This window comes from Glycine soja, chromosome 10 (assembly GCF_004193775.1).
Source record: "Glycine soja cultivar W05 chromosome 10, ASM419377v2, whole genome shotgun sequence".
NCBI lineage: Eukaryota > Viridiplantae > Streptophyta > Magnoliopsida > Fabales > Fabaceae > Glycine > Glycine soja.
The window spans coordinates 43,332,080-43,383,209 of record NC_041011.1 but is presented as its reverse complement, the minus strand read 5'-3'; the positions used below and the strand labels follow the sequence as shown (position 1 = coordinate 43,383,209).

The window sequence follows — 51,130 nt, the reverse complement described above, 5'->3', positions numbered from 1 at the left end:
ATAATAGCATTTTCTAAGACGGTTATTAAATAACCGTCTTAGAATGTTCTCGTTTTAAAGGCGATAATGTTTCTTGGGCCGGCTTAATATGTATTACTTTTTACGACGGTTCATTTTTTAACCGTCTTAGAAAGTAATAGATACTAAGACGGTCTTCACTACACCCGTCTTAATATATTTTCAGAAACATGCAAAATCTAAGACGGTTATTGAATAACCGTCTTAGAAAATTCCACATTCTAAATCGGTTAAATGCGAACCGTCGTAGTATGTTTGGGAAACTAATTACCTCTTCAGCCTGAGAGACTCCATCATCTTCCTCAGAAGTTTCTGGCTGCTTCCTTGGCGGTGGCTTGTAATCTTTATCATCCTCATAATCAACCAGTGATCTTAGACTGAAAATCAAGATGAACAAATTATTTTATAGCATATAAACTACAAACAGTTAAACATAATACTAAGAAACGAAAGTGTACCTTCACTGTGAATAGCTTGCAGCAACTCCATTGGATAGATTAGGTTGTTGGTGTCCTTTCAGATTACATGGAACAGAAGCAGTATCCTCCTCGTCACTGATCAAATAAACAAAACTTAAGAGACTCCGTGCTAACAGTATAAGCATCTGAAAATCTACTAGCATGATCAAAAAATAAGGTATGTACCTATCCTCATTAAAGTACCGTTCTTCTTCTATCTCTAGAGCACGCTCATCATTTCTTCAAAGGTCCACTACAAGCATGTAAACTCAAGGTTGTGTTTGGCCCACAATTCATGCTCAAAAAGAAAAATACTTACCTGCTCATATTTAACTTGAGTGAATTGAAGCCAAATTCTCAAATTTCACAAGCTGGTCCCAAAAAGAATGGACTATGTATCTCAGCAATAATTTCAGATTCTCCAACACAATACAATATCATCAGCACAACATTGCTTTAGGCATTTAAGATCCAGAACAATTACTAAAGATTCACACCTTCCGAATAAACTCAAAAAGTTCCAGAACAGCAGAATGGAACATATTGTAGCGATTGCCATTGGAAACAAAGGCATCAATAATTGGCTTCAGAACATTATTCCTAACAAAATATTTTATCAGATGTTCATCTTGTATGTTAACACTCCAAATTGTTAATGAAATACAAAATGACCAGTTTTTATAAAGAAAAAACATTTCTTTGGTAATAAGGAGGATGAGCTCCAAACTAACAGATTCAACTTAGTCGAAAAAAATTAGACATCTAAAGAAGGAAGGGGTTGCAAGTTGCAACAGACAAAACTCTAGTTCAAAACATGATTCAAAAATATATATATATATATATATATATATATATATATATATAAAATGAAAATTATTAATAATTTTGAGGATAAAATCCCAATTAATAAAATGATTCAATGATCTAAGCTTGCAATTTTAGGTCAACGTGGATAAAATTTCCTAACCAATAAAATCATGTAGGCAGATACACATTTTCTCAATAACAGGGGAATTAAGTAGTTTTTACCTTTGTAGTCGAAAAATGCCCAGTAAAACTTGTAGCTAGATAACACCATATAGTGCAGCTCCTAATCTTTGATGACTATTGTTGAAGAGGTTGTTGAAATTTTTTATGGACATGATTGCTCCAGCTGTGGCAATGCAATCTGAAACTGAAGTATGACAATTATATTCTTGTGGTATATTTTAATGTTAAATTAATTTTTAAATTTTACAATTTATAGGTCAAATTAATCTCTAAACATTACAATTTAGGTCCCATAAAATTTAATGGGAGAATATAATTGTCACATTTTTTTATATATACAAAAATTAAATTAGAATTTTTTGTTTTTTTATGAACTAAATTATCTTACACTTTTAAAGTGTTCAGTATACGTACAATTATTCTTTAATTTAGTTCTTAAAAAATAATTTATTCTTTATACGTACAATTATTTTCTATGTACAGTATCCCATCGGTTACTACTGTTATAAGTAAACTGGAATTGATACGAAACTATATATTATGAAGTATGAAATTCATATCGAAAATAAATCTTACGTATAAGGATAAAAAAAAAAGTATAATATTCTAGTATCTGTGTACACTTCATTGTGCGTTATAACTAGTTGCAAATGACAAGAGAAGAACAATATATATAATGGAATAATATTTTTCTAGTTTATTAAAATTTATTGTGCTTTTAATCACCATTTATTTAAAAATGTAGTAATAATAACAATATAAATTGTTTTAGAGAAGCAACTCACTGCTGCCACTGCATATGACAAGCCTATCAATATGATGCAGGCACCTGGAACTTCTACATCTGTCAAGTTTTACAAGTGCTATTAGTGAGTCATGTTCCATATAGAAGAGTGATATCAAAATTCTATATGCAAAGAAAAAGCATAATTAGATAAACAGTAAGCAAACATAAATCAAGTCAATTCACATTTCACAAGCTTAATTTTTTTGGTTTAAGATTTCAGGTATCTTCTAATGGATGCAATCCTGCTCAAGTTGGGTAGTAGGATCACTAAGGGTACCGTACAACCCTTTGGGGCAAGCCTTCCCAGTTATAGTCCCATTTGCTCCAGAGCCACCCTGGCCATTACCCCTTTCCTCCCCTATCATAATCAGATAAAATTATGAAGTTACAAACAAAAAGTAATGGCAGAAACTGAAATGAAATAGAGAGCTAAAACAGAAAAGTTCAACAGAAAAAAAAAATTTGATAAATTCATACAAAAAAGAAGGGATATTTTAAAGTTTTCAAAAGTTAGGGACCGCAATCACCCCCTGAAGCTGTACATAGTTCCCCTCCAACCCCAAGAGAAACATGTTGCAACTAAGACATTAACCAATGCATGCCAGACACATGATTAGAAATGCTACAAGGAATTTGATTGCTGCATGTATTCACATATATAGCCAGGCCATAAATAAGCTGATGTATCAAGCAATTTTTTTGCAATACAAGCCTCAACAATTAGATGTCGCAAGTTTCCAACTGCAAGTAAAAAAAAATGAACACAAAAATAAAAATAAGTGTCACCTGCACACCAAAGACATAAAAGATAGGGATTCAGAACAAACATATGAACAGACTTTTATGAGATAGCCTTATATGAAAAGTAAATAACAGAGAGGTAAAAAGAGCATTACATTATGACCAAATTATGAAAATATGATTGAATACCACAGGCGTATAAAAAAATGATTAAATACCACAATAGTTTAACTTTGGTCCAACAGATTTATTAGCCCAACAAATTTTCTATCTTTCCATAGATTCCTTGGATTATTTTAACTTTGGTCCACTCCAGCAATTTAACCCTAGCTCTGCCTCAGTTAGAACCTAAAAATAAAATTATAAAAAGGATACATATCAATTAGAAGTACAAATGCTACAGAAAAAAAAGAACTTTACAGATTCTGATTACCGCAACATAAGAATTTACTCACAACATTTCATCTGCATGTCATTCGTGCTCATATATTTGAAGCATCCACTACCAACAGGGTTTCCTGATAAGAACATAATAGCTTTGGCAGCAGCTTGATTGGCTTCCACAAGAACAAGTTGAGGTGGTGTTAGTAAGGACTCATAATCACCCAATAGCTGTAAGCTGGTAATCAATTCCGCACGACACTTCCGCAGAGCTAGTTTATTTTTCCCTTGATTTGTAGGGCTATGTTCAGCTTCTTCAATAAGTTGACATTCCTCTTATTTACCCCTTATCATTTGAGTAAAAATTGAAGTAGTAAAACATGAGATTACTACTTTCTTGGAATTGAACAATAGTAAGGAATAATTTTTCAAAGCTTATAACAAATATGAAAATAGTGTACATTCCTAAGTTCACATTCCAAAAAATAAATATTTAAACCATGAAACAAGTCATAGAAGTAAAAATGTATAGCCAAAAAGATCAAACCTGCAATAAACAGGATGGATGGTCCAAAAAGGAGAATTTTGAAAGGTGAGGTTTGATATAAGAACATTATCCGAGTTGATTAGTTCAAGGAGGTGCCCTCTCGTGTGCTCCAATGTTCTGTTCCACCAAAGTTCCCACCACATCCTTCCTTGACCATTCACTATCCCACTTTGTCCTACAAAACCACATAATAGTTTAAATTAATGAAATAGCAGTTAAATATGTAAATTTATTTTAATTTTTCATTAACAAAAAACCCAAATCGGAACCACATGTGAATCTGAAGCTGCACCCACGCGTGTATTCCTCCGTCAACCTAGCCGATTATTATCATTTATTTTATTCAAACAAAATAAATTAATTTAAACACGCATAAATTCGTAAATTCAAAAACAAAACAAAAGAAATATAAAATAAATAAAAGAAAGTTGGAACCTGAAAGGCGAGAATAACAGCACCGTGGTGAAGAAAAAATGTGAAATTGCTTGTGAGATTGAAACTGCCGGTGGGGATATTAAGCTGGGCCCCACCGCGGTTCTGGAAGCGCTACATGTACCGAATCGCCCTCCGAAACGATTTGGTGTTGGATGTTTTCCCGTCTCCGACGCCGCCGAAATCCTCGATCGACAAGACGACCTTCCTTGGTGGAACATCGCGAAAGAAGCCAGCGCAGGTTGGTGTAGTTGTTGGAAGGGGTGAAAGTTGAAACCCGGAGGCGGAGGCGGCGGCGAGACTTCCAAGGTCTCGGTGGAGATTCGAACCACGTGGCAACATGACAATTGAGAAGAAGAAGATGGAAGAGAGAGAAATTTGAAGAAATAGAAAAAGTGGGAATGGGAATGAAAAAAAGAAGGTTTGGAGCGGAAGGAGAAGATGAAGGCTTGGTTATTATGTGGCAGGGAGGGTTTGGAGGAAAGGATTGGGGTGCAGCGTCATACATGGGTTTGGAGGGGAGGAGTGGGGTGCGGCGCGGGAGCCTTATGCCTGAGATTGAAACCACTGAAGCTAGGGTTAGTAGTAAATGAACGAATATGAAGGCGGTTCTTTAAAAAACCCGTCGTAGTTTAAGTTTTCACTAATTAGGAAAATGTCACCGTGTCACATTCTAAGACGGTTTTTCATGATCGTCTTAGAATGTGTGTCGTAAAAATAAAATATAATAATTTTAATTACAAAAATGCCATCGTGTCACATTCTAAGACGGTTTTAGTATAACCGTCTTAGAATGTGTGTCGTAAAAAACAAGTTTTTTAGTAGTGACATGATCCTCCGAAAAAATTGTGACCAGAGTTACTCATTAGAAAAAGTGCTGTTGCTTGCTGCTTTTCCATGTGGGTGTGTCAATTCAGGGACTTGTTTGCAATTTCAGCAAATTCACATGCTTACCCGTTCTACAAGTTGCACGTAACGAATCCCTACCCTACATTCAACACTCGCTATATCCAACGGCAATGGATTACGGATGGTGCCCTGCCACTACGAATGTTAATTTAGTTACTATAACAACGTGACAATAAGCATTTCCTCGTCAGGTCAAACATCATACTGTGAATATTCTTGTCGCTGATAACGTTTGCTCATTCTGAGTTGTTGACACACCAGTTTATTGATTAATGTTATTACAACTTTACCAAGTTTATTATAAACTTTTTAAAAAGAAAAATAAAGATTTTTATTTATGTAAAAAAAGTTACCAAAATATATTAATTGATATATGGAATGAAAGCAATGCAATCCAATTCTTGCCATCTCTTTCCAGTAGGGAGAAGATTGAAGCATGGTTCAGTTTCCTTTAATTGTAATAGGAATAATATTTCATTAAATGTCTTGCACTTTTATGACGCAATATCAAGTGAGAATGTTTTGGACATTAATATCATGGGATCTTGCAAATATTTACCAGAGTGGACTGTGATTTTTCTGAAACGGAGTATGCATGTCTATCAGAGGTTTATGGGAGGGGGAAAAAGATGAGGCGAGTGTGTTCTTGAGATAGTTTGGGAAAAGGATATTAAAAACAGGTTTAAATAATTTTTTTCACTTTCGTCTTTTTTCTTTTTGTCTTTATAATATGTGATTGTTTGGTTTTTCATTCTTAAAACACTTTAAAAATATATTTATATCATAATTAATTTGATTAGTTTAAAAAGGTAACTTACATCTCTAATAAATTAAAAAATCATAAAAAATAGACAATGGAAACATATTTAAAATGATAAATTATATCCATTTTTGACCCAAAAAAAAAAAAGAAGACAAGTGTCACACTTTCATACAATTTTGAAAGACTATAAGTTGCATGTCTAGCATTTCTTGATGGCATTTCCTATATATAGACACGCCTTGTTCGTTTTCTCTTCGCTTTACTCTCACTTCACTTCTTTCCTTTCTCATTTTCTCTTCGCTCTAGTCTCACTTCACTTCTTTCCTTTCACCCTTTCAGACTCTTATACTTCTAGGGTCAGGAATATCCAACAGAAAAAGATCTAGGTTAGACTATGTCTCGGTCCTGCAGGAGCCATTTGGGATCCTAAAAAATGTCCCTAGGCTCAAGTTTTTATTGAGAAGGAAAGTCAATGTTACTTGGGAAAAACTTTGTTATGATGAGACAACAATAGTAGAAAACCTTAACGTCCGAGGAGGAAAGACTTATGATTGTGACATTTTGGGACACCTTTTCTTGCAGTGACAGATTATAAAGACAATATAACATATCTACACATCCACATACATATATATTTTATTTTTACATAATTATTTAAATATAATCAATTGTACTTTTGACTTTCACACTATTGCTTAAAATTTAATATGTATATATTAATTTTAGTTTAATATATGTTTATTTATTGTGCTAAATTAGCAAAAACACAGCTACCGTTTCTAATTTGTTATGACATGCATTTTATTGCATTAAAATTTATATATTATAACAATTTCTCTAAATAAAATTTTCCATTAATGGATCCATCCCTGCCTTCTCTAGATATGCAGCCATTTTGAAGCCTCCAAGTACACAAAGTATAGTTCCCCATAAAATGTTCCATTTCCTCATCTTCTCATTACACATATTGCTTTTCCTGAAAACATTTTACATTTTAATATGCATATGAACCACCTCATCCGGGAACACTGTCCAAATATCCAACCACTCTATCCATTGCTTCCAAACTCCTTCCACTAGCGAGCATGTTAAGAAGAGATGCACAACTGTTTCAGTAACAGCCCCGCACAGTGGGAATAGACCATTATTGGTCACATCAATACAGTTTCTTATTCGAAGATTATCAAGTGTAGGTAATCCATTGAGGCAAAGTCTCCATATCAGGAGTTTAGCCTTCGACAATACTGGGAAAGTCCACACATTAGCTAGCAAATCTGACTCCAAGTCTCCTCTCTGTATATTATGAAGCACCCTATAAGCTAATGCCACGGAGAAAGCTGTTGGTTTATAATGAACAAAGACAATGGTACAAAACAGAGAGGATAATATGTAAATATTTTGCAGAGAAACAAATCGTAAGAGATATTTTTTAATTCAGCTACTAATACAATACATTTATAATGCTTGCAGCAAAAATAGAAAAATTAATTAAGATAAAACAAAAATATTTTCTCCTAAAGTTTAGGAACTACTTTCCTAGAGGTTAGTAACCACTATTTTGACTAGAAAATCTTATTCAATAACTGAAATAATAAAAGATAAGGATGTCACATGCAGTCCATAAAATAATTTTCTTAACAAAAGCAATCGAGATGTCTTTGTCCCACAACCATGAATCCACCACACCTATTGATAGTACTATTTCATCCATTTTCTCAAGGAATGGATTTAATGTAGGAATTTCCCAATCAAACCACAATCTTCACCATTTAAAGTCCCACTTGTAACACTCTCTATCCCGATATACATATTTCTATAATAAAATAAATAAAATGTGGAATTACATAAAACGATTTTATTCAATAAAAATAAAGAAGTTCACATGGATAAAAGGATCAAATTCGCGTTAATCACCAAATTAAAACTTATCAATTAAAGGTATGAAAATATCTCCGGCTCAAAACAAAGTCATCCAAAACTCCAGATAATGAATTAAAGATTCAACATGTGAAACAAAAATGATAAAAACTACATATCCAGGACTTCATGTAATTAATACAAAAACTCATGTCTCAATGTCACATCTTATTAGAGCATGATATCCCAACATCCTCTAGCATGAAGTTCTCCATAATCATCCACCTAACCATCTGCTTCCACGAACACAAGGTTCGAGAACATTATAGGATCCAAACACAAACAACACACATGTAGTGAGTTATTACATTCCTAACTAATAGAGAGAAACAACACAATATGTAGATATACGTATCATATAAATGAAATACAACTTACTTAAACATAATTCACGTCATTCCACCACTTATCGTATAACATTATGTCTCAACACAACACGTCTCACACATTTTCACATCATTCATGTACTCAAGGATCAAAATACAATGCCATTCCTCTAGTCAATAATACACAAGCATTATGTAATAGATATACTAAGACTCAAGCTTAAAGGAGTACTTGATCACATCATTATTCTTACCACACACAGGTAAGTCAGATCACTTTCACTAGGTAAAATCATAAGAAAATCAGTCAGGGTTACGCTGTTTTGCAAGAAAGCTCCAACTATGTGGGATCAACATAAGCTTAAAGGAGTACTTTATCCATAGATATGACTCACTTCTGGTCACTTGTTGTCTCCTTGGCAAGCTTACCAAGTTACACAAGTAGTATAAAGCGGTAAGACCGAGTATCTCATTTCATAAGAATTATGTTTATACTCAGAGTTATATATATATATATATATATATATATATATAGATTAAGCAATTAGTGACTTGTATTGAATTTTATTCATTGATTAATTACAAGTATAAACTAAAAGGAATTGACTACAAAGCAAGGAAGATGGAGGTTAAGAAAACAAAATCTCGAAGTTGTGATATGGTGTTGTGATGAGTTAAGGAACGTGTTGAGGACTCCGCTTGCCAAAACTACTCTTGATGTAATCTTAATAGATTTTTCTCTTTTAACATTAATATAATAAATAACAAGAGTTTTATTTAAAATTAATAAAGTTTTTAGAAATTAAATAAATGAGATAAAAGAGTTTTTGTTAATTAAAATAAGGGTTCCATAGTATTAGAAAATAAATAGAGTAAAATGATATTTTAGAAAATAAAAGGATGTTTTGATTGGTTATTTATTCAATGAAAAAGTAAAATAGAGTTCCTTTTTATAAAATAACAAAATAAAGAAAAATAGAGTAAATAATAGCTTAAGAGTATTCTAGCCATAAATAGAGACATATTAGGTTAGCCTTTACACTCTCTCTTACTCTCAAATTCGTTTTCCCTTCTTTCTCTTCCAAAACTCTCTTTTTCCCGCATACACCCAAATATGTTCCATTAAAACTATGATTTTGGATTCGTTAATCGTTTGATCATCATGAAATTTGGATACCTCCTTTGGAGCTCGTTCTTTGAAATTCTCACCGTTGGGATTTGGAAAATATTTTCGGCAGAGAGAGAAATATCTCTCACACAAAGACAGTGAAATTGAAGCTTCAATCCATTCTCCTTCTCGCTAACGCTTAGAAACTCCAGTAGAGCAACCAGAAGAAATAAGAAATCTTAGGGAATCACTAGAGATGTCTCTATCACTGTCGGACTATACAAGTGAGCCCTCTTAGAGGTAAAGGATGAATTTATAACAATTGGGGTTAGAATGAACATGTGTAAGGATCCTTAGAGGATTAAATTGGGGTTTATTTTGGGATGTTTATGATTGTAATTATGCCTTTATGATTATAATCATGAGATTGTTATATTTGACGGGCCAATTGATGTCCTAATACAAATTGGTCGATAAAATTGAATGCTCTTGGTGTTTTTTGTAATTTTGAATCTATGCTTTTGATTCCTTTAATTTTGATATGATCATGTGAAATTATTTGAGAGGGTTTTACTCCCCATGTTGTGAGAAATATTTTTGCATAATTCATTTGTGTTATGGACAAGATTTACTAGATTAATGTGATATTGTTATATTGGGATCATAAAATTGTGATTGGGATTGTGTGTAAGTGATAAATTAAATATGTGATGAATGATGAGATAAATCTGTATTGAGATGTTGTATGTATTGAGTTGTGAACTATGAATGTACAATTACACAACTATAAGATCCTTTAAGGGCGAGTGTTGTGATGGGATCCACTGTAGGAACTTGACAAGTTGAATCACTTTTAAGCACTATGGATTTAAATGATTTTAAAAATAATTAAATGGTTGTGTGTATTGCATAGTTTATAAGTAAAGTTTCTGTTTGTGTCATGTATATATTAATATTGTGTGATGTGTATATGATTCCTGAGGTGTGATAACATGTTGCTTTGAGATTATAACATTGTGATTGATATTAGGTGTATGTGATAAATTGAATATGTGTTGAATTGTAAAATACATGTGTATTGAGATGTTGTGAGTTATGAACCGTACAATCACATAACTGTAAGACCCTTTAAGGACAACTAGTTACTGCACGACGAGTATTGTGATGGAATCCACTGTGAAAACCCGACGAGTTTAATCACTTTGAGGTGCAATGAGTTAAATTATTTTGAGAACAATTGAGAAGTCGTATGTTTTTTACAGTTCATAAATAGAGTCTGCGTGTTAAAATATTTTATAGGTTGAACCTGAATCAAGAGGAAAAGACTCGGACGGACTGATTGAGTCTACTATCTATTTTAAATTTTTCTTTATTTTATTATTTTATTAAAAGAGAACTCTATTTTACTCTCTATTAAATAAATAAACAAAACATTCTTTTTATTTTCTAAAAACACATTTATTTTATTTACCTTAAAACTATTATTTTAATTAATAATATTATTTTTTTTATTTAATTATAAAAATCTCATTATTTTTTCAAAACTCCTTTTAATTTATTTTCGGAATGTTACACCCTCCTATCTATCTACAACTCAACTCCCCATATTACATATCATTTCATCTTTTTGAAACACCCTAATTAATGAGGTCACCAAACAATCCTCACCACACCACTTGTCAAACCAAAAGGATGTTGGACCCCCCTCACCTAACTTCCATCCTACCATGTTATCAAACCAATTACTACTCCTCCGCCCACAAACTTTTCTAAGGTACCTCCACCAAATAAACTCTCCACACCTCTCTACTTTCCCAGCAAGGTTTCTCCACCCCCATATTTTGAGTCTAGGATCGATCTCCATAGACAAGAGTTTGAATGGAAGAGATTGCATCTCCACTTTGCCAAAAGAGCACCATTAAATAAAAAGATATCTTTTACTCTTTATTGATGTTATTTATCAAATATAATGATCTTATTCTTACCATTGATTAGGAGAAACTCAGAGGTAAATGTAATATAAGGTATAGCGGCCACATTAATGAATATGGAAGGAGAACAATGAAAAATAAAAGAAAAGAATTATAGAAGTTTACATGAATGCAAGAAAAGAATTGTAGAGGAAGTGACAAATAAGCAATTTTGCTAATGTGTTTTTATAAATTGAGGGAGGAGGGGTCGGACCTACCCTTGTCGCTCCCTATATCCATTCTTGATAATAGTGTTATTAATTAATGGAGCATTTTGAATGTGTTTGTGTTGTGTATGCTTGTGTGGCAAAAGTTGTGTGACAGCGATTGCCAACAAAATCTCTCTTTCGCTCTTTTTAAGTAACCTTTTCAAAGTTCTTTCAGATGTTCTGTTGAATGCTTTATGTTACTATGTTGAGAAGTAATGCTAATATAATGGGCTTTATCGAGCATAGGGATCAACTTTATCTTTGCTTTTGGGATGACATACTCAATATGTCTCTATTCTCTTTTGACTCCTGTATCTGGTGGAACTTCAATCCCAAGTACACTATATTTGTGTGCCAATATTGTATCTAAAATCCCAAAAATGATGTTATTTCCCTCATCATTGCACGGAGGGTATGGCAAAGATCCATGAAAAGGCTAAGCTGAAATTTAATTTTTCTTCTACGTATATACTATTTGATTTCTAGCAACAAGTTATTCATGATTCCTGTCGTTCTTTACTACATCATTATTGAATACCAGAATATATTAAGAAGGCATATCATACGACTATTTCAACGTTTTGGGTATATTGAAAGGTGTTTCTAACCTAGATTATTAAAACTCGAAAATTTAATATTTCAAAATTTTTCTATGGCAATTATCATACTAATAGTTTTCTTTGTTTTTTATATAATCATCAAGGCACAACTTTACTGCTGCACCAGGGCTCGTCTTCTTCTTTATTTTTTATATCTTCAAATAAAAAATAAAAAAAACTTCAATTGACCACTATCATGTGCCCTGGTTTCACTGGGTTCCATATAAGATGATATCATTGATAATGCCTAACCCAAAGTCAATGAAATATTTATAATGTAAAACTCACCAGGGTTAGACGTAGCATCTCTTTATTGAACATACTAATTATAGTAAAAAAAATCCGAGTTACATCTCTATCTCTGATTATTTATATAAAAATAAAAAAAGTTGCATACTGCGGTTTCTCTCTGCCACCAAGCTTCTGAAGCCCAACAAGTTGAAAACAGAGATATTGTTACGCATTGTATCATTTTAGATCATTTTTATTACACTATTTCAACACTTCTTTTTTAAATAATAAAACTAGAAAAAATATTATTATACATTCTCATTATTTCTTTATTTTTTTCAAACCCGAAAAATATGAATACATAACAATAATTTTTTTAATAGAGATCACAATTTACAAGTTTTTTTTTTTGAAAAAAATCCTATTTGAATCACATAAAATCATGATGCACAACAAAATTGTGTCTTGCAGAATATTTAAATCAGTTGTATACCATGAATAGTTTTTAATGTATAAATAAGGTTACCCTACTATATTCTGATTTCACTATTTCATCAACTAATTTAATGCAATCATCTTTAACGGATTTGTGCAGTATCAGTGTATCAGCAAAGGTGGAATTAATAAATTCACGTGGGGTGAGGATTGTATAGTAGCTGCATAGGACGTTAGGGCTGAGAATAAGATCCAAGTTGAATGGACCCATATGGTATTATGGGGTTTTGATGCATTAGTAGTCTGACCCATATGGTATTATGAGGTTTTCATGCATAATCTCTGACCCACACGGCATTAAAAGTGAGGAATGGGCTAAGAGTAAGGCAATGGTTATGATGGCAGTCTTAAGCTTGAAAAAAGACTAAAATTCAAAGCTTCACTTTGATGAGTTTGGTACTCTCTAAAAGAAGTTCTACCCTACTCCTTGCAACAAATAAAGCGAAAGGTCTAAATCTTATATTCTTTGCAACTCTCCACAAGCAAAGTCAATCGACAAAAATTCAACTTTAAAAAGATAACCCTCAACTTTTTTACACATCTATTCGATTTTCCCTTTACAGTCTTAATTTCACACCAACAACTCTGTTTTTCAACTATTTTGGTGAAAAGAAGACAAGGGTCGGCAATCAAGGACACTGTTTCACAAACCAATTCCAAAGAAAACTTAATGATCACTGTTTTGTTTTATTTAACCACATTCTCATTTCCACAATTATATATATAATTTATATACCCTTTTTTTATACATTCATTTTTTGTCTCAACAAGAAGCAGATTGTATATTGTTAAGCATATAAAGAATTGAACGTAAACAGAAGGATTATGATGGCTATTTGAAACATGGAACTTTCATGTTTGATCAAAGCAATTATGTAACATGCTGGACAAACATATTTCAAAGAGACAATAAAAATAAAGTCAATCAAGTCATCTTTGAGTTTTCCAGCAGATAATGTGATTATCCATGTCTTTTTGCCAAGAAACACATGAACTTTGATGGAAAAAAAAAAAAGAGAAAAGGGCATTGAACTTACACGTTACTTGGCAACTGAATTCTGTTGGAGATGGAAAAAAATGAATTAAATGGTTAGTTGCAAGATCATAGCAAAAAGAATGAATTAGATTGTTAGTAGGAAGATCATGATTCATGGCAGATACTTTGAGCTAGGGGGAATGAAGCCTGGTCCGAGATCATTCTCAAGGGTGATGATGATCTTTGCTTCAGAAGAATGGTCTCGAACCAGACACCATTCCCCTCAACTCCTTCATATGTTTGAGTGGAGAAAAATGTGGAAGAGAAAGACTTGATTTGAGACAGAAGCAGAGAAAACTGTTTGATTTTGATTTGGTCATGCATTGTTTTTCATGGGCCCTTATATACGTGAAGATGGGGAATGTGTGGGTCAGAAAACGGTGTGTCCCCCATGCCATGGCTCCCCCATCTTGTCAAGCTTTTCGTACAGATTTTAAGAATGATTTATACAACATTTTACCTTAGTTTTTAGTTCAAATTATCTATGTAAATACCATAACCTCCCTAGTAGGAGAGATTTTTACTCCTTTCCTTCTTTTTTTGTTTTGTTTTTTCTAATACTTTTTTTCCCTCACGAAGAGGGGAGGGGGAAGTGAGTGGAGTTTTCTAACAACCTAAATGATTGTTCACTTTCATTGTTATTATTCACTCCATGTGTATAAATTAGTGCCAAAGTTGTATATCTGACGTAGATCTCAACTGTTAGTTTTTGAAAATTCAAACATACTAATTATGTTCTTGGAAAATGTAAAAGGAGTTAAATAAGGTCTATTTTCCTATTTGTGATGGTAAATGATTTCAAATCAATAAAAGTTATGGTGGATTAGTGATGCAAAAGTAAACAGATCTTTTAGCATCTGTTAAAGGCTTAATAGCAAAGTTCCCTTTAAGTCCTACCTGCCTTGCCAAACAATACCTCCAAAAATCCTATTGGTTGGAAGACTTAATACCATCTACACAAGTCTTGCTGTTACATTTGACATTAATAGGTACGTCTAATTTCAGATTACCTCAAAACTTTTCCTAGTCAAACTTGGTAGAATTACATGTACATTTTTGTAAAATTATGACAACAGGGACTATGCTCCACAAATTGTTCTGATGGAGCCAGTTGTGTAGTGTAATCAATGGTGACTTTGGTTTTGTACATAGCATTACTTTCTTTTTATGCATTATTATTTATTTATAATAGGATGGAGTTTCTTGCTTACAGAGTTGATGTTGTCAGAGTGACTTAAGCAGTGAGTAAAAGTGATAGAACACAAATTATTGTGTATCATGGTATTGAGATGGGGTGTTTAAAGGGGTTCTCTTTTGCTTTCCACTTAGAAAAAGGGGCAAATGAAGAGATGAATAGGAGCTTTCATTGATGAATCACACTCCCAAATGGTGTCAATCCAAGCTTTAAACAGAAAGAAATACTGTTAGTCCTATTTATAGCTCAAGCAGTGGTGGTGGAAAGTGGAGTGGACAGTAAAATAGAACATGTTTTGACAAAATTTAAAGATTACTGAAAAGTAAGTGCTAAAAACTAAAAAGTTTAGGTAGTTATGGGCAGGGTTGTTCTACCTTGAGTATTGTATTTCATATGCACAAATATATAGTTTCCAATATCATATGGGGATTATAATTTCTTGATATGTTTTCAGCTTATCTAATTCCATCAAGGGCTAAACATGTAGAAAGTAATCTTGTGGTCCTAATGGGGCAAAAAAGGAAACAAAATGCACCTAGGCAAAGTAAGCCTCATATTCACACACACAAACCCAAAACTGATTCAGATCAGTGAAGAGCCAGCATATATGTAACCCCGAGAGTTTGACCTAATAGTTAAGTTGAACTAGGAGTTCTCCCTACGTTGACTATTAACATTCAAACCAGCACCTAGAGAATTATATAATGTAATGTCACACTTGCACTACCCAAAAACTGATCCAAAGAGTTAAAGGAACGAAACAATTGGGAAGGAAACTGAGGAAAGTTATGAACTAAGGGAATGTAATGATACAACCAATCAGTAGCATGGCCAAAAATGAAAAAAAAAAAATCACTAAAATATTTGCACCATGCACACTCATATTGATTGAAGGCTACGATGGTGTTTGTCCTCTTCGAAGTGTGTGGGACTAAGTGGGAACTGAGACAGTTAATTGGAGAATAACAAACAATAAAAACAGACACAACGAAACAAGTTGAATAACTGATGAAGCGGGGGAAGATGGAAGGAAATAAAGCTCACATGCAAAAAGTAATAGTGAAAGGACGATAGCAACATGTCATTGAACTTGAGAAGGACCATGGACCCTCAAGGTCCAACACCAAGAAATTGGTTATTTTTTATTCACATTCATAGCTTAAGATTTGGTGTGCATTTTTATTTTTCAGTTACTCAACACTCATATATAGCAATTTTTAGATAATAAAAATTTAAGTAAGTTGGATATCATACCAGGAGAAAAATGAATCTCAAAACTTAATAAATGTTTATATAGATATTTAAATATTATCTAGCAAGATTCTTATATTAGTTACGAGAATTGAACTAACATTTTTTTATTATATAACATAAATATAATGCTAATTCCACATTATTATGAAAGAAGGGTCAATCTTTCACTCCTCTCACTCTCGCCCATCCTTTTCTAGGAGATACCCTAGATTATGTGGACTCATCATTGTAGAGTGGACACCGAGTCAGAGGGATCTAATTCCCTATGCACCCACTCAGGATAAAACCAACATAACACTATCTTAATATTTGTACAGAGGATATGGAATAAAAAGAAACTTCCTAATACTTCACGAGCTATATAAAAATTTGAAACATTCTCATAAAAGAAAAATATATCAAAAGCATTTTGTTATGCACAATTGATGATTATATTTTATATGTTTCTTTCTACGGTTAGAGGATTTATCTGTGTCGGTGAAAAACTAACGATTATTCCATACCTAACTTGTGAAAGTGAAAATTTCTTGCTTTGTGGAATGTGTCTCAGGTCTCAGACAGAAAAATTGTTGTGACTTGTGAAAAAAAGAGAAACAAACAAACTCTAAATTATTTTGGATTTGAATTTTGAGATTGAATTAATAAAATTAAGGTAAAATGATTTATTGGTTCTTTTATTTTTATTTTTTCGATTTGATCTTTATATTTATTAAAAAAATTATTTTAATCTTTTATATTTTTAAAAATGATCAACCATTAATACAACTTAATGTCATTAATAAAATAAAGATATTAATGGTTAAAAAATTGGCAATTCTGAAGGTGGTTTTCTCCTTGTGCATATGAGTTCTTGAGCACCATAGAGCATTTTTAGACCCAGGTTCTTTATGAGCACCATAGAACTTTCAGAAATTGGATCGATTTCTGGCGGTCTAAACTGCCAAAAAATTATTTGTACTTATTACAAGTTTAAAACAATTATTTACAGTTTTAAACCGTCCAAAAACATCAATTTTGAATTTCTTTAACATGGAAACTAACCGTGCTAACAAAAAGAATCATTCTGAATTAATTTGAAAATATAAAGGATCAGATTAAAAAATAAAAAATCATATAGACCATTTCACCAAAAATTAATCCACAAAAAGACATTTGTATATTTTGTATATAAATTATATTTTTGTTTTGCGGACAAAAATATATTTTTTGGTAATGAATTCTTAAAGTGAAAATAATACAATAATTAAATTAATAGTGTGAATAGTATAATAATAAAATAAATAATATAATAGAAAAAAGTAACTTGAAAATTATGAAGGTGAAAGTTAACATTGTGTCGCTTGTTATTGAGATTGAGACATTTTTTCTTACCAACAGACATTTATCTCATTTAATTAACTCCGACTAAATTTTATATCAATTATTACATGCACCAAATGGTGGATTGATCCTATTCCTTTCAGAATCATTATTCTGTGCTACCAAACTATGGAGTTGAAAGCCATTTCGATCATAGAGTCACTAGATATTCCTAGTACTAAATATGCAACACTGCAAGTAGAACCTTCCTTTTAGTTCGTTCACGAGTTCCCCTTTAAGCCTTCTAATTTCATCTTGTCCCACACTTATTATTAAAGCTGGTAAAATAGATATCCGGCCTGATGCAATCAGCAAGCTATGACAGGTCAGTAAAAAAAAAAAAGCAAATTACAGTGGCATCTCCTGAACTTTATTGAAATTGCTTTTTTTCTTTTCCTTCTATTCCTGTTTCCTACACTAATCCTTTAATGTTTGAAAAACATTAGACTAACACTCCCATGCTACACTAATTCTGATAAAAAAAAATCTAACTCAATTGATTCTACAGTGCACTTAAGCTATTATAAATTTTTTAATACTATCTCTGATTTTTACATATAAAACAAAACTACTTTAATTATTTAAAAAACATTACATCATATATGTCTATAAGATTGGAGGTTGTTGTAAACATTAAACAAAGAAATATATTGGGTATAATATGAAAAAATCTCGAGAGTGTTAATATAATTTTATCAAAAAATATAAAATTTAATTCAAGTTTTCAAAGTGAATATTCAAGCTTGACAAAAGTCTAATTTTTTCGGACATCTATAGATTTTTTTAGACTAAATCCATATTAAACTTGATTTCGACCAGATTGAGCCATTCTATCACCTGCAATCCTCAACACTTGTACCCATATCTAACATGAATCTGGTTTAACCCCCAAGAAATTAAAGGCTATTTTCTTGATCAGAAAATCCTACAATGGGGTATGATAAAAGGAAGCATACTAATTAAAGGCTATTTTAGCATACGCTTCGACAAACTAAACTAAATTGATAAAAGGAAGCAGCATCCCTCAGACCAGCAGTATTGCTTTTATAAATGGGGTATGATTTGTTCAAAAGGGTCTCTGTTCTGCCGTGTAAAAACAGAACCATCTAAGAAATTGACATTTTTTATTTTTATTTTTTATTCTGTTTTCTACCGTAACCACTAGACATTAATGTCCCACCAAAAGGCAGCGAGCATTAGGACCCTTGAGCCTAGCTATACATTATTCCTCTGGCATTGTGGCCACAGTATGCAAATGTCAGTTTTGCCACTGAAAGGAAATGACCATCTAAACGGATAATCATCATCTTAATCTTAATTGTTAAACAAGGTTCCCTTATGTTGCAGGTAATTTCCAAGTACTCCCATAAAGTTGGATGTTACAATCATAGCTATGACACTATCTTATCTTTTCATACACTACTACTACTAAAACCCCACACGGTTTTGTTAATTAATAAGAGAAAAAGTAGCAAAGCAAATTGCAGAAATGAAACATAATTATTGTTAATCGAACAGCATTATTTAATGGTCACTTCAAACAATCTGATCCTGGACTTCAGGCAGACAAACAAATGCTCAAATTGCTCTTATGAGCAACAGGATTGAATTTTTACAAATAATTTGAAATAAATTACAAATAAACATTTTTCACTACTTACACAATGCACACAGCAGCAAGTGCTCATAAGTTAAAAGGAAAAACAAAGTGAAGATGCTTGTTGCAAGAAACAAGTCCACAGTCCCCGGATACATATAAATTAGAAAAATGAGAATCTAATCTCACTGAAAACTGCACTGGCTGCCAATCTCCAAGTCTGCTTGTCCAGTTACCTCGGTCGCATCAATTTCTTCAATATGCTTGGTCTTGTTTTTGAGGTCAGATAAGCCATTTACATCACTCTTATCACCATAGTTGTCTGTCTTAAGTGTGTGATGCTTTCTCCTGATTCCAGCTCCTTTCTCCTTGTCCCCTTCAGATAAATTAACTGCACCATTGTTGCTCTTTCGCCGGCCCAGCTTTGGAGATTTTGCTCGCGTTGCTGGTAGCTGACCCATACATGATACTCAACTTTTGTCAAGCACAGAAGTTGAAAAATATGTCTACATAACTAGATCTTTCACAATTATAATGAGCAGTTTTTCAGTTACTGTTGAAATTTGGTTTGAGAGCTTAACATAAACTCAACATTGTTTTTAATGATTAAACTGAACCCTATACATGATACTATTAAAAGTACAAGAACACTACAAACCTTCTTCAATTCAACCTTAGGAGGGGGCCCTTCATGGTAAAAGCTTGGCATAGGGCTTGCTTTAAAAGTTAGACTCTTCCTTAGCTGCTTGATAGCTTCCTCCATCTCTTCCTTGAATGTTTAGAAATTGATGAAGGAATCAGAGTGAGAAAACTAACTTATGAGCTTATAAAAATAGTAACAGAATGGCAATGTATTTCCTAGTGTTGAAGATACTTGAGAAAGTGTAGCACCTTGGTCCTAGCTTCACTTTGATTCTTCTCAGCTTCCATTGCTTGCTGCTTTTCCTCTAATTTTGTATAAAACTAAGGAAGGGACCATGCACCAATCAATTTGAGGTAGGATTAGGAAAATCTATCCAAACAAAGCTAACTAATATACAAGTTGTTACCTCCTTCCGTTTTTCTGCACGTTGACTGGACCGAAACACAGGAGCAGAAGCAACAGTTGTCCTGGACTTGATTGATCGCACAGAAGCTGCAGTTCTTTACATGGTCAAGGAGTAAAAGCAATTTCAAATTTTAAAAGGAAGTAGAACCGTTGCCAAAATAAGAAAAACTCGACATGAGAATTTGACACTCTTCACTGCAACATATTTAAGAGGATACATTGAAGCAACTGAACAAGAATCATCATCATCAGGATGCTTCTTGTTATCAGGTTGCAATGGCTTTCTTGAAACTACAGGAGATTTCAACTGCAAGGTGAAAGCAGTCAAAACAAAAGCTTCAAGACTAATTGTGAATAAATAGTAATAAGACAATATTAACCATAATCAGTTTAACAATGAATTAGACATTTCATATTTAGTTTCATTAAATTGCAATGTTATCCCAGTCCTTATAAGATGGTTATGTAACTAATCTGAAGAACCTCTTAATGAGATAGGCATCAAAAGTTTAAGCTATCTGGATCGGAATATAGATGAATATGCAAAAGATGATATCTAAAACTTAAGAATTTTTTCTGATGATATACTTAAGGCACAATAATAGAAGGGTTTATTTTTTTAACCTTCCACAAATATAAAGACATCAGAACAATTAAAGGAGGAAGCAGATTCAACAACATCAACATATACCTGATTCTGTTTAAACATATTGGAAGATAGCACATTTTTTTTGTTTAAAGATTTTCTCTTGTTACTGCCCTTGTTGTCTTCTTCAAAAGCAGGACGAGTTGCAACCGAAGCACGCTTTTCAGTTGCTAGGGAAAACGGTTGTGGAACTGTGGGCTTGATTTGGGCACTGCCTGTAACAGGAGGTCTTGTTCCATTCTTCCCGGTATCTCGTGGCTTATGCTTACCCCTTGTTTTGTTAGATTTAAAACTTTTCTCACTGACGACACCCTCAGAATCTGAGGTTAACTTATCCTCACATTTTTTAACATTAGAGACATCAGAGACCTTAACAGAAACTTCTGTTGTGCATTCCTTCACCTCATATTCCTTTGCACTATCCTCTGAACTATGATGTTCAGTAGTCTCATTGATTTGTTCATACGACTCTGTAATATTGTGATGACCACTTCCAGCTTCATGACCCGAATCATGAGAAATGCCATCTGAATAGACTACAACATGATCTGGCTCCTTGATGATACAAATATCTGTATCTTCCACTCCCATTGCACTATAACAAACAAATGTTAGAACTAAAATTTGAAATGCCACAAATAATCAGCACAGTGTGTTTTACAGTTCTGTATTGACATACATAACAAAAAAATAAGTACATATATGATTGCGAATAGGTGAAGTTGGGATGTACATATTTTGGGATAGAAAGATAAGAAAATATAACCCAAAAAAAAATTCTGCATTAATCCTTTCCAAATAATCTTTCTCTAAAACAAACCAATTGTCTTGTACACTTGCATCTTTAAGGTTGAAATAGATGTTATAGAATGCTTCCAAAAGGATATAGTTTGATTAATAATTACTCATTGATATCAGAATTTTTACTTAAATGGTTCAACAAAATAGTACTGTAATTAACATTACTTAAATACTATATATTATATAAACTTCCTTCATTTGCCAAAACACAAAAGTCTAAAATAAGAACTTTATTTAAAACAACAGTTTCAACAGTTGTGAGAAAAAAAAATATAGAATAAAAGTTTTGTAAAGAAATTGATATTCTAATAGTTATAGCATGAAATCCATAATTACACATTTCTCTGTATTTGTACCAATAGTTTTGAGAATTATCTTGGTGCTATCTTTGAAACTTGAAACTATTGTTCTCTCCTGGAAGGCTGGAACACATTCATTACAACTATGCCAGCTTCACTAATTGGGCTATCTTCTCCTCACTATAACCACAGTTGATTCTGACAGTCACATATAAACACTGTAACAACTAGCATGCCTAAATGTACTTATAAAATTTAATAAACCCAAGGCAAGATGAGAATATTCTCTAAAGATCATAATCGTTGTGTTCAACCAAAAAGGTGAAACCAAGGGTCAAAAGATTATTTGAAAACTAAAGTAACTAGCATGACAGAATTGCATGGAAGCATATCTGCATTATTTAACATAAATCATGGAATAAAATCAATTGTCTACCTAATTCCAGGCTTAAAAGCAGTAAAGCACCCAGGAAAAACTAAAACATGCAAAAGGAAAGCAATCAAATTGGTTGGTGGGTGTCTCCAATCAATGATTAAGACTCTCTAATAATTCAAAATCAACAACTCAACTACATCCAAAACAAGACATCATATGTCGGAGAAAAAAATGGTGTTAAGCAAGGAAATTAAGAAGAGCCGGACATACAAATTTTAAAGTTTAACCATGCAGATCATCCCAAGGAAAACATGATACATAGTTTAAAGAAATAAAGACACATTGAATTTTCTCAAGCTCCAACATCAATGAAGAAAATATCTTACATATTGGTTTCTCACCGACAAATTCAATAAAAGAAAAAACCATAAATCACAAACGTAATGAACGTCTATAAACTATATTTTAAGTTAAAACGAAAATCCTGAAGTTCAAATCCAAATGGTTACACTATTTTTTCCAAAACTGGATCAAAACATGCAAAAGCTATTGGTGCAAAAAATGCTTTTCCAGGAACCAAAAACCAAAAAACTCAAACTTTGAACCATATTATCTACACTTTTGCAATAGAAAAACGAAAAAGGAAAAACAGAATTCAAATTCAACATGTATACAGATTTGCCTTCCTCTTCCTCAACCCCATTGGACACATTCTCAGAAAGTAACCAAAACCTTCACTTCAATTTTTTTTACCATCAACCAAACAGAAGCCCATTAGAAAAAACATCAACCCAAAGGGTCAATGACCCAGAAAATAATAGTAATAGCAATAGTTGAACAACCCATTAAATTAGGCAATAATTTTTTTAATAAAAAACAGCCACAGCCACAGAAACAAAGATTAGAAGGGATCTCAGAAAGAAAGAATGTGCATTTTGACGCATAGAGATGGAAAGAAAGAGTGGAGAATGACTCACATTTTGAAGTTGGATCTGGAAAAAAGAAATAATGCAACAACTGTGTTGGTGAGTTGTGTTTGAGTTTTATGCTTTGAGTTTTGTCCTGTACTATGTTGTGTTGTCGCGCGTTTTATATGAGCCTCGTCGGTCACACGCCGTTTCTTAACGGCGTTAACTTTCATCTTTCTAATTTTTTGAATTTGGATTCATCCACTTTGGCTGTACAGAAAAAATAAATAAATAATTCTTTTCTTAAGCCACTGGATAAAACTATAAGACGAATCCTTTAATTAATTGAAATTGAATTATTCTACCAAATACTTTTTGTCTTCACTTCTCTTTTTCTTTACAATCGATAGTGCAAATTTTAATCAAATAGACAAATTAAATACCCTCCCGTTTTTGTCCTTACAATTGGATATTTTTTGTCCAGATACATGATTGCATGTTTTGGGGTCTTCTCTTTTCTCTTTCTTCACCACAAAACTTGATTAGTTGATATACTTTTGCAATGTGCCTTTTTGAAGCCATTAGTCATGTAAATTAGTGAATGTTTCGTTAAAATTTACAATCTGAAATTTGAATTTGAATGAGCTTTATTTTCTAAACTGAGTTTGTAAAAGTAATTGTTCTTTCTTTTCCATTTCAAATTGAATTTCAAAATAATATTAAATTAAAATGCAATATACGATAAATCTCAATTGAAAACCAAATAAAAAAAATAGTTTCACTTTTTTAGTGAACGTTAAGAGTCACCCAATTAAAAAACCAAAGATAACCTTAGAATTTAGAATGAATTTTTTCAAATGCAACTTAATGAGAGTTTAGACTTATTGGTAAAATCAAGATTAGGAGTATGGAGTATAATTCAAACAACAATAAATTGGTTAAGTTCAAACACACATTTCACAGATGTGTATGTATAAAAAATTCTTCAATAATCAATACAGATTTGAATACCCTGTTGGTCCCCTCGTAAATAAATTGTTATTCTCAACCGCACTATAAGTTTTTTTTTTTTTTTTTAAATGTTAAATTCCTTATGAACAATCATGTATAACTCATACTTTTATATAGAAATGCATAATAATACTATGTTTTATTGAGTGACATAGGATGTAACTCACTTAAATTCGTACACAGTTGTATTGAGTATTAAATGAGTAGGTTATCCTATACAATAATATATAAATTAAAAATAAAACTTATATAAACATACATATTTTAATTTATGTGAAAATAGAATTTAATCTTATATATTATATTTTAAAAGATAATATATAAAATTATAAAAATATAATAAATTAAAAAAAATTAAATTATTTTCACATAAAACTTATATTAATATTATATTTTGCACCAAATTTTCAAATAAGTATTTGAGTATAATGGTAAAAGGGTGTTTTAAGGACCATTGTTGAAATATAGAAGAACTCAAATAGTAAATCAAAAAATAAAAAGACCAATTTAATGTAATGGACAAAATCAAAAGTAAAAAAAGTAACCCCACATTTTTCGTTCATGATATAAAATATTAATTAACTTTGTGATTTTCGTTGTATATAACGCATGCTTATCTCAGTCATATTATTCAATAAACAAAAGTGTCTCCCTCAAACTAGCTAAGTACGCTTACCTCTCTTAATGCACCGATTAAAGGTGCAAACCTTTCTTATGTTGACAGTTTTAGCACAATTAGCATATCGTAAGACTCATTCACGGTAACCAGTGATGATCACTAAATTATGATGTTCATGTCTTTGCAGAAAAGCAATTAGAGAAAAGACATTCCATCTAAAGCATTGCTTAGACCCTATCCATGAATGTTCCTGCTTAACCCCTCGATAAAAGCCCAACACCATCCCATAATTTATTAAATCATAAATAATTCATTCAAAATCCAGTACAGGTCCATATTAACAATTAAATAAATTAGTGTGAATTTGAAGCTTTGAACTTGAAGACGTTACTCTTTGATTTTTAGTTCAAGTAGAGTTCTAGAATTTTGTCTCTAGTCATAAATTATTTACAATTTATTAGTCGTAGTAATATCTAGTGCATATAACAGACACAAAATTTGAATTTCATCGACGTTTTTTCAAACTAAAGCTTCAATTTTCAATCAAAATTCAAAAGCATATGCATCAAAAGTAGTAAAGCTTTACTAGGAAGTGTATATGTTTATTATAAAGTGTAGAGAGGTTTGGACAAGACTGTACGTCCTGTCCCAGCAACTGTGCGGTAGCATTGCTTTTTCATTAAGGATTTAGCAAAGCTCTCTCGTGAAGTGCGTGCATTAATTTTTTTAAACATTAATAATACAATTTATAAACAACATTATCAAAGAGAAAATGATGTACACTGAAAAAGCAACCAATTTTAGTTGAAATACTAGCTGGTGTTTCATTTTATATAAAAAAAAAATGCTTCATATTTTCGTCTAGAAACCAATTTAACAAATTGAAATATAATGAGCAAATGTACATCTCAGCACACGTATCTAAGAGGAAATTTGAGAGTTAAAATTGCTTTACCATATTTTATCATGAAAAGTGATTATTATACTCCAACAGTAATAAGTTCTGAATATATGACTAATAAATTTAATAATATAAAGGTTACATAAGAAAACAATTGTTTAAAGGTCAAATAGATCACAAACTCAAGTCAAGTCCAGAAGGTAAAAGTCAGCTCACACTGAGCTCGAGCCATGTTATGATTTAGAGTCAAAATTCAGATGGTGTATTCTTTTGAATCTCTCCGTAGTTTAAGCTATAGACATAGCCAAGAACAAAACTAACCACCTCAAGCATGCCAACTATACTCTTCATCCTAACTTTACTAACTTCCTTCTTGAGGAAACTCTTACAACCCTGAATTTCATTTTCTCACTCAAAGGATATCCATGAAGGGCTATTCCAACTACCAAACTAAAATATATGCATTTTCCCACTTATTTTATAATCACTTTTATTTATTGAATCCAGCTGTTTCGACTATTGTAATCATAGGTGAGATTTTAAAATGCAATGTGGACAAATGAGAAAAGTAAGATGCATGTCTTTTGTCTCCAAACAAAGTGGTCCAACTCTTAAGATATAAAAAGGCTATTCTGGTTGGGGTATTGCAACTGGATTCTACAATATCAGTAGTTCCTTTGTCTTTTAAACACTCTGGTGAAATAAAATTCACTGCCGTGACTCCTTCCACAGGGAGTTTTCATTTTAGTCCTATAAAAAAGTGGTTCTTATAGATCCACTTTTCATATTGAATGGTTCAGCCCCTCATTCTGATAGATTAAAGGGGGTATATCCAAAATTTGAAATTATTTAATCAGTAGGCTGTAACAGAAATAAATTACATGTCCTTTTTCTACAATGATAGTCCACATAAACTCAATACAGAAGATGTTACTGACTGGACAATTTGGCTAGGGTGAGCGCCAATACCTTTACACCATTTGACATATCTTCAATGGTGGCAAACTCTTCAGGCTTATGGCTGTACCCTGCAAAAACAATAACAATAATATTGATAAATTCCTTTCTTTATAAAGGTGTTGTTAGGAAGAAAAAAAAAAACATTTTTACATATCATTCAGCTCTATCAAATTTGAAACTAAAAGGCATATCTACATTGATGTGAATAAATAACAACAAGGTGGGGTTGGGCTCGCTGCCCCCAATCCCATTTCCCCAAAGCTGTATAAATTCAATTTTATGATTTTAACTTTTCTATAGTTTACCTATTACCAGGACAGGGTTGAGTTCAAGTTTGAGACAACCTGTATCCCCAAACCAACTCGGTGCCCTCCATTTACATGTTGGGGAAAGTCTAACCCTGAACCGGTCAAATTGGGTTTTCCAGCCAACCTTTGGGTGTGGTAGGATGGGGACCATTGGGTTTTCCAGCCAACCTTTGGGTGTGGTAGGATGGGGACCAAAGGCTATGAGTGTTTTTGCCATGTCTAATTTAACATGAAAAACTTGTGCAATGTCTCTGTATTCTGAATTCATTCATTGGATGTTTATTTACATTATTAGAGCTCTACTTTTCAATCACTGTTGATACTTAAAAAAGTTATTATAGAAGGAGCATGTAGCTGCATTTGGTTCCCCTTCTTTTGGCTATTAATTACGCAAACAATGCTGATGGTGGTGTCACATTAGAGCACATAGCACACACACACACACACAAAAAAAAAGCAGCAGTAAATACCTTTGTAACATGGAATGAAAATCATGCCCATTGGAGACAACCTGCAATTAAATAATTTACATGAGCAGCAGATATTCAATTCATATGAGAGCAAACCACTGTATGTTTCTTGTAACATAATATAATTAGATTAAATTATGCCAATAAAGATTTGTTAAGCTACTGTATGTTTGGAAGCATTAAAATTATAGGGTATATGTGCAAGACCAGCCCAACAAGTCCACTAACATGACAAGACTCCAAACATAATAAGAATCCCAATATTCTACAAAATTAAAATATATACAGTTTACGTGCAAGTCAAATTTGTGAGAAAATGCCAAATGTGGTGGGTGCAAAAAAATATTCAGCATGCTCAAAAGTAAGACTTTCTTCTCCTTATTTTAATTTCCACCTGTTTGCTCACCATTTTGTTTTCCTTTTTTTTATTGAAGTTTGGTTCTTGAATAAAGAGAAAGTCAAACATATTTTGATAGTGCATTACTGCATTATCCCCAGCTCACAAATTACAAAACCTTTAAATGAACATTTTTCTTGCTTAGATCCTATCTTAATCTCATTTTAACATTTGAATTTTTAAGAATGAATGTTTTTGGGCACTTTATAAGGAAATAATATCTGCTTATGTAAAAGCAATTGTCACCTCTCTCTCTCTCTCTCTAGATTACCTGGCCATAAACAATGAATCATGATAGGCTCTACTAATCATCAACTTGCTTGTCAAGTTTAGTTCTTTTGTTGCAGTCTCTACTGCCTTGATGACTGCTTCATCAGAAATGGCTGGTGGATCCTGATTGATGACACGGAAATCAGAGAGCTTGACACCTCGTGTTTTGGTTATTTTAATTGCTGATTGATGAATTTTCTCAACCACTTTATTTCTTCTTTCCTCATCAATGTCTCTTGTGTCTGTAACAATACCGAATAATTACAAAGTGATATTTTACAAAGTAACATAATATGCAGAGCAAAAAAAAAAATAAAGTAACATAATATACCAGTAACTGGAATTATCCATTAGGTAAAGAAAAAAAGAAGTAAACAATTCTTCACAAACATAAGGAAACAACTTTTGCATGGTAAAACCAGTTGTGATTAAACATTATAAGAATGCCTGGTTCAACCAAAGTTGTCCTGTAAATACACACCAATTTCTAGGTGAGATTTGCTGGGGATGCTGTTGATTGCTCCAGGATGCAGTTCCAGGATACCTTGTAAAATAAAAGAGGTTAGCTTAAATGGAAGTTCTAGATTAATCGAGGCACTTCAATAATAACCTACCGACAGTGCCAACAGTATCAATTGAACCAGAATCCAACACATGCCTCTCTACAGCCAGGGCTAATTCAGAAGCAGCCAGACCAGCATCATTTCTGCTCCAAATGATATATAAAGTATACTTAAATCATTAGAGTTTGTTAATTAAGAAGTTTCAATTTCAAAAGGGATCAAAGTAGTGGACTAGAAAATATAGTGGAATCAAAAGACAGAATGCTACTATTTGTTCACTCAAAATCATGGAAAGATCTCGAATAACAAAAAGAAGAATATCCAGGTGTTACAGTTCAAATTACTGCAACAATAGAACAGGATAAGGGTGTAGCACTGAAAAAGAATAATATCTGTTTTAAGATGGCAGCCACCTGTTAGGCATAAGGGCAGCACCCGCATGGCCACCATTGCCTTCAAATTCAACCGTTAGACTTGCTGGAGCTGCAATGGCAGTAACTATGCCTATAGATATACCTGGGTAAAGAAACATATTACATCAGAATATCAGATCATTGAAATTATGGCCAATGCAATGATTATGTTAGCTCCAAGATGTGTACCTTCATCTTCCAGAATAGGTCCTTGTTCTATGTGCAGTTCTACAAAAGCAGAATATGTTCCTTTCTTTAAAAATACACTGGATAAGTCATCTTCATTTTTTGAATACCCAGCAGATCCCGCAGCATCTAGGAAAGATATGTTTTGAATATCAGTTGATGTCTTTAGAGAATTTGCAAGATCCTCACTTCCAGCCAATAGGCGGCTGCACAAACATAACAAATGATGAAACTTGAAGTAGAATATGGGATGTAACTTGGTTATCAGAAATAGAAATGTAACGTGAGGGGATAAAAGCAACTATGGATTCGGTGACAAAAATAGCCACAGATAGGAGTCCTATTCTTTAGACAGTATAGAAATGCAGTTTCTGACCTTCCCAAGCAACCTATTCCAAAGCGTGTTGGTTCTTCTGATGTGAATGATATGACTTCCAATGGTCTTCTAGGTTTAAAACCAGACCTGTGAAGGTTTTCAATCGAAATCACAAACATCACTACTCCTTACAGAAGTGGATAGTGGTTGAATATTGTAAGTGGGAAATTTGGATCTTTTGTATATATAAGTAATCACAAGGAATTAGTTATCTGTGGAACATCTCATTTCTATATAATTGTATAATTGATATTTCAGTATTTTCCAGAGCATACAAAACATACTTTTTTTTTGTAATTTGGTTTAGACCCATAATATGGTTAAACATCAAGTTATCAACAGCACAACAATCCATTGATACTGTTCTAGTCAAACATCAAGTCATCAAGCTAGAGAAATTCTGGAACTACAGTTATATAGATTTTAATAACTTATTGGATAGAAAATATAGGTTAGCTTTGTCTTGATTCACTATCTCTAAGGCCACAATTTTTGAAACTATTGTACTGAGAGGACAAGTATCTTCATTTTGAATCTCTGATTACTTATTTGAAATAACTTGTACAAAAACTAATGCAGGATGCCAGGACAGTGAAAATACATTAGGAATTTAAGGTGCTGAAACATGCAAGCTTGCTCATAAATTATCAGAAGATAGACAGCAAATAAAAGAATTTGTATTCTGAAGATTCAATTAAGTCCTACATCAGCAATAGTAAGAAAAATCAAAAACCTTTTCAGGACTCTGATGGCTTCAATAGCACCTAAAACACCAACAACTCCATCATATTTTCCCGAGTAAGGTATAGCATCAATGTGCGAACCTGTTGCAACTGCAGCAAGCTCAGGTTCAAGGCCATCCCTGCATAAAGCAAGCAAAGATAAAGTGGTGAGTGTAGTTAGTAAATTACAGGCATACTGCAACTAAGATAGAATTTTTTTTTTTTTTTTTGAAAGGCCAATTTTAGTTGTTAATTTGTTAGTGGGAGGGATTCGAACCCACCACCTCTTCCTCCCCCCTTCTCCTTTCAACCACCAAGCCAACCTTATGATGTTGACATGAGATTGAAGGCCCAGTTAAAATATCAGAGACAGAGACAGAGACAATTATAAATATAAATATTGAGGTTAGAAGTTATTGGATGATATTTCATTTGGAATTCTTTCGAGGAACAAAACAAGCAGACACTCACCAACGACCAAATATGTTACCAACAGCATCCTCTCTCACAGATAGGCCAGCAAGTTCCATCTGGGTTTTTACATACCTACAGACGCAAGACAAGGAAGGAGTGAAAGTCTATGAAGGGACATCTTTACAAGATTGAATAGTTTATTCATAGGTAATGCTAGACATACAAAAGTTAGAAAGAAAGAAAAAAGACAAAACTTACACCTCCTTTATGCACCATTATAAAACTACCTTTCCATCTATGCAGTGTTACACAAACACTGTTCTTTTACACAGAAGCACAACTAAAATATACAGCACAACCATCACAATAAAATTCACAAAAAAAAACGAACTTGACCCACAGTTACACATATACCTGCGACCTAAAACATCCTTGTCAGTATACAAGACCCTGGTTACTGATGGAGCAGGTGAGTCAGAAAACGCCGCAAGCTCATCAATCTAAGAACAAGGAACAGTTAAAGACGTCAAGAAACAATCATCACAACACAACCCCTATAGTTGGGTGAGTGAGTAGTGAGTAGTACCTGGTTCTGAAGAGCCTGAGCATCAACGGAGAGTGAAGAGGGTTGGAAAGAGTGAGGTTCGTGGATTTTGTAACCGGAGAATTGCTCCATGGTGGCTGTGATCGAAGGGCCGTCATGTTGAGCAGAGGTTGCAGTGAGAGTGAGGAGGAGAAGAAGTAGGAGCAGAGAGTGAACCATTTTTGAGGTATTAAATTGTTGTTGCTATCACCAGCCACACCTACCTCATCGGCAGCAATAAAGGATTCCTCGTTTGTTTGCACGTGTTCTGTTTCTGTGCATTCACGTGAAACTATCACTTTCTTTTATTTAGTGAAAGGGAAGAGCCTAGGTCCCACCACAATGCTTTATATGATTCTGAAATCAACTATGAAATCCGGTTTTAAAAAATAGTAATTAAAATAAATAAAAAAATATTTATGGAAGAGTAAACTGCACTGCTCCTTTTTTAGGATTTAAATATTACACTATCCTTCTATGTTAAGTTAAAAATTATAGTATTATTTTCTCCTAACAAATTTAAATATATGACACTTTACTCTTTTCTTAATTTTTTCTTTAAAATTTTGTTAACTCTCGTTAAAATTCTCAAGTAGTTTGGAGTGAATCGAACTTATGCAATAATATTCTAAACCCTAATTTCTTTAATTTATTTATTTTTTACTCATTTTTCTTTATTCAATTGCTTTTATTTCTTGGATAAATTATCTTGTATTAATCAGTTGATTATAAAGTATGTAAATTATTATAAATCTTTTATAATAATTTTTATTATTTCTGTGGTTAAAAAAATCAATAATTTTTTACGATGATTATTTGCGTAATTGTACATTTGAAACATGATTTGATTACATTTCATTGCATCTTTTAAGAAATATATTCACATTAAATTTGTGTCATCATACATTAGGATTGCATTAAAATCTGAGTTTGTTGCCTTTCGAATGCCTCACCCAAAACAATAGAAAAATCTAAATATTAAGACTTCCAATATCACCAAAAATTAACAAGAAACAACCGCAATCCTCTTTTTTTTTTTTACTGATCCAACCACAATCCTAATGTGCCAAACTTGAGGCAATTTTTAAAAAACCAATTACAGCACTTGAGAAAACAATTGGGATAGAGTTTCCCCGATGTAAGACTAGTAAAAGTTCAATATTTTGAAGAAAAAAATAGTTTCATTTCTTTTAATAAATGACTTAGCTTAGAAATGGGTTTATGTAACACAGTAATTGATTAATTTGCCCTAAAGTAATTAGTTACTTTGATGCTAGTTGATTCACTATAACAGGTTTAAAAAAACTATAGACTTAATCGACTTAAAACAATTTTTAGTTTAACAATTGGATTAACAAATTTAATATTATAAATAGTTATTGAAAAATTGCTATTGAATAACTTCATTAAAATATTGATTGAAAAATAATGAGCATGTGTTGTTTTAGCTTATTTTAAAAAATATTTTTAATAAAATAAAATTTTTTATACTTTTTTATGTGTTTATTTAAATTGTTTTTACTTAAAAAAATTATTTATTTAAGAAGAAATTTAAAATTAATTTTTTAAAAAAATTAAATATTTTTATTAAGTTTAAATAAAGTGACTAATATATATTTTGGTCATTTTTAATATATGTAATATTTAATTATTTTTCGTCGAAACTATTAATTGCTAGTATTCTCACAATTTTTTTTTATAAATATAAGATTTAATTATTAATTTGTTTCTTAAATTATTTTAAATAGTTTAATTTAGTTATTAAAAAAATCAATTTAATTTTCATGTTCTTAAAAATTTAAGAACTAAATTAATTATTTTTAAGAATTTGAGGATGAAATTGAATTATTTAAAATAATTTAAATATTAAATTAATAATTAAACGTAAATATAAATACAAAAGTCGTTTATTTATAACTTATGTCAAACTCAAACCTTGGAAGATCAAAAATTGAGAAAGGAAGCAAAAGATTGTGTATATTCACCAAAAAAAAGAAGAGAGAAAGATTGTGTAACGGGGGAGACAGAGATTGGGGGAAGTGGAAGTGCAGGGCATAAGCAGCATCGATGGAGGATGTAACAGAGAGGTTCTCCTGCTCCAAGCTTCTCGTTCCAAAAGGAGAACCCATTTTCGTGAAGGCCACTTGGTTTCCCACTCACTTCCATCTCGCCGTCACCGACGGCATCACCGCCTGGCACTGCCACCGTACCACCCTACCCTACCCTTTTCACTCTTTTTTTTTTTCTTTTTCCGCTACCCATTTCCATTTTCATCCCAAAACAATCATCAAGTTTTGATTTTTCCTATTCCTTTTTTAACTGTAAGCATCGGAGGAGGAGGTGAAGCAGCGTGCTGCTCAGTGGGACCTTCCTGTTTCAGAGTACCTGAACTTGTCTGAGCGCTATTTGGGGCTTCAACAACCCGGCTCTGTCTATGCATTGGATGATGCTGGTGATGGCCATAAGAGGGTAACTAACTAACTAACTCTTATTTATGTTAAATACTTTGAAATTTATTGTAGGGTCACTGCTTAGTTTTTTTTTTTTTTTATGGGTAAATGTTAATTGTTAGTTTGTTAGTTTTTGTTAGCGGGTAATATCGTAACTTTTTCCCTCCTTTCCTTCTTTCATAGCCATCCAACCAACCTTATATCTCCAGGGTCACTACTTAATGTATGCTTGTTATTTTTATGTGGTTGATGCGAATGTTGCAGTTGTCGTGGACGTTTGAGAAGGAAGGAATGACTCTGCTTTGGAGATGGAAATGCTTGCTGTCTCCTGATTCTAAGAAAAGTAATGTCGAAATATTGGACTTTCTCATGGGCTCAAACATAAATCTAAGTGTAAGGTTCTGCAGCTTAACTTGTACACTCTCTTTGTCTCATTATGTTTTTGAAACAGGTAATTTCAGGCTCACTGTGTGGCATTCACATGTCTGTTTTATGTTTCTCTGTTTGTTTGTTTGTTTATGATGGGCATTGTGCTGGAGATGTCTTGCTTACCCCCTATTTATTTCAGAAAGGAAATGAAGGAGGATGGGAAATTTTGAATTGAAGAGAATATGACAATAAAATTTTGACTATGTTTCTAAAAGTTATTTTTTTCCCTTTCTATTTTCTCTTCTACCAAATAAAAAAAATGTATCTATCATTATCCGCATTTCCTGTGCTTTATATTTTCTTATCATCCAAACAAAACATTAAGGAAAATGTATAGTAGTGGCCAGGAAAGTAAGTTACTTTGAAATTATCCTTTTCGGTATCTGTCTGTAAGTGTAGATAGCAGATAATATTTTTTTTTAGTTACTTAGCTCCTATATACTGGTGGATTTTATATAGCTTAAGCATTATAATTTTTAGCAACTAATCTAAATATATTGGATGTTATGATGACTGGTGACAAATAGGACTCTATTGTTCAATGGGGTGATGGGAGAGTTAAAGGCTGCCTTGTCATTTATTATATTCTTTATTTTAGGAGGAACAGGATGAAATAGTAAAAACTTGTATATCATTGTTCCATTATCATTATATTCATCGATTCAATTTATATTTTCTGTTCTGTGGAGAAATCATCATTTATAGAAAGAGTGACTACCATTCTTGTTCTAGTCTTTAAGAATGTGCAAAACAGCAAAAATAGCTAGAACTCAACCCAGAAGGATATACAATATAAACTCTTCTTCAGACTTATTTTATCAAGTTTCTCCTTGAATTTATGAGGGAAAGCCTTGGCAAAATGGTAAGACTGTTGCCTTATGATATGGAGGTCATGGGTTCAAATCCTAGAAGAGATGAGGCAGCGAGCATGTGACACTGCATACATAAGGCACTCAATTTGTGCTTCAACGAGTCTTATACATATGTAGTCAATTTCTGCTTAAATCAATAAGGGAGGTTCTAATATCAACTTTATTAAGAACAAGATTAGGGCAACAATCTTTCTCATTCAAATCCTGAGTATATATATGCAAATCATCATTGAATAGTGTAGGTACATGGAATGTAACCCTCCTCCCTTTTCTTTACTTTTGAACATCATAGTTAGGCATGTTTGCTCATATGCATGTACAGGACAAAGTTGTCAGAGAAAATGAATTGTTTGAGAAGATGAAAGTGGAAGCTGAGAAGTGCTTAACCCAGAGTGAAAGAATTGCCAATGAGAGGCTGGAATTTGAATCTGAAATCTATGCAAAGGTAACTTATTAACCTTTACTTTGTGGTTGTCTTATTGTAAACCCGCTTGGGTTCCAGCATAGCATGGCTCAGCCCTGTGTCAAGAAGGCACGATGGTCCTGGCAGAGTGCTGAGGCTATTGATTGATCAAACTAATTAATAGCTTCTCACTATTTTAGTCATTCTTAACTGTATGCTGAATTCCTAATTCACAAGTTTATGGTAACACATTTTCTGCTTGACATGTTCAAGATTTTGGTGATTTATAGTCCATCAGAGGCGTGAATTAAATTGTGTTATCTTGTTGGTTCTCTGTTGCTGTAATGGTAAACTAGCTGTCATTGACTGCTTTATATGGCTTTGTGCAAGAGTTCATTGTCTGTTTTTTTGTAAAACTAATTGTTATAAGTATTTTTAATAACTTGTTCTCTTTACTGCTTTTAACAGTTATAAATCGTTAAAAAGTAAGCCAATTGGAATAGCAATTGAGTGTAGGGTGTTCCCTTTATTTATTCTAGGCCAAGCTTTTCCCATTAACTTCAGAGCTTTTGGATACTTAAAACACATCTTAATCTCATGCTTTCAAAATTACTTGAATAAGTTGTATTTATTGGAGTCTTATACCATGTTAGTTTTAATAGACAAAAAATCTATGTAGCTGTTCTTATTATACAATCATGATATGAAGCAAAATATATGTGTAAGACAGCACCTGGATGCAAGGGCCGAATTGGAAAACCTATTTGAGAGTTTTAATAGACCAAAATCTCTGTAGCCATTCTTATTATACAATCATTATATGAAGCCACACTTATTTGAGATTACCTCTTCTCTCACTTCCATGCTGAACGTTTTCTTTTCTTGCAAATTTCCTTGGCTTTCTGTTGAACAAGGATATAATTTTTGTAAAATATACATGCAGCTCCTCTGTTCTGGGCAACTGCTTTTACATTAATGGCATTTCCTTTAGGATGAATTAGAAACTAGGTAATTTAACAATAAATATGCTGGCTTAGTATACAAGCCTTTCACCAATATTATTGCAAGGTCTGGAAAAGGTCAGATGTAAAAATCTAATTACAATTTGGTTATAAATGAGTAAATGACATAGATGTAAATAGTTTTCTCTTAGAAGCTCTTATACCTTATCTGAAGTATTTGGTACCTTTTTCTTCATTAGATTGAAGAAAAAATATCTTTAAATAGCCAACAAAAAAATATTTAGTTTATGAATTTGTTCTCTACTGTAACAAAAAACCTGGGCAACATGATACACTTGCAATATTAATGTTCTTCTATGTTGTTGATTATCTTTCTGAATAGTGTCACTGCCTAAACCAAATGTTTCTGTTTTTCTTATTTTTCTGTGGCAATGCCTAAATCACAGGCTGAGGAGTGAGGACCCTTTCTTTTTCTTGAGATGCTAAAAACGTTCAGTGCTAAAGGCTGCACTAAGTTCCAGACATTTTGTAGAATGTTCAGTATTATTGTGTTCGAAAAGTCAAGAATCAGAACATACATTAATAAATAAATAGGTTAAAGAATTTAATTTGAGGAGGGCACCTCTTTCATCAATATCTGGTTATTGAAGGCTAACTTTACTGGTGAAAAGGATGATTTTATGTTAATATTACATTATCTTGATTGTCTTTGGATATTTTTCATTACATGTACTGTTACTAATTTTGCATATTTATTTTTGCTTTCCTTTTTCCAAAGTTTCAATCGTCAAGGGTGATTTTGTGTTAATATTACATTTTTTATTTTTTTAGTTTCTGGGGGTCTTAAATTCAAAAAAATCAAAACTAAGAGAGCTTCGAGATAAGCTGGCAAAACCAGAGAATACTGAGAAATCTCCTGAAGAGGAAGACACAGACAAAACCGAGAGTTTTGATGAAGAAAGTGATTTTGACAGAAGTGATGAGGATCCTCAAAAGGATATTTCTAGTTCTTCAAAGGATGTTATGGCAAATAAGCCTTCTTGTCCAAAAAGAACTAGACGTAAATGACATATATTTGCAACAATCAAGAGTTGTTTTCCATCTTGGATTTGACATCTTTGCAGAAATTAGTTTAACTAAGATATGTCTCGCTTGTTATCCAATATTCATCCCCCATAATCCATATAGAACAGTGTAAACCTTTGTCTTGTCTTGTGTACAGTTTTATGTATTTCTCAGGTTCTATGTAGAGTATCAAATGTTTACAATAGGCTACTAAGTTGTATGCGAAAACCGTTGCATGACACAGCCAACTGAGCTTCTCACGCTTTTTTTTTTTTTGTACGATTAAAATGGGATAACTTTTGATATCTCTTGTTCCTTAAACGAAGGATAAAGTCAATGTTGCAGTGATTGACGACAAAACCAACTATTAATTTTCTAACACATTTATGATTTGTTATGCATGTGTCTGTAGTACCCTGTAATATCAAGGATTGATTTTTAACTTTTGAAATTACTTTGCTATTTAAAGTGAGTTGTGTATAAGAAAAACTAAAAAGTAAATGAAAAATAGAAATAATTGCATGCGACAATCATTTGATATTTGAGTAATGAAATTGTATTTTGAAATATTTGTAATTTTTTAAAGAGACCAGTCTTCAATTGTAATATGGAGATATTCTTGATTTTTTTTTATCATATTATAGGTGTGAATTATTTATATATTTATTTTATTGATGACTAATATTTATAAAAAAATTTTATTATTTTTAATGAGATTTTTGCTTCTAATCACGATTTCATCTACAAAATATGAATTCAAGGCTTTGATTAAGGAATCTGGAAATAATTTTACTTAAACTAAGGTAATATTGGTTAAAGATGTTCTTTATTTTGTTCATAAAAAAAATACTCTTGAATTGGGTTAATATATTTTATTTTCATATTCGATGATGTTGTAAGAAACTTCTTTTTATTTCTTTTTGAGATTTAACCAATAATAAAATAGTTAATCTTTCAATGGAATAGGTCAACTTTATCTTATGACCGATTAATTAACGTATGCTAGAATGGAAGAAAAATCAGAGCAATGTAGGCTTTCAAATCCACAATCGATATTTCACATATCTACATGTACTGCATTTTTAATGGTCAAACTTTTCCTCTAGTCCGTACATATTGATAGGGATTTGGAATCTAGGATTGAGGAGTGGATAAATTAAAAGTCAGACAGAACAAATTTTAATAAAATAAACTTTGAATTATTAAAAACTATTGATATCAGTTATAAATTCTATATTGAAATTTATATTATGATTTATGAAAAAATGAATTGATTTTGTTTTCATTTACCCAGCAGACATTTTTTTTATATTGAGAAACTGGCTGAACGGTCAAGAAAAGAAACCACGAAATATCATCATCCAAGTAGCCAACAGGGGGATATATAGAAAAATGATGGAGGAAAAATTCCTTGTTCTTATCTCCAAAAGATCAGAGCCCATGTTTTGCAAGCGTATCAGGATAGACATGTCTCCATGAAATAAAATCAGCTTGAGAAGCAAACTCCATAATAGCTTTGATTTGCCAAATTGATAATATATATTATTTAACATTAGTTGGTAACTATATGGAAGCGAACTACACTTCTTTAACCCCAAAACTTAGTCTTACAGCATCATAAACTTAGTCTTACACTTCTTAGTGGAGATATCCAATTTCTCTCTCTCATAAAAAAGAGCAAGGATGCATCCATAAATTTAAATGTGAAACTGTGGAATGAATTGAACACAATCCAGCAGCATAAATTGAATTCTGATTTCGTGATATTATAAGTTTTGACAATTATGTACGTGTTAAATTAGAAGAATGAATCGACACGGTTTATATAGCCACCAAAAAAAATATAAATACCCCCCTCCCCTCCCCCTCCCAAACAGACTGAGTTGCATTTATAAAAAAGTCACAAACAGAGAATTAGGCAATAAGATAATTAAAGATGTCTGACGATTGCAAAGGTAAGGAGTATGCTCAAATATATAAGATTTGTATACGAACATAGTTATAATGAGTTAGTAATAGTCATAAATTGCAATGAATAATGTCTTATAATGTTGTGCAGGTAAGAGCTCATGGCCTGAGCTAGTTGGAGTGCAAGGGACAGTTGCGGAGGCTACAATTGAGAGAGAGAACCCTTTGGTGGATGCTATCATTGTGCCCGAAGGAAACATGGTCATCACTGATTTCCGCTGTGATAGGGTTTGGGTTTGGATCGATAAAGATGGAATTGTCAAGGAAGTTCCCCACATTGGATAGAAACTGCTCCCCACTAGCTAGGGATCAAATAATTGTTTCCAGTTTTATGTTATTTTATTCAGAATAAAGTTTCAGAAATGTCAAAAGATTAATGTAATAAACCAACTAGAGTTGGCCTTGTATAATGTTTTAGACTCAAAATCTGTTCTTGTCATTCTATATATATAAAAAAAAGTTAATATAACAATCTCTTATATGCAATTTTTACTATTTTTATAAGCTAATGATTTATTGATAAGATGATCTTAAACTAAAGTGAACACAAGATTTGTCCACAAAGATCAAGAAATAATTACATCTGAGTAGGCCTGTGTGCACCAATTGCACGGCCCATTCAACCAAAATAAAGAAGAAATACGTACATGTCACTGGACAATTGCCATGACAATTGATTTGAATAGAATAACCATCACCTCTTAAAGAATCTAGCCTCACCACTTCAAATATTTGTGCAACAATATTATGTGTGCGCTGTTATAAACTTTGGACATAATTGCAGAAAAAAAGTATCTCCTCCTTTCCTAAGTCTAATACAGAATTGAACATGCCTTTATTAAGCACCTAAGGGCAAGTCTGTTAACTCCCATGTAACAGTTCAGTAGCACCAGACTTCAGATGAAAATGCAACCTTTCTCCTTTCTTTGCTAAGAACCAGCTCCATGATCTTACATTTAATGAGATGTAGGACTGCTCCCATGTCAAAAGTGTACACCACATTATTTTATGAATGTATTTTGTACTTTTGTGAGAATATTTTTTTTTTCATTTTTTCACGAATAAAAACTGTACAAATAAATTGTACTAATTTTTGGCTATTTATTTATTTCTCATCTTTGTTACTAACATATTTTGATTGTGATTTTTTTTATACTATTTGAGTAATTTGGCCAGTTAAATCAAGTAGGATGGATTACTGCAGAGAACAAAATTCTCTCTCCTAATTTAGAATACAACCACCTTTTTACACATTCAGACGGGATACCCTTGATTTGTGTGCTCTATAATTCGTATACTAAATTAATATGCTTGGTTCCACATTTTTTTATATGATTTTTCACATTCTGAATGAAATTTAAGAAGTTAATATAACTTACCCATTCTAAACATGATCTTTTTTCAACAACCTTCCAAACACACTATATATGTATGTGAATATTAACCATAAATCTAACTTTTCAATAAATTCAAATAGATCCTCATTTTTGTTCTAATTTTATCCTTATACGCTGCAATAGTAGTCAAATAAAAGTAATTTAAATTAATTAACGTATATACAATACATATCTTTTTTTCCCTTGAAAAAGTAATTTATATTTAATAACAAAATGAATGTCATAGTAACGTGCATAAAGGTGACAAAGTGGATTGTGCTAATCAATGCATCTCGAGACTGTCTAATAAAATGTAGGGTTTCGATTTAAAATTTTGAACCCAAATTAAACATAGACTTTTTTAACCCAATCAATCATGACCCAATACAGGTAAAGTCCAAAAAATCTTTAGGCTCATATTGAATCCCAGATTTGGTTAGTTCAGTCCATTTAACTCTTGCATCTGATTGGCCCATCTTAGGTTGGGTAGCCCGTTTTGATATAAATTATAAATGTAATACATTATTATATTGTAAGCAATATTATGATCTAGTAACAGCTAGCTTGCCAACTTGGTTCATGAACATATATGCGCTTATATTAGAATTTCGAAGCTATGTGCTTAAAGATTTGTACGACAATGAATTCAGTAGCAAAGCGTTTCAAAATAGAACACTTTATGCGTGTCATTGTAAAGTTTGAAAGATCTTATTTGTATAAATTTTGACAATATGTGATTAACTTCCATCGTACGTCACGTGTTAGATAGAAAAATATACACCGTTCAGCAACACATAAGATTGCCACCAGAACAAATTATAAAAACCCCCACATACTAATGCATCTATATCACGAACAGAAGATCGAATTACATTAAGAAAGCCCCAAAAAAAGATGTCGTCCGAGTGCAAAGGTAAACATGTTCGAGTGCATTATAATTTATGCATGAGCTATGACTAGTAATATATTATTACCATGCATGGCTCAATGAGTGTCTAAGTTTTATAATTTGATGTTTAATTTGTGTGAAGGTAAGAGCTCATGGCCTGAGTTGGTTGGAGTGGAAGGAACGGTGGCGGTGGCTACAATTGAGAGGGAGAATCCTTTGGTGGACGCTAACACTGTGCTGAAAGGAACCATAGTCACCCCTGATTTCCGATGTGATAGGGTTTGGGTTTGGGTCACCAAAGACGGAATTGTTTATCAGGTTCCAACAATTGGATAAGAAGTGTTTACACTAAAGCACACTTCATATGATGATCTAAGAAGTCATGAATATAATATTTAAATAAGGAGTTATTCTTCCAACTATGTTACTTGATTGAAAATAAAAACAAGCTTATAAGAAACTTCTTTTTCTTATTTTTAGTTATGTTCTGCACTGCAAATAAATATACAAACTGTGTGTTTCTTTTTCTTTTTGTACGCAATAAATCATTTATCTCCATTTGTATATTGTTTTTCTTCCTTTTTTTATTGCTGGTTAAGCAACTTAATCTGATATAATAAAAATTGTGTTCTGACTAATGAATAAAATTTTTAATATTATTTGATCAATCTGTCATTAAATAATGCGTTGATTCTTTCATGAGTTTTTTTTTTTGGTAGTGGGGAAAATAAGGACAATAAATGAAGGTAATATAATATATTTTAAAAAAATGGATTGGGTTATTATTAAAACACTTATGAGAGGTAACTATGATGTCTCTTTCTATCCGGTTTGATCACAGATCAAGAAGTTAAAACTAGAATTGCCTCTAATAAAATCTACTTATAATCTACGTATAATTGGAAGTAAAAATAATTTACGCCAATAAAATAATGAAAAGTCATATTCGCAAATCAAGAGAAGTTGTTCTAATTATTCCAACAAAGAGTTTTCTACTTTTACTCTTTTAACCGGCGTATTAAGATCATTAATTAGCATTTATCTTTAGAACAATATTCTATTCATGTTTATTTGTTTCAGTTCTTAGCTAAACTAATTAATATTATCAAATTCGGATCAAACTAATTGGTCAAACCTCAAGCCCATTGAACCAAAAATGGTGGTTCACATAGCTGGTTTGAGTCGCTTTTCAGATTGGAGATGCAATAACTCGAAGTAACTGAACTGACTCCTGGCTTATTTTTCAAAAAAATTGGGGGACCCAGTAAATCGATCATGTCAAACCTAGGTCATCTTTGTTGATAAGGGCGACAAACCTTCGAATGAGCAGGCAATGACACATAAAATGGTGTAGCAAATAACATAAATCGTGGTTGAAATCCGAGGGCAATAAAACATTAGAAGAGATTATATAATTAAGAAAGGAGAACAAGAGGGAGATGAATGTACATGATCAAAAGGAATGGGTTTAGTAATATCCAATATAATAAGAGTATAAGACAAGAGGCCATGAGAGAAATGAGCTTCGTGTAAAGACAAAATCATATCCTAAAATAAAAAAAACTATTATTATTTTTTACTAACTTTAAAAAACATGAAAGATTCAATTAAATTTTTTAAAACATGAGATCAAACTAATATAATTGAAAGCATAAAAGACTAAAAGTGTATTTCAGTTTTTTTTTTCTTGACTAAAAACTGTACTAACGATGGGTGCATTTTATTTGTTTATTTTCAGGCTATTTATTTACTTTCTCATCTTTGTTAATATTGATTGCACTTATTATATTTTAGTCTCATTTTATCTGCTAATGCTATTTTAATAATTTGGCCGGTTAAATAGAGTAGCCAGGATAATCACGACACGACGCGTGGAGAACAAAGTTCAGACGGCAGGAGACCCTTGACTAAATTAGAATTAGAATAGATAGATAGTGTTAGACAAAGTAAAAAATGCACCTTTCAGCAACACATGCATACATGAGATTGCCACCAAAACAAACTATAGATACCCCCACATATCCACGCATCTAGCTATATCACCAACAGAAAAGAAGAATTCATTACATTAAGAAAGAAAAAGGTAAATATATGTTGGATGCATGGCGTGCATATATACATGAGTTATATATGAGTAGTATAGTAATTACTATATATTACTAATAATTTGATGCTTGTTTTTGTGTGCGGGTAAGAGGTGTTTTTTTTATATATATAACAATAGCAATATACGAGAATTCGAGTACTCAGTAAAAAAAAAAAAAGAAGAATTTGAATACACCTTAAATTGTTTTATTAAAATAAAATGCCAATTAAAAGAGACACCCTCGTATATCTAAGAAAAAAACAAAAACAAAAAAAGAGACCCTCGCTGAAAGTTTGACGTTGCAAGGACTATTTATGAGAAACTTGTACAATTTCCGATGTAGAACATAATTAAAAAAAAAAAAAAAAAAGCCGCAGCTGAGAATAGGAGTTTTAAATTAAAACAAAGCGATGTAAGAATAACAAGTCACTTAAAAATAACTACTACTAACAACAACATAACCCAAAAGAGAGGACCCAATCCCCGAAGCAAAAATTCTGACCTTAGCCCACTAAGCAGCTTACATAATGGCCCAAACTAATTTAAATTAATTAATTTGTGAATCTATTAAACTTGAGGATCAATTTTGCAAAATCCTAACTATATAAGTTATAATGAAAACTTTTATTTTTTTACATATAAAATATATCAAACTTAATTATTCACAGTAAAAGAAATAAACATTTCAATTGACAATGAAACTTATTGCAAGTTCGTTAAAATATAAACACTTCACAACTCTAATTCACTACTTTTTGGTAGATAGAACCTTCATTACTGAAATTAAACATAATAAGTTATTTCATCCCAAAACTTAAACAGAAAGCTGATTTGCCATATCAAAATTCTAGTTTGCAACACTGCATGTTGATTCTCATTCATAAATCAAAATATAAAGGTAAGAAAGTTAAAATATGAATTTGGTCCCAAAATTTTAATTTGATTTTATAGGTAAAGAAATATTTATTTTGTCTCATGCAAAAGATTTTGAAGCAATCTTTGGACATTTAGGTTCATTTTAACACTGTTTTCTTATAAAATATATTTTTGGTTTTTCTAAAATTTTTGTAGTTTGGTTTTAGTCCTTTAATTTTTTTATCCTATTTTGGCCCATCTAATTTTAAAATAAATCAATTTTGATCCTCAAGGTAACATTATATATATTTATATTAGCACTTATAAAGCAATATTTGGATTTAGGTTTGTGGTAACATTATTTTTTTTTAATAAGATATATTTTTTGTCCCTCTAATTTTTTTTCCTATTTTTGTTGCTCTAATTTTAAAATTTAAAGCACAACTTTTGATCCTCAAGGTAACATTTATAAAGTGCTTATAAAACTTATTTTAATGGCTTGTAATATTTTTTGAGATGCTATATATCAAATAAATAATATTTTAACTTCTAACTTCTTATATTTTATTTCTTTTTTTATCCTTAAAATATTTATTAAGTTTACTTTTTATCATTTTTACAAAAGACAAATGTTTGATTATTCTTTTTAGTTTATCTGCTTCCACCTTTTTGTGTTGGTATACTTAAGTGTATGTTATTTTTATTTTATTTAAATTTAGTTTGAAATATTTAAGATATAATATAAATTAATAATAGAATACACAATATAAAAATAAAATAATTAAAGCTTAAAAAAATATAGTAAAAACAACTGTTCTTTAAATAAACAGATTCTAAACACTTATAGTTTAAGATACTAACTTAAAAACTTTTAACTTTTAACTACTACTAACTTATAATAGATTAAAGTTTAGCTAACTTTTCACCATTTAGTTAATAATAGTATTACCGAACATAATCTAAGGGAATATAATGGGAAGATATTCAAAACAAAATTTTGATACGTAAAGCCAGATCTACACCCATTAATTAATTTTTGTATCCCCTGTTCCTGTGTTCATGATCAGGCTTAATTAATTGAAAAAACACATAATAGTTAACACGATTGGACTAGACATAATATCCTTCGAACTTTCGAAGTTATATGACCATTTCTAGGGAAATGCAGGCGTAACAAAAATTGATGATTATTAATTAAGTCCATGACAACCTCAACTTCATGCTGTAAAGACATAATTAATTAAAGAGAACTATACTAATGGGCAATGCAAGCTGTAGTTCAGCACTCATGTAATTGTCAGAGTGACAAATTAAACCCTGGTTTTCATTCTGTTGTCCAATTATGATTATTATTCTCATTAGGATTGAATACTTAGTCTTTATCATATCTAGGATAACGTCACTAGAACTTGGATTAAATTGATTACTTGGGATTTAGCTTAGCTTTTTCTACGAGGAAAGCTAATTAAGCACTGGTCGTTTCAAAGATGTATACTCTTTCTACCAAAAATATTATAAGAAATTGCTAACATTAATCACTAGCTAGCTCATTTGCGTCCGCCTATATAGTTCATCACAAGGAGACATTTGGTCGTGTATAGAATTTTTTTTCACTTTAAAATAACCAATAGGTTATCCTCAGAATTATTCCTTTTGAACTGGCTCCATTACTCTCCCTTCGGTCATTAATTTGATGTAGGGTACAGCCATATATATGTTCAGTTGGAGATATTCAGTTTGAATGAATATTAATGAAACTTACTCATATAATAAATTGATGAGTATATATCATATCGCATGTAAATATAGGTTGGCTTGGGATCAAAGTAGGGTACACCCTACTACGCTAGATGGATATGATGCTAATAGTTCACATGTCTCTTCCTTTTGAAGAAGGGCTAGGAAGCCAGTTAAATGCAAGAAAATTACTAGCGCTAACATAAATGCAGCATATCAAGAATATTATTTTCTTGTTGGAATATGATAAAGACATTTATAGGGATACTTCAACGCGTTTTCTGCTTATATGTCACATTGCGCATCATATCCTCGGAGCTTCCTTCATTTGTTAAAATTTGCTTTCACATATGAGAGAAGAATATTATTTATAGTAGTATTTTGCAGAATTACGCCGTAAAGCATGTGCATGGGATCATGCAAAACAGTACCATCTTCGTTTTATTTTTACTTTAATTTGAGTGACGTGAATCATCGTGCATTTCGTTAAACAAGGAAAAAGTATATCACATTCTCTAGCCCATTTTTGCCATTTTGAATCAAATATAGCAAGTTAATTGACAGCTATATGAGAAACGTGAATAAAAGTGTTAAACACTGAAAAAAATGCTCCGTTTCTTCATATTAATATTGTGGTTAGCAACTTAACATTGCAAATTGTGTTGTGAGTACGCAAAAATAATTAGTCACATTGACGCGGCAAATTAAGGAATTACTACTACACAAGAGGTGCCATAAAGAAAACCACCACCACGTCATAAGAAAGCAACATAAGAAGAAACTCTAACAAAATCAGATGGAAGAGAGAGAGAGGTGGAAGTGATAAAAAATATTCTCAAGGGTTTAGAAATTAGACCCATCATAGAGCCGGCTAAACGGAAAATCTCGTGAGAAAACGCCAAAATCACACTCTCTTGATACAAAAACCGCAACTGTGCCACACAGTCTCACCCAACGTTTTCTTCTTGTCTCTAATTGGCACCTTTCATACATATCCTTTTCTCAATATAAAGCCCTCACATCTTGCAAATCTCTTTAAACATAAGAGATTCATAAGTATATTAGTTTCTGAGAGAGAGAGAGTCTTAATTGATTAATCCTGCTATGAATTCAGAGAAGCCTGTGAGTCCTGAGATTTCAAGTGAAGAAAATGATCATGATCAAGAAGATGACACTGGTGGAACCAAACGCTCTTATGAGTGCACATTCTGCAAAAGAGGCTTCACAAACGCTCAGGCTTTAGGCGGCCATATGAACATCCATAGGAGAGACAGGGCCAAGGCCAAGCAATTCACACTTGATGCTTCACCTTCAGTTAACAAATTCAATAGTAACAACAATGATTCCATGGCCCTTCCCTTTGTCTCAGAAATTATGAACCAACCCACAAGGCCTAATTACTCCCCTTTGGAGTCTCAGATGAACTTTCATCCACCACATGCCTTTTATTATGAGTTTTGTAACTCAAGGTCTCAGCCTTTGAGTTTGAACAACCAAGAGCTTCGGGATGCCAATTTGAGTCTCCAAATTGGTTCAAGTCATGTTGATGATAATATCCATCAAGTTAGGAGAGGAAATCAGAAAGAGAGTGAAGTGGACTTGGAGCTCAGACTTGGCCATGATCCATACTGAGAAACGGCTATTTTATAATTTAAGGTAATAATTAACGATTCTTTTCATGTGATTAATTGGATAGAACTTTATATAGTTCAGAAGAGATTACTAGCTTGAAGCACATATCAAATTCTTAGATGAAAATTTAGGGCAATTTTTTTTCCTCCTTAATTAGACATGTATAACAAACGGAAGAATTTGAAAGCTGATCACAAATTCTTATGATCAGGTTGGATGCCTAGAAAGGTGTGTGAAGAATCAGAACTAACAGTGAGGTACTGAGGTACATAAATTTTATTGTTGTAGTTTACTATATCTTTATGTAAGAAGTAGGAGTACTAAAGAAAAAGACAGCTATATGCTTATAACCTTCTCGTGTGCACTAGCATTTGATAGTTGAATATATGTGGATATATATGATTGGAGCAGCAATAACCTAGGGTTTTTCTTCTTTTGCTTGTATTTCGTATGCATGTTTGTTCTTATTATTATAAGATACAATTTACAGTGTTTAGTGTTATATTCAATTAATGATATTAATTGTACTTTACTTGCCCTCCTGTGTTTCTTTTCACGCTATCGTAAATTCAAGTTTCATAAGGTAATATATGATGTTGTATGAATTGAAGTTTGCAATAAGACATGTTAAGTTTCTTTTCCTGTTTTTTCGTTTAATTTTGCATTCAAGTCATGAGTAATCCATACTAATCACAAAGTTTGTTTTGATTCATAGACAAGATCGCAATACATTCTCTCGTATGCTTTCCAGTCAAACATTGTAATTGAACTATATGTGAATCGATCACATTGCACATCAGCACATGCTACGACTGTCATTGACTAGCTAGGTTTGAATTTATTAGGGTAAATTAAAGTACCTCTGGATCAATTTGCCAATTTTAAAAATTACATATACTACTATTAAGGAAGGCTAAGAAAACAAATCATAGCCCATATACGCATGACAATCCATCCTAAACACACTTCAATCATCAAAGTCAAGTTTTTTCTTTAATTTTCTGACACTTAATTAAGGGTGCAATTTATCTTGTGCTTCCATGTGAATTAATGATTTTGAAGTTGATAGTAGATTAAATTATTCAATAAAAAAATTACTTTTTTATCAAAAAAAATGAATTGACCTTTAAATTGCTATTAACTTAAGAAATTTCTGTTTGAGCATTACTGGATAGATGTAATGGGAATGTATAATCCTCACAAATCCATATTAGTCTTCATTCCGTTATTCTTTTCTTCAAAAAAAAAAAAATCTTCATTCGTTAGTTATTCTTTATATCTAGAATTGTTTTGAGGAGTTTTGCTCATGTAAAGAATAAATTTCCCAAAGAATAGTTGTATAAATACTTGTTCATATTTCCTTTTCGCTATATAGTAGGCACTAGTACTGTAGAGTATAGACCAGAATTTGTATTTTCGAAAAAAAAAAAAGGAAACCAATAGGAAATAGATGGGACAAGGATTAAATTGAAGAATACAACTCAGTAAATCAAAACGATATCAGTCTCGCGTGGTTTTCATTGTCTTGTTACCAAAACATATTGTAGTAAAATTACAGAGACAAATTAGTGGCCGACTGGGAAAAAGTTAAAGTACGGGCAATCTTTGATACTATTCAAGCTAATAAGGATAATTTAAATGGGTGTTTTATAGCGTTTGATATTAAAACAGTGTGTGAATTTATCCATGAACACTTTATGTTTTACAGACAAATTGATCTGTATGTAGAAAAAGCTTATTGAAAGGCCCTTTGGAAAGATCAAACGATGATATATTACTGGGATATGTATACCATCTACTTCTTTAATTTCTCCTATATACTGAGCGAATAATTTATATGCAGTTTGCAAAATCCATAATAAGTTTTCTCTTTCCTTCGCTAATTCTAATTCTAATTCACACACACATATGTATATAGTATCATCGCATGTGTTTTTAACCCTAGTTATATTACATAGTTATTTGAGAACGTGTGTTTTACGAACTAAAATTATATTCCTAGAAATATTTCCAAAAATATTATTACTGAAAATATTATTTTAAAATTATTATTTCCATTAATTAAAAAATATTTACATCGTAAAGTTATTTTAAAACTACTTTGAAATATTTTAAAACTTATTTTAATTAAAAAATAAATATATAAAATAGAATAAAGTGAAAATGGAAAGTCATTTTAAAAAATAACTTCCATTCCCATTAAAATATACTATTCTTATCTTTTACATGGAATAGAAAGAGAATAAATCATGTATAATATATAGTCATAGGAAAAAATCATGTTTAGAAATAAATTTTTTTATAACTTGTATCAAACATGTTTAAAATTAAATTTATATGACTTAAAATAAAAGCACTTTTTTTTATAACTAGAAATGTATTTCTCCTCCCACTAGATTGATTCATTTTTTAGATAAAATAATACTTTCAATTGTTATTCGTATGTTCAAATTAGAAATCAAACCCCAAACCTTCCTATATGAACGCACTCTTTGTAATGCAACAAGTCACTTGAACAAATTGCCATTATAATCTCATTACGGATATGCCAATGTGAAATGGATTCTTATGTAAGTAGTCTTCTTTGTAATCTGACCATATATACCTTGATGTGATTTCTAATCAAATGAATTTATATATAATATTGTAATTTCTAATTCAGCGTCATTGGATAGACTCTTTTTTTAAAAGGTTAGATAGACTCTTAAATAACGTGATTTTTATACACATTTTTTAATAAATCATTAAATATTAAATATTTATAATCAGATTCTTAAACGTGATTACTTAAAAACAAATATAACGTGATTATT

At 31.9% G+C, this 51,130-nt stretch overlaps 4 protein-coding genes across 5 annotated transcripts; 2 read left to right on the top strand and 2 right to left on the bottom strand.

Moving 5' to 3' along the window:
* Positions 1-19,225: 19,225 nt before the first annotated feature.
* Positions 19,226-23,664, bottom strand: LOC114372126 (protein WVD2-like 3). 2 transcript variants are annotated; one of them, XM_028329542.1, is made up of 7 exons: positions 23,470-23,664; positions 21,062-21,611; positions 20,589-20,677; positions 20,372-20,465; positions 20,214-20,285; positions 19,981-20,091; positions 19,226-19,774 (listed from the first exon to the last, which is right to left on the bottom strand). In XM_028329542.1, exons 1-7 carry the CDS (start codon positions 23,631-23,633, stop codon positions 19,508-19,510), a joined length of 1,347 nt encoding a protein of 448 aa, XP_028185343.1. In that variant the 5' UTR covers positions 23,634-23,664; the 3' UTR covers positions 19,226-19,507. The 2 variants fall into 2 exon arrangements, with proteins under 2 accessions (XP_028185343.1, XP_028185344.1); XM_028329543.1 differs by lacking the exon at positions 23,470-23,664 and adding an exon at positions 22,174-23,384.
* Positions 23,665-26,548: 2,884 nt separating this feature from the next.
* LOC114371959 (ureidoglycolate hydrolase-like) lies at positions 26,549-31,901 on the bottom strand. The gene is made up of 12 exons (XM_028329301.1): positions 31,597-31,901; positions 31,425-31,510; positions 31,068-31,142; positions 30,608-30,736; positions 29,875-29,961; positions 29,502-29,704; positions 29,313-29,415; positions 28,951-29,042; positions 28,818-28,880; positions 28,338-28,578; positions 27,670-27,710; positions 26,549-26,959 (listed from the first exon to the last, which is right to left on the bottom strand). Exons 1-12 carry the CDS (start codon positions 31,771-31,773, stop codon positions 26,862-26,864), a joined length of 1,395 nt encoding a protein of 464 aa, XP_028185102.1. The 5' UTR covers positions 31,774-31,901; the 3' UTR covers positions 26,549-26,861.
* A 1,628-nt stretch (positions 31,902-33,529) lies between these two features.
* LOC114370079 (DNA repair protein XRCC4-like) lies at positions 33,530-38,122 on the top strand. Its single transcript, XM_028327362.1, has 5 exons — positions 33,530-33,799; positions 33,920-34,062; positions 34,308-34,436; positions 35,667-35,789; positions 37,541-38,122. Exons 1-5 carry the CDS (start codon positions 33,661-33,663, stop codon positions 37,775-37,777), a joined length of 771 nt encoding a protein of 256 aa, XP_028183163.1. The 5' UTR covers positions 33,530-33,660; the 3' UTR covers positions 37,778-38,122.
* Positions 38,123-47,716: 9,594 nt separating this feature from the next.
* LOC114369588 (transcriptional regulator TAC1-like) lies at positions 47,717-48,854 on the top strand. The gene is made up of 2 exons (XM_028326820.1): positions 47,717-48,341; positions 48,529-48,854. Exon 1 carries the CDS (start codon positions 47,790-47,792, stop codon positions 48,315-48,317), a length of 528 nt encoding a protein of 175 aa, XP_028182621.1. The 5' UTR covers positions 47,717-47,789; the 3' UTR covers positions 48,318-48,341; positions 48,529-48,854.
* The last annotated feature ends 2,276 nt before the right edge of the window (positions 48,855-51,130 follow it).

Coding starts and splice junctions, on each gene's coding strand:
- LOC114370079 (XM_028327362.1), top strand. CDS start 33,661: ATGGAGGATGTAACAGAGAGGTTCTCCTGCTCCAAGCTTCTCGTTCCA. Junction 34,437..35,666: donor GCTCAAACATAAATCTAAGT/GTAAGGTTCTGC, acceptor ATGCATGTACAG/GACAAAGTTGTCAGAGAAAA. Junction 35,790..37,540: donor AATCTGAAATCTATGCAAAG/GTAACTTATTAA, acceptor TTATTTTTTTAG/TTTCTGGGGGTCTTAAATTC.
- LOC114372126 (XM_028329542.1), bottom strand. CDS start 23,633: ATGAAAGTTAACGCCGTTAAGAAACGGCGTGTGACCGACGAGGCTCAT. Junction 20,466..20,588: donor TCTTGTTCAGTTGCTTCAAT/GTATCCTCTTAA, acceptor GACCATGTAAAG/AACTGCAGCTTCTGTGCGAT. Junction 19,775..19,980: donor CTAAGGTTGAATTGAAGAAG/GTTTGTAGTGTT, acceptor TGTATGGGTCAG/CTACCAGCAACGCGAGCAAA.
- LOC114369588 (XM_028326820.1), top strand. CDS start 47,790: ATGAATTCAGAGAAGCCTGTGAGTCCTGAGATTTCAAGTGAAGAAAAT.
- LOC114371959 (XM_028329301.1), bottom strand. CDS start 31,773: ATGGTTCACTCTCTGCTCCTACTTCTTCTCCTCCTCACTCTCACTGCA. Junction 31,143..31,424: donor AAGGATGTTTTAGGTCGCAG/GTATATGTGTAA, acceptor TTGCGTCTGTAG/GTATGTAAAAACCCAGATGG. Junction 27,711..28,337: donor GATTCATTGTTTATGGCCAG/GTAATCTAGAGA, acceptor ATTTAATTGCAG/GTTGTCTCCAATGGGCATGA.